Raw genomic sequence first — 72,089 nt, 5'->3', positions numbered from 1 at the left:
GCTCTATTACCAGTAAGAATTTACGTTGCCTCATCCACTCGTCCAGGTTCCTCTTGAGTAGTGTCATAGAGGTGTTCTGTTTCACAATGAATTGGTAGCCTGTTCCAAAGACACAGCAGTTGGTGAGAGATAAATCTGCCCCTCCAACATGTCCTATTTAAGTCGCATGCCATAATTAGTTCCCTGGAATGGGTAGCCCTAGTCCTGTTTGATTTATGGATATGCAGCAAGTTCATTAGGTCTGGATCTTGGATTGCTCTGTAGGCCAGGCATAAGTCTCCCCTAAGAAGTCTATATGATATGGAGTATATTGACAGGGACTTTAGTTGGTTTGTGTAAGGCACATGCTGGAGCCTCTTGATCTTCTTTGTTAGAAACCTCTGAGGTCTCTCCAATTGCTGCAGGTGCTTTGTATGGTACATGCCGAAGAGGGCATTATGCTCAATTATGGGCCGAATAATTGCAGAGTATAGAGGGGTTATAACCTCTTTTGCTCTCAAAGCAATGCCTTTACTAATCAAATGTGCTAAATAGAAAGCCTTCCTTACTACAGTAGACACATGGTGGTTGAAGTTACGGTCGCACACAACTTGTAATCCCAGAGGATAGGTACCAAACCGAAAAGAATGGCACCTACTAAAACTTATTCTCATGTTACGGCTAAAGCTGCTTATAAAGTATTGGGACCTGACCAGCATCATCAATCAGAGCAGGCTGTCAATGGTCTCCCAGGCTGTTCTGACAATCCAGACTTATTTAACAAATTTTTATCCTTTGACTTCAATGTGGATAGTGTTGATGCCTCTGACAATGTTATATTTTCACAAGATGGTAACAATAACAAGTGTAATGTAACAGTTAGTTTGAAGTCCATGATTTATACTCTTGGGAAGAAACTTAAAACTATCAATGGACTTAAGGTGGATAATATGTTTTTACAGAAATGTTTAGATTATAAGATTGTACCGAAAGGACTTAGATTTTTTAAGTTACCGCTTGGTATTGACTTGACCAATTCTAGTATAAAAGAATTTAATAATTTTTTTGATGAATGTGGATTTAACTACATTACTGTTCTAATGAAATATCATGATGAAAGACTGAGTAAGATTATTCATGAGGTGGAGGTGTTAAATACACAAATAATTAATGACTTACTGTTTAAGGATTGGGAAAGATTATATAACAAGCAATATTATGAGGCAAAAAAATGGGCTGACAATTTGTGTAAGAGGAAATTTAATAAAATCAAAAGGGACATTGAGTTATATAATAAACAACAAGCTTATGTGTGGCCAAAGAAACAGAATTATTCTGCTGGACAGAATTATGCTGCAGGACAGGGCTATCAGGGACGTAATAGTGAATACAAGGAAAAGTTAATGGAGGCTACTCCATCTGCACATGTAGAATATTATGACAAACAGAATTATTCGGATTTTCGGATGTACAAGGAGGGCAATCATCCCCCTTATCAGAAGAGAGGTCCGAATGTTTATGTCAAGGGGAAACAGCAAGGGGGTTTACCCCACCGACAATATTAGCTAAAAAATTGAATTCATCGAAAACATTTAACACACACACTGATTCAACAGATAATAGTAAACATGAGACAATTGACAATGACAAAGACCAGAAAATAGTAGTCGAAGGGAAAGTTGTCACATTTCGACATTTTAATATTTATAATTACACGGACTTACCAATTAATAAAACACATTTTAACTTGTTTGAGAAGGGATTGAAATTCATACCTAATCCCAAATTTTCATTAACAGATGTACTGATTGATTTTAAAAAATATATCAGGAAAATTAATTTAGAAATATTTTTTAAAGACAAGAACTTTAAGGGTGCGAACAATATTGAAGGTAATGTAAGCAATAGTCAAAAATTGTCAATTAAGAGTAAATTTACACCCTCGAATCACCCTACCATTGATACATTCGATAAGATTGTCACTAGAGAGATATATAGTGAGTATAAACAACTTAGAACATTGAAAGAGTTTACTAATTTGAGTGTGGAAGAAAAAGGACTACTCCAATCCCTGAGAAAAAATAATTCTATTAGGCTTATGAAACCTGACAAAGGGGGCGGTATTGCCTTATATGATAATATGATTTATATACAGAAAATTTATGATATTCTACATAATACGGGAAATTACGAAACCATCTCCAGGAACGAACTACATATTGCCTACCGCAGAATTGATTCTTATATCGAGGAATACTTATTGGATGCAAGAATTACTAATGAGATATACAAATTTATTAAAGTGGTATACCCCAAGTTGGCTACTATGGTGGGCATCCCGAAGATTCATAAAAATATTAATAATCCCCCCTTGAGACCTATAGTTTCGGGTAGTCATTCGAAAACCTTTAAGATGGGGAAGTTTATAGATACAATTCTGAAGAATATATACACCCTTATTCCACACATGGTCAAGGACTCGTGGTGTTTCCTTTCCAAGTATCCAGTCTCTAATATAGAAAATACACATCCTAAGTTTATTGTCACTATAGATGTGATTGACTTATTTTCTTGTATTCCTAAACAAGAAGGCTTGGAAGCTTTTTCCAATAGTTTAAAGAGACATACAGACTTGGAATGGGACACCATATGTCTATTAACAGAAATGATGTCGTTAGTTTTGGAAAATAACTATATTTATTTTGAGGGTGAGTTATTTAAGCAGACTAGGGGTGTGGCTATGGGGGCAGCATGCGCCCCAATTTATGCCAACCTAGTCATGCTTAATTGGGAGGATGAAGTATTATTCAAACATCCATACTTCACTAATGTTATATATTATTCCAGATTTTTGGATGATTTGTACTTATTATGGCAAGGTAGTGAGGAAGATTTGCTAATTTTTATAGAATACATTCAGAACAGTAGTGAGTACCTTAAATTTACGTATGCAATAGATTCCAGAGGTTTACCATATTTGGACACTTTGGTAATACATGAGGAGGGGAAAGTGATATCTAAAATTTATAGGAAGGCCACTTTCTCCAATAATTACTTGGATTACACCAGTTGTCACCCTTCAAAGGTCAAAGACAATGTATTTAAAGGCCAGTGTATTAGAGCCGCAAGAATGGTATCTGAATATATGGATTTGAAAAATGAATTAGCACTAATACAAAATTTTTTTCTAGAACGGGGTTACCCAATTAGCAAGTTGACAGAGACTGTGACATATATACTAGAACATTGGGGTACCAGATTTAAACCTTTATTGGGTTCAGGTGATATACAAATTCACCCTAACTTGAATAACATTGGTGTGGGACCGAGTTACCTTAGGGCATGTATTTTACCATATAATATGGGTACTGATAAAATTCAACAAATTATTTTAAAATTTTGGTACGTAATAAGTAGTGATCAAAACTTGTTCAGTATATTAGGTCACAAACCAAATTTTGTATATAGAATGGGTATGAATATGAAAAAATTACTAGAACATCACCCAGGGGTTAGTAAGTTACGTAGTTCGGATCAGGGTAGTAGAAAGTGTGGGGTTTGCAATTATTGCAATTACATTTACAGTGGTCGTAAGATTGTATTAAAGAATGGACATAGAAGTATTATTATTTGTAAGAATGGAAATTGTAATACTAAGAATGTCATATACTTAGCTATATGTGAACTATGTGATGCGTTCTATGTGGGGAGGACTGAACGTAGTCTAAAAAAACGTATATATGACCATTTATATTGCATTAGGAAGAAGGATGTTACCAATGCCTTATATAGACACGTTCAATCTATGGGTGTTGAACACACTTTTAAATTTACAATATTGGAAGAAATTCCTAATAATCCCCTGGGAGGGGATGCTAAAGAATTAATAGCCTTTAGAGAGACATGGTGGCAGCTGTTTACTGATGCAACTTATCCACCGGGTCTAAATGATAACATATCCATTAAAAGTTTATTAATATAGGGACATATAATGGAGTACATAACATTTTAGAATGTTTGATTAAGAAATTTAAATAAGTATTATACTGTACATATTTTGAACTATTGCTTATTTATCATCATATATTCTTATGTCATTCAGTACATTATTTTTATGGGTTTACATATTGTTTATTAAATAATCATCCTTATAAAATGTATAATCAATTTATTATTATTATTTATGAGTTATTATTTAATATTGAATATTTATATACAAGAAATGAATTTATAACTCTTATTGTGTATTCTTTTATGTATTCTTCTAGTGTAATGTATAGTGTATTGTTTACATATTATTCATTACTATTGCCTATGAATATAATTCATTATTTATTAATTAGGCATTAATAGATTGCTTGTCATAAGGTAGTACAAAGTATTTTAAAGTATATTCTATTGAAAATTTTTAAAAAATTTTTACATATTTTTTAAATTTAAGTTATGTATCTTTAGTTGGTAGGAGTGCAAAACAAGTGGAAATATCTATTACTGTATTATTAATAGTTAAAAATCAGTTGTATTTTATATTTTACATAGGTGTGTAATATACCTTTAAGATATGACATGGTTTTTTTAAAAAATTTGGCGCTCAAAAGTTAATTTAAACAGCTAGAACGCTTCATTAAGCAGTTCTGAAGAAGACCAACTGTTTTATGGTTGAAAGCGCTAAACAACTGCTGCTATCATATTTCTGTGTGCACGTAGTTTGAGGTGCTATTGTCAGCAAACATATCAAATTTTGTTTGTTTGCAAATGTTTCCGAGTATTTGTGCTGGCGTTTTTTGTGGATTAAACTATTGATTTTTAAACTGCGGTGTTTATCTTGGTTCGAGTCGCTCATTGTGGTTCCGAGGTGTTTCCAGGTGGTTTGCACTTCCAGTCCTGAGTTTCAGATGTCCTATTTAAGTCGCATGCCATAATTAGTTCCCTGGAATGGGTAGCCCTAGTCCTGTTTGATTTATGGATATGCAGCAAGTTCATTAGGTCTGGATCTTGGATTGCTCTGTAGGCCAGGCATAAGTCTCCCCTAAGAAGTCTATATGATATGGAGTATATTGACAGGGACTTTAGTTGGTTTGTGTAAGGCACATGCTGGAGCCTCTTGATCTTCTTTGTTAGAAACCTCTGAGGTCTCTCCAATTGCTGCAGGTGCTTTGTATGGTACATGCCGAAGAGGGCATTATGCTCAATTATGGGCCGAATAATTGCAGAGTATAGAGGGGTTATAACCTCTTTTGCTCTCAAAGCAATGCCTTTACTAATCAAATGTGCTAAATAGAAAGCCTTCCTTACTACAGTAGACACATGGTGGTTGAAGTTACGGTCGCACACAACTTGTAATCCCAGGTCCCTTACCACTTTGTGGGTACTTAGGGCATTGTTGTTTATTTGATAGTGTGAAGGGACATTGTTTGTGCTGAAGTGAAAGATGATGCATTTCTTTGTATTCAGTTTGAGACCGTGCCTAATACACCAGTCATTGGTCTGTGTGAGACCCTCCTGGACTATAATGACATCATTTGGGGATTCAATGATTGCACCTAGTTTGCAATTGTCTGTAAACTTGGTCAGCCACAAGCCCTTAGTTTTGACCTGAACTTCTGAGAAGTATATACCAAACAGTATTGACCCCTGTGGTACCCCGCTGGTAACAGGTCAGCTGGCTGATGTGGAGTCACCCACTTTGATAGTGTGTGCCCAGTTTGTGAGACAGTTGGCAACCCATCTTACAATGAAGGGGTTTACATTCAGTTTGCTAAGTTTATTGGTAATGCCTGAATGTGGGATTGTGTTGAAAGCCTTTGCCAAGTCTCGGTATGCTGTGTGCATAGATTTGCCCTCATCAATGGCCCTGATCACATTTTCAAAGAAATCCACCAGATTTAATAGGCAGGATTAACCCTTGATGAAGCCGAATTGGGTAGGATCCAGGTTTTGGAGGTCACCTCTGTCTTTATTTATGAGGCCCATAATGATACGTTCCATAGCCTTACAGATGAGGCTGGTCAGGCTTATGAGTCTGTAATTCCTCGGGTCTGTTGCTAGGCCACCTTTGTGGAGGGGAATAAGTGTTGCTGTTCTCCATTCTGCAGAAACAAAGCCTATGGTTAGGCTATGACTGAAAAGGGTGCTTAATGGGATGCTAGTTCATGTTTTAGCCTGTTTAGAAGACTGCCTGGGATGTCGTCTGGTCCCATAGAGGCTTTGTTTTTTGCCTTGGACAAGGCTTTAAGGACCTGCTCTTTAGATATGTAGGGTGGTGGTGGGAAGTTTGGGGAAAAGTTTGTGATAAGTTAGGAAGGGATAAGGGAGGGAAATTTTTGCCAAACCTATCCGCTAGCAGGTTTGCTATCTCTGTGGGTTCAGTGTGTTTGATACCATTGGTCACTAGTTCAACATATGCTTGGATCCTACCTTTTAGGCTATGTACATAGCTGTAAAAGCCCTTAAGGTTATCCTTGGCTTTTCTTGCTAAATCTCTCTCAAAGGAGTCCTTAGAGGATTTGACAAGTTGTTTTATTTGCCTGTTGAGGCTGAGGAGGGTCCTTTTCCATTCTTGGGGTCTTGCCTTTGTTTTCTTGGACAGCAACATTTTGCATTTATTGTAAAGTTTTTTTGATGCTGCATGTCTACTATGGCAGCTTGTTTTTACTTGGGGCTCTAGCCTTGATTCTTTCTGGTACAGCCAAGTTTATGCACTTATGCAAGTGATCGTACAGGGCTTTAGTGTAAGCTTCGGGATGGTTACCACTTCCAGCTTGGGGTGGGGATTGGAGTGCATTTATACCTTCACCTAGGAGGGTAAAGTTTGCCTTTGTGAAGTTTTTTAGTCTGACTTCGCCCTTTGTGAGTTCTGGTGTTAGTGGAAGCTTGAAGATGATTGTCTTGTGTTCAGTTTTAACTAATGATCTGTTTGACATGTTGATGAGGACCAAATCTAGAATGTTTGTTCCTCTTGTCAGTGTATGAACAATTTGTTCCAGGGCATTTGAAATAGCAAAGTCAAGGAACGTTTGCTTTAGCGAGCTAGGGCTAGCTTAGGTTTCCCATTTGGTGGTGGGATAATTGAAATCCCCCATAACCAGTGTGTTCGGTAAAATTTGGATTGTCTCCAGTTTGATCAAAAAGGCTTTGTGGGTGTCATGACCCACGGAGGGGGATCTATAACTGGCTATGACTTGAATGGGGTCTTACCACCATAATCTGGACTTGGAATAACTCCATGGAGTTGTCCAGACTAGCTAGATGGGGGGGGGGGGGTTATCTGTAATATAGATTGAAACACTGCCTCCTTTCATTTTCACATAATTATTTTGTGTTCTAAAGGTGTGGAAGGCATTGGAGCCTTGCAAGCTTGGAGTACTCTCTGAGGCCTTGAACCAGGTTTCTATGACTGCTCAGACATCTACATATTCTAGTAATAGAAGTGCTTCCAGGGATTGCAGTTTTTGGTTTAAGCTCCTAGCATTTAGCAGCATGGCCCTTATTTTGTTCTGATTGGCTAATTTCATGTCGGTAATGTTGTTTTCAAGACCTTGCCTAAAAAGGCACTAATGGGAGAGGCAAGATCCTTTGTCAGCAGCCAAACATGCATCTGGAGCATTTCTCCCCGGGTCGCCGCTGAAAATTGGCTTAGTTCCAAGTCAGACTTTCCCGGTTAACAAATGTTAAATAAGTAAAATAAAATAAAATAAAAATAAAAAGCCTAGAGGTGCCAGGTGCAAACAGTCTCTGGCAAAGCAGCGAGTTTGTTGACCATGGCTTTCCAGGCTGATAGGAACTGGATCCCTTTTGAATGACACCAAAAACTAAGCCAGTTATTGAAATCAATCATTTTTTGTTTATACTGTGTCATCATTCTAGGTGAGGTTAGTATGCTGCTCAAGGCTAAGGACATACCTGTGTGGGACACATACTTAGAAAGCTCAACCATGTCTCTTTTCATATAGTCCAGTGAGGTGCATTTCGGGTCATTCACACCAACATGAGCTATGACAGAGTCATAATGGTACTTGTGGCTGAGAGACCTGGGTGCATGTGTGATATGACGAATCCTGGCACCGGACAGGCAGCTGACCATGACTTTCTCTTTGTTCAGCCTGGTGACATACATTGCAATGAGGTATGTCTAGGATTCAGAAACCCATATGGTTCAAAAACAAAACAGTTAAGGTTATATTGCATTAGCTACAGCAGAAGCGAATTGGATTTTTACAAAATTTTAGGTGTAGTTAACTGTCAGGATGCTGTATTGTGTTAAGCATGATAGATCTATAAGGAACATTTCAGAAAATCAAGAACTGACTACACTGATCTTATCAATGAAAGGATATTTTTTGTCAGTCTGTGGCATAAAAAAAAAAATCGATGGCATGTCAGGTCATAAGTAAACATCATTATGGTACCTGATGACCTTGTTCAGAAGTTAACATTTGGTCAAACAGTGGTACTGCAAGCTGTGAAATGATTAAAAAAAGAAGATTTTAGCTATTTAGCTAAAATGACCTATCCTTATTTTAGCTATTTCTGTATGCTGAGTACACTAATGGAGGTCTTGCACATCAGAAGCAAACAAATTATGTTAACGTAGATTATTTTTCTGATACCTGACTTGCATAGTGTGCACTAACCAGTTTGTGGCACACACACACACACACACACACACACACACACACACACACACACACACACACACACACACACACACACACAGTGAAAGTAGTAGTCACATTGTGCTATTTAGTATTCTCAGTACAAAACAACTATTCTTTTAAACTTTAATATGTATATACAGATGCACACCAACACACACTTGTGCCTCTGGGATACACAGCGTCTGGAATATTCAGTAGATGAGCTTTGCCCTCTGTAAGATGCAGTTTGAATGAAGTGCAGTCTCACTGGTGCAGCAACTTAATAAAGTGATTAAAAATGTTTCAAGAAAAAAAAAGTTTCACTTCTGTTTTGTATGAGGGATGGAATTTCACACTTAACACAACTCCTACACATCACATCCCAATATCTAACACTTGACATTTCTTGGCATACAGTTACAAAGTCTCATAACAATTAGCAGTATCTGAAACTGATCTATGCAGTTATTTGAAACTGATCCGGGTATTTGTCTCTGTAACTAGTTCTAAAATAGGCACTTGTTGCTACATTTCATAATAGCAGCCAGGTTTTTATGTTCCTGACTTGACAAGTAGCATTACAACATAAGTGACAAAAATAAAATAAACACAATAATTATTTACTAATAGGTCCATAGGTTCATACATTATTAATTTATTAACTGCATAGTGAAAGTACATTGAGATATGGAAACCGTGTAGAAATGTTACTGATTGTTGCAATCTTCATTTTTATTAGGTGGAGAGACCAGTTTTATATACATGCATTTCATTTTTATGATGTTAAAGCTGGCAGAAAATAACCACATGCTTGCTTAACAACTAAAGATAAAAATATGTCTAGAAATCTATGACTGGATAACCATTATAGAAAAACTTACATCTGGTGATATGTGATTGGGTAGCAAGGAAGATAAAAATGTGATTGGCTGAACGTAATTATGTAATATCCATGCATTACTCTGATGTACTTAACACACCTATGTGTTTGTTAAAATGCTCCAAGAATGTAATGCATTTGGGGTGGGTAATTTCTGCGTTGCTAAACCTGTTTAGAATGTTTTATCGATTGTACTGTCTTTTCCTGAATTTAATTTAAATGATCTGTAAAGGGAATTTTGAAGGGTGTTTGCCATTTAAACTGAGAGCTAGTATTTAATAACACATCATACAGTGTTCATTTGCCATGTGACGCACACTCCAATAAAATTCTTCTCATAAAAACAAATACTATATATCCTTAATCCAGCTCCATCACTTACTTACTGCTGTAAACAGACACTTAAAGACCTGAAAATAATATTTAGGATTTACTGCTGCCTAGTATAAACATGTTTGAGTAATTAATGTCACCATGATCTGAAAAAGTACTTGTTTGGCTTGATTTTTTGAAATACCATTATAAAACATGCCAGTTTGTAAAAAAAAAACAAGACCAGACATATCCTCTCAGAACCAAAAGTGAGACAACATCAATACAAGAGCTGAAAATAAAAGCAGCAAAAAAATGCATGTAAATAATGTAAGGAAACCAGAGCAAAGTATCTATGAAGACAAACACTCAAATATATTAGAAATTAAAAAAAGGATACTGTAGTTTACATGCACATACATATACACACACGCGCGCGCGCGCACACACACACACACACACACACACACACACACTAAACCTTTATTAAACTACTGATATGCATTCCACACACACACATAGTTTTCTCTAGGTGCGGATTTAAAATAACCAAACTACACTTCATTAGTGTACAACATATTTTAAAGCAGTACTATATCCTTGCTTAAATGATTTTACAAATATAACAAAAATATGTATCACTCCTACATGATGTATAGGTCCTGTTGGCCTTAATTATAGCTGTGAGCTAAACCACTTAGAAAGATCAACTTCAGGTGCCACTCAGCCATTTAGCTTTGACATGACAAAAATATGTGATTGGAAATGAATGCTTGCCTTTATAAAGCAGTACTGGCTAGGTCACATGGTCATCCTGGCTTTTGCCAGCAATTCTAAAATGGACTCTGTCATTAAGTGACTTACTCAGAGTCACACATTAGGCAAATGTAGGCAGAAGAAATCAAACCCTGTACAATTGACTGCATGAAGCAGCACATTAAAAACTCTGGGTCTTAACCATCTGTGCTAATTCCTAGTGAACTGTTTATTCTGGAATGAATAATTTATTCTGGAATTATCTTTGGGGCTAGCACAACCCCCAGGGAGGGGTAGGAATTATTTTAAGTCCTATTTATTATCAGACTTCCTTTCTCATACACTTGTAGGACCACTTGTCCTTCTCAGGGTGAAAGTTAGTGGTTCTTCCTCAGGGTAAGTGTTTATTAATTTCTCTATTGAGGTGATAGGGAAACACCTCAGCTGAGGTGCATGCCTGATCAGGTTCATTCATTTCCAAAATGAGAGGAGTGAGAATGAGGCATGAGCCCAGTTGGTCTTTAGGGGTAAGGTACTGGGTACTAGGAGTAAGCCATCACCATACAGGGCACACAATCTTTGCAGGAAATGTGACATTTACAGTTGCTGCTATACTGGAGTGATGAATGTATGCATGCATGCACCACACACATACATGACCAGTTCACCCAGATGACTCTGCAGTGTGTTCACCAACCTGACCCATAGCTCTCAACACAACGGTTGGAATCAGCATTGCTATGAGTCAGACTACCTCCCTCCTTCCCCAAAGGGTGGGCAAATCAGAATAGGCTGCTCACTCTTACCCCACCTTCACCTGGTTCTTCCAGTTTTTATTTATTTATTGTTTGTTTTTGTTATATTTTGGAAAACAAATCATCTTCATAAGGGCAGAATCAAGACTCTCCATCCTAAAACATGCAATGCAGAATACCACAAAATACATTCCCAATAATTCATTAAATGGCCTACCATGAGACGTATGTCTCATGTTCCAAAGTCTCTTCTCCCTTGATGTGCCCGTCTGCGATTCAGAGACATGTTAGCTGAGGCAAAGTAAGACCTCATTATTAGCCAATCTGCATGTCTATGAATCATAAAGCTGAAGATCATTGCTGATCTGCTGTTGTGGTAGTAAACTTCTGCTCATGTAGGTGGTGCCATTCCTTCAGACACTCTCCCAAAACCCCCTCCACACTCACACAATTTTGCACAGCATAAACACAAAAGACCATAATCCTACTACCCAATACCTATCCCTAACCTATCTGCCCTCCTGTGCCTCCCCTGACCCCATAACAGTTGAAATGCCATTACAGCACATATCTATTATGCCCTGATGTCTAGTGTTTCCCACACCCTCCAATCCATGTACTGCAGTTGGTCTTGATATGGCACTTTAAAAGTAATCCCATGGATTCATTAAGTTTCCTCCGCCCCAACCCCATATTACTGAAGGTCCAGGTACGGCACTTCCATTTAAAGTAATCCTTGGTGGTCTAGTGTATTTCCCAGTCCCAGTACTGCCATTGTTGTTATGTACAGCACCTATAGTAAATGAAATTCCTGGTGATCTAGTGCATGCCCCATCCATTTACCTCCATTGATACTGGTATGGCACTTCCATTCAAAGTATTACCTAGTGGTCTTATGCATCACACCAACCACTATCCCCGTACTATGGAATGTAGTTGAACATGGTCTTTTTGCTGTGTTCAATACAGTGGCATGGTGAGGACAACTGATTGATTCCTTGAACTGGCTGTGTAGCTCTTGGAGGCAGTTCCAGAGAGAGAGCACATGACTAGCATATGCTAGTCCCACTCATAATGCCTCATTAGCATACTGCACAGCTGTGAGGCAATCTCTATGCAGTGATGCAGGTATTTGTGGTAAGGGATGATACAGCACTGTGTGTTAGGACAGTTACAGAATTGGGAAAAGGTATTGTGATGTGTACACAGAGATGTTACACATTGTGATAGCTTAATGAATCCTGGTTATGGGCTTTTCTTCATAAAAGGAATAATACTAAAGTAGTAATTAAAACCTTTATAACTGCAAACATTTAACATATGAACATGAACATGCTAAAAGAGTACATACTGCACAAAAGGGGGGGGGGTGAGGCCATTCTACATTGAAAGCTTCTGAAGGAACTGTGGCTGTTTCTGTTGATCGACTACATAGTAGCTGATGGTTACTAAAGGGTTACTAAATGCTGAGAACTGCATAAAGAAAAGTGATAAAGAAACAGACTGCTGCTGACTCAAACAAAAACATAAAAGCAAATTCTGAAGTAGTTCTGTAGCAAACGAGTAACAGAACACTGCAAAATGTAATTCTGTAAATAAATTAAAAAAAAAAAAAATATATATATATATATATATATATATATATATATATATATATATATACATGTGTGTGTGTGTGCGTGTGTGTGCGTGTGTGTGCGTGTGCGTGTGTGTGTCTGCATACAGGTTTACTTTCTGTTGTCAAAACTGCTGAATGTTGACATCTGTTTTGTTGACATGCTTTGGTCAACAGAACAGATGTTTGACAGCTGTACGAGATTGACAATTCTTGGGGTTGGGGAATATGCTCTTTCCCATTGAATGTGTGATCTTGCAGTTGGAACAAACAATTAGCATGGGGTGTAATTTCATATAACTATATGTATATCTATCTGTATCTGTATCTGTCTATGTACACACACACACAAATATATATAAATATATATATATATATATATATATATATATATATATATATATATATATATATATGTGTATGTGTGTGTGTGTGTGTGTGTGTGTGTGTGTGTATGTGTATATACATAGATAAGAAGTAGAGCAGGATATGCCAAAAATGAATCTTCAGCTGCAAAGTGATGGATAATAGTGACCAGATATTCCTTGTTAAAATTTGCTGTATACTGCTTGTGCTGTAAGTGTACAAGACAAAAGCAAAAGAAAAGATCATTGACAGGTTTCAAAAGGGCCTACATGGAGTGCATCCATGTACACAGCCATGATGACTTTAGTCATAGGTGACTCTATAGTCAGGCACACTGATGTCCCACTCACCAGGCTGAACAAGGATAAAATTACAGTCAGCTGCCTGTCGGGTGCCAGGATCCGCCACATAATGCATGCACTCGAGTCACTCCACAACAAGTAAAAATATGATTCTGTCATTGTCCATGCTGGAGTGAATGACTTGAGATGTACCTCCCTGGACTCCATGAAAAGAGACATGGAAGAGCTCTTGGATCATGTGGCCCAGGCAGGTATGACCCTAGCCCTGAGTAGCATCCTGCCTTCGCCCATAATTATACCACAGTATAAGGACAAAATTATTGGACTTCAACAATTGGCTAAGCTTCTGGTGTCATTCAAAGGGCATCCAGTATTTGCCTGCCTGGGAAGACATGATCGACAAACCACGATGCTTTGCCAGAGATGGTCTGCACCTGTCACCCCTGGGATTCAGGTTACTGGCTAATGCTCTTGCCACCCCTATAGTGCCTTTTTTTAGACAAGGTTCAAAGGATAAAACCACCACCGTAACAGATACAAGCATGCAAAATCTGAAGGTAATGCTACTCAATGCTAGAAGTCTAAACCTCAAAATGCACTCTCTCGAGGCACTCCTAAAAATGGAGAACATCAATATCTGTGCAGTAACTGAGACCTGGTTCAAGGCTCCAGAGAGCAACCCTGCAATACCAGGCTACAACTCTTACCACACTTTTCGGCCACAAAACCAAGACCAAAACACTAAAGGTGGAGGAGTGTCCATATTCACCAAGGATATTCACACCTCCAGGCTAGTTGCCCAACATAATGCATCTGAAATTCTCCAGGTGCAACTAACACTAGGTAAGACTGCAGTCCTAATTGTGGCTTGCTACAGATCCCCCACCATGCCCCAAGATTATCACTACACCTTTCTAAACATACTGGAAAATATTAAGATACAACCAAACACCCTAATACTGGGTGATTTCAACTACCCTGCCATTAACTGGGAAAACCAACTCCTTTTCCCAACGGTTCTTGGAATTTATAAATTCCAATGCCCTTGATCAACTAATCCATTGTCCCACCAGGGGCTCCAATATCCTAGACCTGGTCATTACCAACATGGGGGATAGATGCGCCACACCAGAGGTCACCCCCTTATTGGTCAGGTCTGACCATAAGCAAATCATCCTTGACATCCACATTCCACCCCTACCCCCCAGTAAGGAAACCTCCGTAAAAAACTTCTCCAAAGCCAACTTCATGCTACTGAAGTCAGAAGTGACAAACATTATGACACCCATGCAGACGGGATCTGAAAGTTCGACTGCAGAATCCTACAATAAGGCACTGTACGAGCACATCAACTCGTGCATGAATCGTGCCATCCCAAATAGAACCAAGATGCTCTTCTCCAAAAAAAGGAAGCCAATCTGGTGGTCCCCTGCTATAAACAAACTATACAACAGAAGGAAGAAACTGTTGCAGAAAAAGGAAAATCCCAGGATGCAAAAAACTCCCTCACCAGCCTCAGTAAGAAGCTGAGATCCCTCGTAAAATCCTCAAAAGCTAGTTACAAAAATAAAATTGCCAAAGATTCCAAAGACAACCACAAAGCATTCTATAGTTATGTCAAGAATCTAAATGGCAATGCTCAGATCTGCTCTGAGCTACAACAGAATGGCATTAAATATACTGATCCCAAGGATATTGCCAATATCTTGGCAGATCAATTTAGTGCTAACTTCACCCCCCTCTCACCCCCTAAAGGGCCCATCTTAATACCAAAAGATTGCCGAATTCCGGTAATCATGGCACTCTCCAAAGCTAAGAATACAGCATCCATGGGACCAGATGACATCCCAGGCTGTGTACTACATGAACTACAAAATGAACTGGCACCTCACCTAAGTGTCATGTTTAATCATAGCCTCACCTCAGGCTTCATGCCCACTGAGTGGCGCACAGCTACAGTTATCCCATTCCACAAGGGGGGATCCACCTTGGATCCTGGAAACTACTGTCCCATCAGTCTGACAAGCCTGATCTGCAAGGGCATGGAACGCATTATCACGAAACTTATAAACAAAGACATTGGCAACCTTCAAACACTGGACCTCACCCAGTTTGGGTTTGTGAAGGGCCAATCTTGTCTCCTGAATCTGATTGACTTCTTTGAATCAGTCTCCAGAGCTGTGGATGAGGGTAAGGTGGTCCACACAGCCTATCTGGACCTCGCCAAGGCCTTCAACACCACCCCCCACTCCGGAATCATAGATAAACTTACTAAGCTGGGCATAAATCCCTATGTCATTCGATGGGTTGCCAACTGGCTTACTGACAGAACCGAAACTGTAAAAGTAGCCAACTCCAAATCCAGCTCCAGACAAGTGACAAATGGAGTACCTCAGGGTTCAGTCCTGGGATCACTCTTGTTTGGCATCTACTTCTCTGAAGTACAGGCCAACACTAAGGGACTCTGGCTAACAAAGTTCACAGATGACTGCAAACAGGGAGCCATTATTGAATCCCCAAATGATGTGGATATTCTACAAAAGGGCCTTACAGAAACAGATGCCTGGTGCCAGAGCCATGGGCTCAAGCTTTATGCCAAGAAATGTATAGTTATCCCCTTTGGAAAAAAGCATGTACCCATGAATTACCACATAGGTGGCAGTACACTAAACATCGAAAGTGAGATGAGAGACTTAGGGACACAGGTGGACAGTGGTCTCACTTTCAATAACCACATTGCAACAACAGTCAGGAAATCCTTCAATGTGGCACATCTCATCACTAAGGGCTTTTCATCCAGAAAAAAGGCGGTCATTGTCCCACTGTACTCATCCCTCATTAGATCCATTATAGAATATAATGCCCCATTTGGTATGTACCTCACAAGTCATCTGCAATAGTTGGAAAGGCCACAAAAATACCTCACTAAAAGAATCACAGGCCTAAAGCAGATGCCATATGCTGACCGTCTAAAAAAACTCCAGCTATACTCTGTGGCATATCGTCTACTCAGAAGTGATCTCTGCTTAACATACAATGCCATGTCAAACCCTGAGCTGTTGGACATGCTCCACTTAAAGAAATCCCAATCTCTCAGAGCCACACGCTCCAGGGATCTAAACCTTGTCATCACAATGAACAAAGCATGCTGGAGGGATAGGTTCCTGACCCAGAGACTCCCCATACTCTGGAATAGACTGCCCATACATGTCAAGCAGAGCACCTCCTTGGCCCTCTTCAAAAGGAACCTTGATGATTGGATGGGAGATAGGAAATTCACCCCAGGGATCATGTCAGTCACCCTGCTAGACAGGGGTCAGAGAAGTAAATATCGTGGGAAGAAATATCCAGGTAATTGTTATGGCTAGGCTTGTATAGGCCCTAGGGCCTATAGCCTAGTACCAACCTATGAACCTATGATGTATTCTTGGCAATGCACAATGCATATTAATGATGTGTAGCATGCATAAGTGAGGTTTTGTGGCATGTCCCAGTAGTGTTGGCCATGAAACCTCATAGAATAACATGGATAGTAAATCCATGTACAGAAGGGCACCAACGGTCCTCCCCCATAACTCCCAACGTCTTAGAGCAAGAAATCTGTACAAAGACACTAAATAAAGTGGGACAAACACTGGCAAATAGTGACATCTTGCCCTTATAAATTTAGGAACTTGACAAAATAAATAGGTATACATTAGCATGCATCTTTGGAAGATTATGAAATCCTAAACAAAAACACCTGTCATTATTTAGTTCCATCCATCCCGAATGATTATTACAAAACCACAAATGTTATGAGAAACACTGCAGAAATATCAACCAAAGCCCTGGAAAAACTGCCAGAACTAGTTATATCTATATAGTTTGACTGTTCACCTAATTTTTTTTTATTTATGCCATGTTTTTACAATGTGCCACAGCATTTGGCTATGCTTACTTCATTTGTGCAATGGGACCACCCATGTATCAGACATGACCCAGGCATCCAAAAATAGAAATTGGATGCTTTCAGTTGCTATTTCTCAGCACTGCTGGGCATTGCGCAAACCCGTAAGTAGGGCTGCGCTATCTGCATACCATCAATTTAACAATGAATACTAAAATACGTGGCTACAGGTAACATATCCTGTGGTGACATGTGTAGAGTGTTGGACGGAGTGCAGATAGACCTGGGACCTAGTGCAGGGTATGCAGACTTTATTTATACTGTTGTGACATAGCAGCATATATAAATAAAGTGGTATTGTAATCAAATAACCATGGAATACAATTGGTTGTAAATTATTTTCAGAAACATTTGAAAAAGGTGCATGCCACTTAGCATTGCACAAACCAATGCATTTATTTTACCATGTTTCCGTGATAGTAAGCTGTGTGCAGCTCTTTTGAATGTATCAAAATGCACACAGTGTGCACTCTTAGTAAGCGCAATTGGTAGGAAAACATGCTATTTAAAGGTGAATCTGTGAGAATTGTACTTTAGACATTGAGATCAACCTTGTGCAGCTAGGTGTTGGAGAGGGTGTGCATTTTAGAGCACAGTGCTGGGGTGTCTAGGAGTCCAAGGTCTTTACTGGACTCCTGGTTAAGGATCATGGACCCTGGCTGATGCAGGAGAACTACATAGGGTCACAATATAAATCTGAAGCCTAGGATAGTTTGGCAAGGGCCCTTACCAGCATGACTGGTATACCCAGCACTGGGGAACAATGTTGTCAGCATTATGATGACCTCCGCTGGAGGTAAAGGAATACCCTTTGCTAGATCAGGGAGTGTCAGACAGGGAACACCCCAGAGATGTGCATGTATGCTTTACATTTAGTACTCGTAAATATTCAAGCTGAATATGGTGGCAAGTGGTATTCATAATACTTTTTCTTTTTTCCTTTTTCCACAGCTGCACAAGAGAGGGCCTCAAATTTGAGGTCCCATGCGAGGCAATTGGCCAGTATGCAAGAAGCATGTGGTAAGTAAGCATAATTATATAAATTACTGTTATTGCTGCCTTAACTGTGATAGATGGATTAGTTTCTATATCATACAGTTGTATGAACTTGGGAATGTATATCTGAACTGTAAAAGCAAGTATGCATTACTCTGTAGCATAGCTTTCAACTGTACTTATTTCTGCTGAATACCCAGATTTAAGAATCACAGTTTTGGTCTGTTCATTGTAAGATTCATGGTTGTCTGGCAAGTAATTTATATTGAAGTCAATAAATAATGACTATCAAAATGTATGTTAACACAAATCCTGTGCAACTATCCATGTGTGTAACATCAATATTTGAAAAATGTTCCTAGTTATGGGTCATTGTACACCCATTAATTTATGATATGTCACGATATCCTGCTCTAAAAGGTGGAGAGGTGTGATCTGTAACACAAAGCAACAGTTGCACCTTCTTACATAACAGTGAACATGAGTCTATAAAGTGTAAAAGGAAAGAGTAATTGCATTATGTTGCATTCCAATTGAAACGTACAGTATTACAGTAGTCATTGCTTGTGGGTTCTAATACCATACCTCCCAAATTTAAAGATCAGCTGATTACAATACTGTTTTAGCTTGTCATCAATAAAAATACAGTACTGTTAAGTAATCATCATTATAGCATTTGAAGTGCAGACCTCTAAACCGGTGGCTTGAATGGCCTACTGTCAAGTGTAATCACTGTACATGTATTCCAAGTAATAAAGAAAATTCTTAGCAGCTGGTATTGTTAACAGTAGAATGTAACATAATAGAATACCTTAATTGTAGAAAGCTTTGTATGTAATCTGTGAAGTTACTAATGTTCGTCTTTTTTCTCTCACCCCACCCCTTCTCTTTTTCTTCTTTTATTAATGGATTTCTTATTTTATTCTTATTATATTATTATATTATTTATATAATAAAACTATTTATTATTATATTATTTGGTATTACATCTTATGTTTTATTATGTATAATTTTATATTTCTTTGTTGTTAATCTTTTTTTCATTTTTATGATTTATCATTTTGTTCATAATTATATTATTTTGAACTTATTATACTGCTTTATTATTGTTTCATTATTTTTTATAATTTTCATTTAATTTGTTTTATGTTTTATTTAATTTTTGGCTTGAATTTTATTTATGTTATTTATGTTCATGTTATTATTACAGCACAGCAGGGTAGGCCGAGTCCCCATGATCCACCTACACTAACTCCACCAGCTGAAGCACCAAGGCCCAGCACTGCTAGGCTGCAGCCTGGTGGCACCCCCCAGCTGCACCTGCCCTACCTGGACCCTCAGGTAGTTCTTCCCAAGAGGCCAGGCCTGTGGTTCCCTCTGAGAACAGAGGCAGAGGGGGTGCATACATCACTTGAGTGGAGTTACCAGCTGTGGTGCATAGGATTGTGCACCAGACCATGAGCACATGCCTACACTGGATGGAGAGCCTGCTTTCCATCATGGTACAGCAGAACAGCCATAGGCAAAGACATCAGCCCCTGCAGCCAGTGGTGCGACAGTGCTGACAGTCCAGTGGGTGAGGACTTGAGTCACACTGTAACCATGCTGACGTCCATGGGACCTTGAGCCCCCCACCCTCACACCAACCAAGGAGTTCACCCCCCCTTGTATCCTTCACTAACTTTGCCTCTTGTTTTGTATGTCTTGTCTGTCTACAAATGCTTCCTCACCTTCCCAACTTGCCTGACCCAGACTTGTCTATGTCACTTCCCCAACATTCCACTCTCTCCTTAAAAAAAGGGCACCTGTCCCAAAAAAATTGCCCCATACATAGCTCTCCATTTTGCACATGTCTCCGTGACACTCTTAAATTGGTCCAATTGGCTTCACAAAGCAGTTCTGTTGTTGTCACCCCTCTCTCTGGATGTTGTTGTTTGTCTTTCGGCTTTTCCCGGTTAGGGGTTGCCACAGCGGAACTCCGGTCTGCTAATGATTGGCAGTAGATTTTCATAAATGCCGAGGTGCCAGCTCGACATCCAACCTTCAACGAAGGCATGCCCATTTACACATGTCTTTCGAATGCCCATCCAACCGCGGGGAGGACATGTAGACTCCACACAGAAGGCACTCCCTGCACACCAGCCGAGAATCGAACAGGAGAATCTCTTGCTGTGAGGTGACTGTCTAAATTCAACTAATAATCATCCGATGCACATGCCAAACACAGGATAGATGCCTTAACCTGGGTTTCACACATACACCTTTGTAACAAGCAGCAACCGGCATCCAGCACCATACCTCTCAACCTCTTAGAGCAGGGAATCTGGACAAAGGCACAATTAATGGGGGTGGAACAAAGGCCTATAAATAGGGACGCTCTTTAACTATTGCTCTCACATACTTAAGAAGCAGATAGAATAACAGGTTGTGCATTAGCATGACTGTTCTGAAGGATATGAAGTCTGAAACTTAAATGTGTGCCACCAGTTGCTGACTTCATTCTTCAGTGATTTGCCAGTGATTCGACAGACAGCCACAACTGTATGAGAAACAGACCAAATATATGAGTTCAACATCTGGACATTCTGCAAAAATATGTACAGTTGTCGGGGACGTGCAGTACACAATCAAATTAAAAATAATGTATAATCATAATAAAATATTACATGTTACCTGTACATTTTGTGAAATGTTTCAGTTATAGAATACTGGACTAATTGATTATGTACCCCATTATGATGTTTGCTTGCAAATATACAACACTATTTTACAGGTTTGTGTTTCTTGGTCACTCATCAGTTATATGTCCAGTAGTCTGAGGCATGCAATGTGTACACTGTTCAATATCATTGCATGTACAATGTCAAAGGATATTAACTGCGACTATTATGATAGGCGGCTGCCAACTAAGGAAAGACAGGTTGGATGTCACAAAAAAACATTGACTATACTTTTGGGAGTGGGGAGAAAAGATTTGTGCCTGCTATGGCACTAACAATTCTGTGTTGGTCTGGTTACCCTACATGTCTGCCATCCTGCCTGTTGTATGATTTAGTTATGGTTGAGAACTGTCATCTCTAATGTATCCCTAGTACAGATGTATAGTGATGTCAGTGGATGGTCTTAGCCTCCTATGTGTTGAGTCAGTGTGCTATGGCTTGACTTATAGCCAGTGCAAGAACTTACTGAGCATGGTTATGTCTGCCTACAACCAAATCTGCTGCTGGTTCCTCCCCTGGGTCATCATTGGCCTGTGGTTTTGGTGACCTCGACATTGTCAGTAGGATGTGCTCCCAGTCTCCTTGATGATCCTGCTGCAGCTGTATCCACTGTATTAACTTGGGTAGCATAGCACATACTATGAGCATTGAGGGACATGTCAGTGGATTGTAATGGTGCCCTCAGCCAGAGTTATGTAGGTACTGGCACTGTGAGTGCAATATCTGAAAAACATGGCATTACTGGTTGGACTGTGTGTTTCATTACGGTGTTCCTCTGCATGTGTGTGTGTGCATCTCCGATGGGTTTCCTCTGCCATGACACTGGTGCATAGAGTGCATCCACACCTAAGTGAGCCGTGGAGATATACCCCATAGCACACAACTGGTGCAGTTGGGGAATCTGGTACATATGGAATTCGTGCCAACTGCAAGAGTTACCAGCACACATGTTCCACATGATTCCCTTGACATTACACATAACTTGGAAGTTGTTAAAGTGGTACACATTATGGTTAATGAAGACCCTACTCTGTTCCTCAGGTATTGTTCTCTTGTGTACATGACTGCTTTGTATGGCACACATTACTGGAGAGCTGTGTGATATATGTTACAGTTGTAGCATACTTGTTATCATCTCCTCAGAACTTATGATAAAATATATGTGCTCTCTGCCATGTTGTAGCATAGCATGCAGGAATGTTTAGAAGATCCTGGATGTTGATGACTATGAAACACCAAGCATGTCCCCTGACAGTCTGTTAACGGTACCTGTGGCTAACATACTAACTTCAACACATACCTAATATTCCACTGGGATGGGTTCCCTGCATTTGGCTCTGTATCTGACTCAAGGCTGCTAGAGTTCCCACAGTTCCTCTATTGTGTTGTTGTACTGCAAAGTCTTCACCGTCTCTGTCTATGGCTATTGGCAAAAGCAGCATTGACTTCAGCCTGTAGCACACATACATGTATGTAAAATGTAGCTGCTACTAACAATCTGTCAGTGCTTACATTGTATCTGTACTTCACTATTTCCTTACTACATACATAAGAAAGGGCATGGCATCTACACTGATGCCCTATATTTTGTTGAGTAGTTCCATGGGATTGGTTGATTAGCATGCAATTTAGCAGTGTATGCTACAATTAGCATCTCTGAGGCACAGAGTAAGTCAGATACAATCAATTACTAATGTACACTGTTATAAAAAGGCAAGTGTGTAGCTTGCCAAGCCAATGTGTATGAGAGTTATTTCAGAATTCAAACTCAGTTACACATTTATTTTGGAACAGTATATTTCAACAGAGGAGTATTGTACTCCAAGAGATATGTATCCATTTTGTTAACTAAATAATTCATGTGTTGAACTGTACTTCAGAATGATGTAAGTAAATCAGTAAGCATTTGTTAGAACTGTACTCATGACACGGCCTTGTTTTAAAGCCATTTGAGAGGTACAGAGGATGTAGAGTAGGCCTAGGGTCTAATGCTGTGTGATAACTACGCAAACAAGTTTCATGGATAGGTCCTTTGAGAGCATGTTTAACATTACACTGTTGTTTGGTTAGCACATTTGTCCCTTAGCCTGTTATATTGTTTTTTGTGGGGGGCGGGGGGGGGGTGATTTCCCGCTTTGGCACAAACTAGAATGGACTGTTGTGTTAGGTATTTGAGCATAAGTGAGTATCTGTAATGGCACAAACAAGGATGTTTGCCATGCTACTCTCCTTGTTATGTAGCCCCCCCCATGTTATTTGTTGACCACTGTTGAATCCTTAAATTGTAATCAAGTGGTGAATACTGAGAGCCTTTCTGTACTGCTTTATCTGTGCACAGTTTATTTGTAGTTATGTAATCCTTATATGTGCTATCATTATTTTGTCTTTCAGTAACCAATATGTCTGCTCGGTGTAGGCCCCTCCCTTTTCAGAGGCAGAGAATTACCTCATAATTGAAGCATTATGCCAATATCATGTGATCCTGATGTCCAGAGGGTGGGCTAATATGTCAGAATGTGAAGTCTTGTGGGATGAATTGGTCCAAAATGTCAATTGGGAGACAGAATTGCAGCTACAAGCAGGTGTGACACAGAGTCACGGACATGATTCATGCTGCAAGGAGGCATGCAGCTGAAGTGGCACATGATCATTGGGTCATCGGTAGTGGGGCTGCAGCAGAACACCATCTCACCACCACTGAGGAATTCCTGGCAAACATTGCCACACAGGATAGTTCCCAGCAATCTATTAGCCAATACGTTCTGGACTTGGGTACCACTCCTGCATCTCAGGAGGAACTTCCAGGTATGCTTTGTCAGATCATCAGTAGAATACTGTTGCATTCATTCTGTAATAGTGAATACAGTTTTAATGTGTCAGGTTGATTGTTTTTGGTGGGGGTATTTAAGATAGCTGTAGTTTTAAGGTCATTTAGAGGTTGCCAGCCACATTCTTGTTAACATTGCAGTTATTGTAGATATAGATTATTAAAAATATTACTCCCTGTTATACTGTTAAATGTGGTTCTGTTATCATTACCTCTCCCTTTACTTTTTTCAGGAATCCACAGCTCTAGGGCTCCTGCAGTTGGTAAGCAGAATACATTTATGTCATTAATGTAGAAATATTTCAACATATCTGCTGAAGTCTCATCTCAGGCCTACTGTATGGATTACTGTACTGTCTGCATAATTGTCAACTATAGAGATATTTGCAGAATGTCCAGATGTATGAATCATACCTCTGGCCCATATTTAACATGCGGTGGTGGTGCTGCGGTGGCGTTGTCGCCTCACAGTAAGACGTTGTCCTGTTCGATTCTCAGTTAGACCATCTTCTGTGTGGAGACATGCGTGAATGGGCGTACCTTCGTTGAAGGTTGTGCGTCAGGGCCGGCAACTCGGCACGTAAAAATCTACTGCCAATCATTAGTGGACCGGAGTTCCACTGTGGCAACCCCTAACCGGGAAAAGCCAAAACACACCAACAAAGTGATTGAGTTGGAAATTACTGACAGGTCATTAAAGACTGGAGACATAACATAATGACAGAGATCTCATATTCAGACTGCATAGTCATCATAAACACCATGCTGAAGCAATACCTGTTATTCTATCACCTTTCAAGGTTTGTAAGGCAATATGTCACAATGGTACCTATTCTTGGGTCTTTGTCCACAGATTATTCATGGCTTTATCCACATTCCTTGCTCTAAGAGGTTGAGAGGTATGAATGTCTGTAACAGTGGCGTGTGTGTAAATTGCTTAACATATATTGCAGCATAGTATTGCAGGTATTAATGTATTACTGTTTTCCTTCCTTTTATCACAGGTGAACATTGAAGTGATTCTGTGTCTCCTACGCCACCTGATGTCAGTGTCTTATCAGACTCTGATGATGATGGTGGCCAAAGTGAGGCATAGCTGGTGGTTGCAGAGGCTGATTCTGACACAGAGGTTGAAATCCATTGACCCCCCCTCATTATCACCAGACACAGCCTGTATGCTTACACATACCCAGTCCACTGAGGCCATATATATTGGACAATTGGAGGATGAGAACACTAACCAGGGAAGTCTGGCTACTTCTGTGGCTTCAGTGACTGTTGACACTATCCATAACCAAACTGTTGGTGAGGTGCAACACAGGTGGTTTGATAGGAGTGCTTGGAGGAGGCATGCTGTCTCTCACCAACCTGCCACAGGTGTCTCATCATGTGTCACTTGACATATGTTTTAGGCCATCATGGAGGCACAGACACATTCAGAAAGGAATTCCAGGAGAATAGTCTGACATCCATGACTACCTCCACTGTGTTGTTGATTCCCTGGATCATTTGAATGACACACTGGAATGGGATGTGTCTGTGAGGGAGCACAGTGTATCTGTCATCGAACACACACTGTCTGTGATGAAACATCTGCTGGGAGGGGAGCGTTGCCTCATGGGTGTAGGTCAGCAACTATATCTGCTGAGAGCCAATGTGGCCATGCCTGATCACACTGTCATAGTGGCAGTGCATACACTGCTCCAGCAGGAGTGGGCTGTCCACATCCAGATGTAGCAGGCCATGGGGCCATGGTCCTTGGCATTTCCATGAAGGGAGCACATCCAGCAGACATTGGTCACCTTCAGGTAGTAGCACAGCATCTGACCTTGGGCATGAAGGTGCCAGTGCAACTCCTGGCAGAGCCAGTTCTCGTGTTCGGGGGTGAAGACGATGAAGTGTCAGCTCTACCATGCACTGCTCACAGCTGTCCAACATACAGACACGGGCTAGCCCTGAGCTTGGCTGTGTTCATGCAGACACTCACAAATCAATGTCACATTGAGGGCACCTACAGACACATGCAACGTTTACATGGTCCATCTTGCCTGCTTCCCTTGCTTACTCACACACACACTCACCAGCCTAGGCCTCCTGCAGCCCCACACAACACCCTGTGCAAGTGATGATAACTGTGCCACATCCCTCTCATCTATTTTTGGATTCAGGGATACTAAAGCTATGTGTCTGATGACTATCTATATTAATATGAAGTTATTATCTCATTTTGTGCTGTTAAACTGATAATTGTACCTGTCATTTAGGCTGTACATAGCCATTTATACAGATGATAGCATAATAATTTATCTACTTTATAGTGGATGCTTTTGTAAAGGCTGTGAAGTCAGACAATTAAATGTGTCTTATTAATATATCTAACTTTCTCATTAAGGATTGTTTAGTACAAACATATGGGTGCACATCCAAAGTTAACCCATCCTATTCAGAGCTCAGGATTGTATGTCAGCAATGAAGACAAATCTCATCAGAATGGTAATACCGTATCATGTTCCTTTTCGCATGTACATTGCCATAGGTCCCAAGGTTCATAGGATGTGACTAGGGTATGGACCTGATGGTGTTTAGAAGCACAGACGTTACATCAGAATATAATATTCAACAGCAGATATAATGCATGGCCAAAGTTTGTCTAGCAAAGACCACTCATGTCCAGGAGAGAAGCAGCAGTGATACATGCCATATAATGTTTTTACATCAAGTCATCCAGCCTGTCCTTCAACAGAGTAATGGAGGTGCTCTGCTTGACATGGATTTAAAGCCTACTGCAAAGGAGTGACAACCTTTGAGAGATGTATCTGTCTCTACAGCATGTCCTACGTATATAATAGTGTAGAATGAGGTCCCTGGAACAGGTAACTGGTATCCCATATTACTTATGCATGTGCAGCATTGTCATCTCATTTTGGCCACTGATAGCCCTGTAAGGCATACATAATCTGCCTCAAAGCTATCTCTATGATACTCACACAGTGATAGCTACATCAGTCTGCCCACAGAAGGCAAGTGTTAGAGACCCTCTGATGTTTTATTACTCAGACATGTCTGAGGTCTGTCAAGTTGGTGCAGGTGTCTGGTACAATACATATCAAAGGGAGGATTATATTCATTAATAGATCAAATGATGGATGAGTATAGGGGATTGCTAACATATATTGCTATTGATGTAATGCCATTGCTAATCAAATGTAAGAAGTAGAATGTCTACCTCCCCACAGCAGACCCAGGTTGCAGCTAACATGTACCAAGGTCTATCAATACAGAAGTGGGGAATAGTGCACTCATTGTTATTTTAAAATAAGCAGGAACATTTATTATTACCACAGGGTATGATGAAGCATTTCTGTGCAATTCATGTAACACCCATGGCTTTGTCAGCAGTCATTAATGCCACAGACTCTCTGTTTTGTTCAGGACATCTGAGATGTATAGTCAAACAAGACGGGCCACAGCGCTGACACTTCTGTTACCACACAGATGAAATGTCTGCTTCTTGATGTGAAGTCTCACACTGTGATTGAATTTTGTTGGTCTGTGATCCCATTTGCAAACCAACTAATAACAAAGGATTTGATATTCACATTAGTTAGTTTCCCACTGAGAACAAATGTTGGATTGTGATGAAGGCTTTGGCCAAGTTACAATACGATGTGTGCACAGCTCTGACTTTTTGTATGTCTCCAGTCACAGTCTTGAATCCCACCAGGTTTTGCAGCCACAAGATACCCTTGGGAACACCTAATTGGAACACATCTAGTGTTTAGAGGTCACCTATCTCTCTCTGTCTGAGATACACGCAAACTGTATCCATTGCCTTACTGCAGAGGTTGCATAAAGTTATGGTTCTATAATTACACTTGCACTTTATCAATTTACCCTTGTGTGTTGTAAAATGGTCACTGTATTCCATTCATTGTAGACAACAGCAGTATTCAGACTGTGGTTGAATATGGTGCCTAGGGGAGTAGCCCACCATTAAAGTACATGAAGAACACAGGCCAGAATGCCATCTGGTCTCATGGAGACTGTGCTCCTAGTCTTGGAGAGGTCAGTGATAACTTTCTCAATGTAGATACCACAGCTTGGAGGTGATACTGCATACATGGCTTGTACTAGGTTTGGTGTTGGCAGGGGGAACACTTTTCAGCCAAACATATCTGCTAGCAGGTATGGCTGTGTGTATACATTTGTGAACATGTGTAGACAGGGCATCGGGGAGTAAGTTACTATAGCTGTCAATGTCCTTTATGGAAACTGTGTCTTGAAAGTAGTTTAGACCATCCCTTAGGAGTGCGTAGTTACCTTGGATAATGATTGTGAACCTAACTCCTCCTTTGGGGAGTTCAGTAGCTATATCTACTTTGAAACATACCACCTTATGGTTGGATTAACAGTGCAGGCACTACACGTGTCATTACATTGTTCACTCATATTGTTGAGGTACATGTCTAGAATATGAGATAACCTTGTGGGGTGTTGCACTCTTTCCTCCTTGGCATTTCAGTTCACAAACTCCAGGCAATATTGTGAAGGTGATTTTGTTGTCTTATAGTTATCCAGATCAATGGATGAATGCTTTCACACACCATGTCTGGGTTATTTTGCTCTACTTTAATTGTTCCATGTAGTAATATATAAGGTGTGTAGTGTTGTGTGTTTATGGATGGTGACTTATTATTAATGGTGATAACATGAAGGGTTTTCCTATCCACAGTATGTTGGACATAGAATAACTCCATATAGTTATCTTCTCTAAACAGTCTTGAGGCGTAATAATCTTCAATGTAAATAGATATAACACCGCCTGTGGTGCGCACAACTTCCATTTGCTGTCTGGATGTTTGGAAGGCATTGTAGCCTTGTAAGGGCAAAGTGCATACAGCTGCCTTGAACCCAGTTTCTGTGACTGAACAGACATCAACATATTCACTGCAAAGAGTGCTTACAGAGAGTAATGCTTCAGGTGTGAACTACTAGGGTTTAGCAGCATGGCCCTTATTTTGTTGGAGTTATATTTTCACATTGGTTATTTTGCTTTTGTGATGTTCCCTAATAACAGGAATATGGTGCAGTCAAGTGGCTTATGTCTGGCAAAGCAGTGTGCTGTATCCACCATGTCATCCCACACTAACAGGTACTGTATCACCTTAGATAGACACCAGAAATTTAGGCAAGTTCAGAGGATCTGTTGTTCTTTATATAGTAGTATCATCCTAGGTGAGGGTATAATGCTGCTCAAACATAGGGACATTCCTGGCTGGGACCCATTTTTAGATAGCCCAATCACATCTGTGTTTATAAATTTCAAATAGTCATGTCTCAAGTTCTGCATTCCAAGATGAAGTATGCTAGAATAAGAGTGGGATTTATTGTTGAGAGGCCTGATTGCATGTGTGCTGTGATGACTACATCTGTCACACCACAGCTGACACTAAACATATCCTTTTTTAAGCTGGTGAGTGGGGCATCTGTACATCTTACTATACTGTCAACTATTATAAAATCCTTTGGGATACATGTCCATTGCCTTAAGCACTTCTATGGTCAGACAATGGTGATGATACATCTGATGTGTATTGTCTGCTTGTAGCCTGATTGTGTTTAGGATGTGCCTGCTGTTTTGGTTGGTTTGTGGGGAGTACCTCTGCACATGATGGTTTGTGTTGGGTGCATATTATGAGCAGGAGTCAAGGCGTGTGAGTAGGCACCCTTTTTAGTGTTACTCTTCTGGAAGCTAGAGAGCACTAATTTCAGATTCCTACTATATGTGGATCTCTTGAAATTTGTATTTCAGTAATGTAGGGGATACAGGCTGCAAAGTGCACATGAGGCATTATCTGCACTGAGTTAGAAACTCATGTTAACTAAGCTAGCAAGAGAAACAGAGGGGAAATGATAGTTGATAATGGGAGGTTTGCATCTGATATCTGCATAGAGGATGCAAAAAGGAGGGGTATATGTGCTCTGACTGCCATTTTTAGGTGACTAATCTATGGGGTGTACATTATGAGGCCCTTCATAAGGTGGATCAATACCTCTGTTATTGATAGGTAAGTGGGTAAATTGCTGCTTGTTATTCAACAGAGGTCTGACAGCTAGATCTACTCTGCTACATAGCAGCAGCCAACTGTAGTTGAAAGCAAGTGTATTGACATTTCTGCATGTATGAAGACAAAGTGTTGCAGCCACAGCACACAATCCAGAACAGGTAATACAAAGAACACTGTTAAAGCCCAAACTGAGTCCAGACACAGTAACCATCAGTTAGATACTCCTACTGTACACTCATGCCACAAGTGTACAGATGGGTTTCTCCAAACAGAGATGTCATCTTCTTCTACCCATTCTTTTGGATAGTACCATTAGGGCTCACCACAGCAGATGATCTGCTTCCATTTCTACTTTGCATCTTGCTCTGTCACACCAGCCACCTGCATGTCCTCTGTCACCACATCCATACACCTTATCTTAGGCCTTCCTATTTTCCTCTTGCCTGGCATCTCCATCCTTAGTATCCTTCCCCCAATATACACAGCATCACTTCTCAGAACATGCCCTAACCAACACAATCCCAATACTCTGTCTTCATCTCCAAACCATATAACCTGAACTGACCCTGTAGTATATGGTTAATACTCCTGTCCATCCTCGGCACCCACAATGCAAATCGTAACATCTGGGAGTCTGCCAACACCTGTTATGACTCATGCCATCTTGTCAGTGGCACCATCTGCAACCCATATGACATAGCTGGTTTTCTACACCTGTCTTCCACACTCACCATTACTCTGAACTGTTAATTGAAAGTATTTCATATCATATGTCTTTGCTAACTATACTCCCTGCATCCTAACCATTCCTCTATCCTCTCTCTCATAAACACACATATATTTTGTCTTAGTCCTGCTGACCTTCATTTCTCTCCTCTGTAAAGCATATCTCCACCTCCCCAGGGTCTCTTACACCTGTTCCCTACTCTCAGTACAGATTACAATATCATCCGCAAAAAACATAGTCCAAGGGGACTTCTATGTAATCTAATGTGTCAATCTATCCATCACCATTGCAAACAGATGTCATGACATTTGTGCATATAATAACAGGAATGTCCCTGTTGTCTGTCTTATATAGGATGAGGTGACATTTACCTGTCTGTCAGGCCAGTGTGTCACCATGACCTGTTGTGACATATACATATCTAATAACCTGATATCGCTGATGACATCAGCAGTGACTGTTGAAGACATGAGCACAATATCCCTTAGGCTGCTGTAAAATGCTCTGTGTAACATACACCAGCAGCTCACATACAAACACTTGACTGTAGTGAGAATAGCACCCCTACCTATCTAGGTTTATGGCCTACAGATCAGTGTACATAACACATGCCCCACAGCACAAGTATGATTGTACTAGGACTGCAGGTGATCTTATGGTAGATGACATCAGCAGGCCAAGTGGGGTACAAGAGTTTGGAGGCCTGCCTCGAGTGGATGTTTGTGCAAGCGCCAAAGCAATGGAAAACCATATAATTTGTGAAGTTGAATTTGGATACACACTTCCACTTTGGCTTATATACACACACACACACACACACACACACACACACACACACACACACACACACACACACACACACACACACACACACACACACTTGACTATAGTGAGATTAGAACCCCTACCTATCTAAGCTTATGGCCTACAGATCAGGGTACCTAACACACACACCACAGCATGAGTCTGATTTATGTAGGACTGCAGGCAAACTTTTACTAGATGACATAACCAAGCCATCTGAGGCTAGTAGCCTAGCAGACAAATATTGTTTAGTACCTAGCTATGTAACAACAATACTTTTATTGAGCCTATTTGTCTGTTTGCATTTGGCTGATCAAGCCTGTGAGCACCATCTATTGGCCCTGTCCATGAGGGAGAACACAACATTATATATTACAACTTGTACACTGGTTGATATATGTGTGGAAAATCTCAGGATGACCCAGAGTTGTTGTGCTTGTTGGTGTTGTTGCTGGTGGGGAAACAAAGGGATTGCTTGTCAATATATCTATATATACTTATACTGTGCCCTCAATTTGCAATGTTTCCACATGTAGTTTTACTAGAGATATGGTGCCTGAGAATGATAGGGCACTATAACTCTCAACTGTCCAGATTTTTACATAATGACCAGATATTTGACTCATATTTTAGTCTGTTTCATACAATATTGTGGCTTTCTGGAAAATCAATGGCAAATCATTGAGAAACAAAGTCAGAAAATAATGGCAGACATCTGAATTTCACACGTCATGTCCTTCAGAAAATTCATGCTAATGCAACCCCTGTTAATCTATCACCTTTCTAAGTTTGTAAGTGCCATATTTAAAAAGTGTCCCTATTTTTGGGCCTTTGTCCCCCTATTATTTGTGGCTTTGTCCTGATTTCCTGCTGTAAGAGCTTGACAGGTATGTAGGGCACTACAGACATATATATATATATATATATATATATATATATATATATATATATATAGAGAGAGAGAGAGAGTACTATAGCACAAGAAGCATTGGATTTGCGCTATGGTTAATTAAGTGTACATGCATGTGCTTTTGCCTTTTTCTTACCATTTGTGCATAGATAAGCAGTGCGCAAATGCAAGGTGCATTACTCACATCTGAGTGTTACTATTATGTAATATATACCTGTTACTACAGCCCACTCATATCACTACTCCAGGCCAGGATTTCCTGATTACTGACGGCAATAATTGAATGAATCTGGTGTCTGTGGTTGGTGGTCAGAAATAAATCCTATGTCCTTCTTTACTCTTTCTGCACTGCATTGCTCCACGCAAACTGGCTAAGCCTTGTCAAAAAGATTTTAAACATGCGGCGCAATGTGCAAATGTGGAAGTAAGACAAGATAACAGCATGGGACACAGAGTAACAGTCTGTAAAACACAAGCTATTGCTAGTACACATCCAAAACCTCTATTTAATAATAGTATTTGAACCCTCAACAGCATTACAGCTTCATCAGACAAGATGGCTGCCTTAGTCCTTTTGGCCACAGAAGCAGCTTGCCAGAACTGGGGCCATTCATCACACATCCATCTGCATAACAATGTACACTGCTATGCATGAGTTACCTAATACATACAATGTATTACAAAACCTATAGTATTCTCGAGGAAATGTGAGGGATAATAACTGTGACAAACACCCATATACCATGGATTTGTGAGTAGCATAAATGAGTTAGTGTTATGGCAGTTACAAAGGGGCACCCCTGTTTTGGGGGATGGGTGAACAAACCACATATACTGTTAGGATACAGACAAGTCTGAAGTCAGACACTGCAGTGTGTAGTCTCACTTTCTAACTTCTGTCTTGAATGATGTGCCAGTAATCTGCTGCAGTAGGACTGTATGAAGGTTTCATGCATGAGGCCTACTAATTACAAATGAACACATACTAGTAATATAGTGTCAATAGTCACATTTTAATTTAATTTCAGCACAAATCCACCACTATTTACTTGTATACTGTACTAAATTCATAAATACAAAAGATATATCATAATACTCTATAGGACTACAGTGTAGGTTAAGGACCTACCTTGCAAATGCAGTGGTTGACACAACTGTAGTTCAGGGCTAACTGTCTGATGCAAGCAGTACACAGCCAATATATGGATAGGTACAGGTCATGTGAGTTGTCTGGCATAATTTTTAATCTATGTATGTAAGTAGGAGAAAGGCATTAGTCCCTAGGTCCCTAAGTGGTCAGTGAATGTGCTGTATATTGTCTCTTAGACAAAACAAGGTTATACTGAGCATGCTTACAACTTCCCACAGGGACAACAGCTGGGGGTTCCTACTCCCAGTCTTCCTGTGACTGTGACTGTGGTGACCTAGGTGTTGGTCGGGGGATGTGTGTCCCTTCCTCTTGCTGATCCTGTTGCAGCTGTTTCCACAGGATCAGATTGTGTAGCATAGCACAAACTGTGAATATCTGTGTACATGTGCATGGAGTATACTGCAAGGCTCAATCAGAAATATCTAGGCACTGGAACGTGACTTCAGAAGCCCAAACACATGCTCTATGATGTTCCTAGTTTGTGCATGTGCCTCATTATGGCATTCTTCCATGGGTGTATGTGCATTTCTAATGGGTGTCATCATCCACGGTTCCAGGGCATAGCCAGCTTCCCCCAGTAAATGGCCCTGTGGGATGTTCCACCCTAGCAAACATCTGGTACAGCTTTGATGTGTGCCAGATATGGGAGTCATGATAACTCCCAGGGTTGTCAGCGCACACATTCAAGATAATACCCTGAGCATTGCACACGACTTGTTAGTTGATGGAGTGGTAGCCCTTGCGGTTAGTTTAAATTCTGTCTTGCTCACCATGTGGTGTCTTGATGTGTACATGAGTGCAATCTATGGCACCCAGTACTTCAGCATAGGTGTGCTACATGATAGAACCATTGCATATTGCTGGCCTTCTCCTCGGGGAAAGGGGAAATGATCGGTGCTCACTGGCATGTAGGAGCATAGCATTCAGGAACTGGTGGAGTATCCTGGATGCTTATGCCTGTGACAACCCCAACATGTCTCCAGTTGGTCTTTGAAAAGTACCTGTAGATAATATCCTAAAGGCTACACATACCTTAGTTTCCACTCGGATGGGTTCCCCTCAGTTGGCTCTAGCTCTGAGGTGAGGCCGGCAGAGCTCACAAAGTTCTTGTAATATGTCCCTGTCCACCCAGTAGCACTCTACAATCTCCAGCTCATGTAGCCCCTGGAAGGTTATCCTGCATCTGAACAATCTTCTTCTTCTCAGCCTAGGCCTATTGTCAGCAGCAACAGCAGCATTGACTTCAGTCTCTAGCACATGGAGATGTAGAATAGCTGCAGCATCCCATACCATTATCTCAGTTAAAATTTCCAAGTCTCTACTCCAATGGTCTTGAAGTATAGAGGGAAAATCAGAATGTAGGCTGCATGCATACTTTATACATTTCTTGAGTAGGTCCCCCATGTGGGATTGGCTAATTAAGATGGAATTCAGCTGCTTAGGATATAATTAACATGATTTAAAGGTCCTGCTTCAGTACGCAGTAGTGTGCTGTGTGCTCTGGCATGCAACAGAGCACAGCTGTGCATAATTAAGTTAAACAATGTCAAATTTTTATATTTTCATCCTTGTTGTCATGAAATGTACAGAAAATGCTAAATACTGCAATTTACACTTCATTTTTATAAGCTGCAATGTCAGAACAGTATGAGAAAAGTTGCTACACCCTGTATTTGAACCCAGGACCATTTGCAATCCAGTCTAAAGCCTAACACCTGTCATCACAGGAGTAGTTACAGAAAGTCCCACATGTGCAGGCTATTAGCAAAGCACAGCCCCACTTACCAGGTTTGCTCGATGTCCAGTAGTGCTCAGCAATATTAATTGAATGGATCCAGTTTCTATTTTTGGATGCCTAGCTCATATCTGATACGTGGGTGGTCTGGTCATGCACACAAGATATGCATTAGAAGTGGGATTGTCAGAGAGATAAAGAAAGCAGACAGGAGTACAAGGAGATGAGGTGTATGGTGAAGAGAGAGGTGGTGAAGGCTAAAGATAAGGCGTATGATGAGTTGTATGAAAGGTTGGACAATAAGGAGGGGGAAAAGGACCTGTATTGATTGGCTAGACAGAGGGACCAAGCTGGGAAAGATGTGCAGCAGGTTAGGGTGATAAAGGATAACAAGGGGAACATACTCACAAATGAGGAGAGTGTGTTGATCAGATGGAAAGAGTACTTTGAGGGGCTGACAAATGAAAAGGATGACAGAGAGTGACAAGGTTGGATTATTTGGGGATAGTGAATCAGGAAGTGCAATGGATTAGAAAGGAATATGTAAGGACATCTATGAAGAGAATGAAGAACTGGAAAAGCTGTTGCTCTAGATGACATATGTGTGGAAGCATGGAAGTGTTTAGGAGAGCTGGCAGTGGGGTGTTTAACCAGATTGTTTAACAGAATCTTGAAAAGTGAGAGGATGCTTGAGGAGTGGAGAAAAAAGTGTATTGGTACTGATTTTTAAGAATAAGGGTGATATGCAGAGCTGTAGTAACCACAGAAGGATAAAACTGATCAGCCACTACATAAAGTTATGGGAAAGACTAGTGGAAGCTAGGTTAAGAAGGGAAGTGAGGATTAGTGAGCAGCAGTATGGTTTCATGCCAGGAAAGAGCACTACAGGTGTGATGTTTGCCCTGAGGGTGTTGATAGAGAAGTATAGAGAAGGTCAGAAGGAGTTGCATTGTGTCTCTGTGGACTTAGAGAATGCATATGACAGGCTGCCTAGAAAGGAGTTGTAGTATTGTATAAGGAAGTCTGGAGTGGCACAGAAGTATGTAAAAGTGGAATAGAATATGTATGAGGGCAGTGTGACAATGGTGAGGTCTGCAGTAGGAGTGATGGATTCATTCAAGGTGGAGCTGGGATTACATCAAGGATCAGCTCTGAGCCCTTTCTTATTTGCAGTGGTGATGGACAGGTTGACAGATGAGTCAGACAGGAGTCCCAGCAGACTATGATGTTTGCAGATAACATTGTGATTTGTAGTGAGAGTAGGGAACAGGTAGAGGAGACCCTGGAAAGGTAGAGATATATTCTAGAGAGGAGAGGAATAAAGGTCAAAAGGACTAAGACAGAATATATATGTGTGTGAATGAGAGAGAGGACAGAGGAATAGTGAGGATGCAGGGAGTAGAGCTGATGAAGGTGGATGAGTTTAAATACTTGGGATCAGCAGTTAAGATTAATGATGAGTGTGGAAGAGTTGTGAAGAAGAGAGTACAGGCAGGATAGAGTGGGTGGAGAAGAGTGTCAGGAGTGAATTGTGACAGACTGGTACCAGTAAGAGTGAAAGGGAAGGTCTACAAGAGGGTAGTGAGACCAGCTATGTTATATGGGTTGGAGACTGTGGCACTTATGAAGACAGGAGTCAGAGCTGGACATGGCAGAGTTAAAGATGTTAAGATTTGCACTGAGTATGACAAGGGTGGACAGGATTAGAAATGAGTATATTAGAGGGTCAGCTCAGGTTGGATGGTTTGTAGACAAAGCCAGAGAGGAGAGATTGTGTTGATTTGGATATATGCTGAGGAGGGATGCTGGGTGTATTGGGAGAAGGATGCTAAGGATGGAGCTGCCAGGTAAGGGGAAAAGAGGAAAGCCTAAGATAAGGTTTATGGATGTGGTGAGAGAGAACATGCAGGTGGTTGGTGTGACAGAGCAAGATGCAGAGGACAGGAAGAAATGGAAACAGGTGATCTGCTGTGGCAACCCCTAACGGGAGCAGCTGAAAGAAAAAGATCACATAATTTACAGTTCCGCTTTCCTTTATATTTCAGATGAAAGGTCTTAGGTACCATTTCTCAAATGCTGGTTCACACAGGCCTAAAACATTGGACACATGCATTAACTATCTGTTATTTATGCAGCAATGATAATTAATAAATGTGAGTATTGAATAAGTAAATCAATAAGAAAATACTGTATTAGAATGACTTGATAATTTTATGGGGAAGGTTTTGAGACACTCTTATCTACTTGTATCTAAAAGAGACTCTGAGCTTTTCTAGGGTATTAAGAAAAGGTCAGACAGAATGTAAATGCAATTCAATAAGTTATAGATGGCAGATTCAAACATTGGTTATTATACAGCAAACTTTTCTTCCTTTTTTTTCCCAGATCTTGGGGCAAGGGATCTTTGAATAAAATTAAAAGAACAAGTGTAAACAATCCAGATTGTAAAATTTATTTTCATTAAAACATATTTGAATGGGGCAAACTTCATGCTGGTCTTTGGATTTTTACATACTGTTTACAACATTCCTAGTGAAGAGTGATTAGACTTCATGGATTATAATCTGTTAAATTACATTTTTAATTTTGCTAGCAGAGTTTCTAAATGTGGAATACTTTATTTTTGGGGGGTTTAAAAAGGATTGTGCTTTGCAAAATAATGTGTTGTTTCATAGAAACTATGCAGTGATGTTTCTTTTTTAATTTAAATGTTAAAACACTGCTGTTGAATTGAAACTATTTGCTGATGTCATGCTAAATCATGTTGGAAGGTACTTTCCAATAAAATATTATTAGTCTGGTATACATGGCACAAAACGCACCAGTAAACTAGATTGTATGGTACTTATCTAAAATATCTTTACTTTGAAATAATTTTTCAAGATCATATCCTGCGGCTATGAGAGCTGAAAGACTGATATTAACTGAGTACATTATAACATGCTGCATGAACATTGTTTAACATCAACTCCTTGATTCTTTGATTACCTTCTTAATGCAATTTTTAATCCATTTCAGGGTTGTGAAGGAAATGGATCCTGACATTACTCAATGCCAAAAAACAAGGAAACGTATCCTGGGCAAACATTGACACACATCTAGGATGTGAGAGGTGCTAAGAGTACTTGGTGAAAACTTGTGCAGTTACAGTGAGGATGTGCAAACTAATCTCTGTGAGAATATTCTGCTAAAAGTTATTTTAACATGATTAGTTGTATTGCTACATGAGCATGCACTGCAATTCTTTATGAACAATATCAGAACTGTAATCCTGCATTGCAAAAACATGCCCTATTTTATTTTTTGCAGCACTTGTCCAAGGACCCTTTTCAGGAACAACCCAGGATATAAAGGTTAAAAAACAAGTAGCCATTGCACACTAGTCAAAACATTTAGATTAAAGTAAAAAAACATAATTATACTCAAAGAGCTACAAACGTACCCAGCTACATACAAATCATAACAGTTGATTTGAAATACATGGAATGTGATTATTCAGGTGATAATACTATGATAATACTGTGTAAAGTTAAAAGACAGAATGCCAAAAACAATCAATTAATATTGGAAAACAAGCACAGAGTACTAGTCAATTATATGCAGTGTTTATAGTCAGTAATACGGACTATTAAATGTAACTTCATAGCATTATTACATATTAAAATATTTTATTAAAATTTAAAATATTTCTCTGGGTAACAAATCATTACATACAATAAAATGGATTTACATTGCTGGCATATATTCCACCTGGGTTCTGATAATACCTGAAGTAAGCTCTGGGACTGCTTACCTAACAGTGTTAACTATTCCTAGTGACAGGAAGAACAGCCACCATCTTGGTCTTGCCATTCTGTTGTGGGCAGTTCTCGTGTTTGTTTTGCTGAGTGGCAGGTTTCCATTTTTCAGGAATTTCTTATGAGGATTGTTGTGCATTCTGCTTTGTTGCTAACTCTGGTGTATCCCTGCACAACAAGAAACAGAAGAGAAGAGAAGAGGTAGGATGAATGAGAGTCAGTCAGTGAGGGATGACAATATGAGATAAGGAAAGATGAAATAGGGATAAAGGGGTGTGAGAAAGATGCAAGGTTCATATAATGTGAACTGTGTGAGTGCACCTGTACTTAATTGGGTGAAGAGATATTCTTTGAGCTGTTATCTGAAGCCTGAGTACTTTTGGATATCTCTCATTGAAAGCAGAATGCAGTTTTATAGTTTAGGTGCTAAGATGGAGAATGCATAGTCAGTGCAATGAAGTTTAGTTTTTGGAGTTCATAGGGTGGGTTGAGATTAAGAGATACCCCTGTGATCATATGTGGGGGTTTTGGTGAAGAGTTTATGAGTGAGAGGGGCAGATGTCTTAGGAAAAAGGGCTCTGTGAATTAGTGATCTCAGTAGGAGGTTAACTCTCAAATATTTTGGGAGCCATTTGGTTTTGGCGAGAGATAGGCAGTTGTGTTCTTTAATGGGAGAATTAGTAATGAACCAGTAGATTTTATTGAAGATGATTTATATGGTAGTGACATTTTTCGTTGAGGCTGCAGCTACTGTGGGTAGTTCATATTCAAGATAAGAGTATTCCTTTACCTAGGGAAGCTTTGGCCGGCTTGGACAGAATAGGCGACAGTTTGCCCAAAGCAATAGTGGAATGATCATTTTGCATGTGTTTTGAATTTGTAGTTGAAAGTTAAGAAAATGATCTTGCCAAATGCCAAGGTATTTGAAGGATGTGGTAGTTTCTATGTTAGTATTGTTAACATCTTTAATATTATGGAAGCTGGAAGCTTTGGTTCTATTTTGGTTGGTTTCAAATAGCATTGCTTTTGTTTTTGAGGGATTGAAAATAAGTTTCTGGCCTATTAGCCATTGGTTGAGGGTTTGGAGATCATCTTGAAGATGAGTTTGAATAATAAAGTGGTATTTGTTTCACCTGTAGATGAACATGTCATCTGCATAAAGAATTACATGTAACTGAGGATGATCAGATGGGAGTTTGTTGATACACATGGAAAATAATAGTGGGCTAAAGTAGAACTCTGGGGGGCTCCTTTCATAAGAGGCATTGTTTCAGAGGTGATGGTGCCCATTTTCACCTTGAAGAATCTACTGGCAAGGATCTACATTCAAGCCCTTTTCCCACATGGATTCTGACAGCACTATATAAAGTGAACTTCAGGCCTGCTTACCTGGATAGTGCCTGGTCTGTTATTGTTAACTGTTCCTAATGAGAGGAGGAGCACTTGCCATCTTGTACCTGGTATTCTGACATGTGGGCTGCTCCTGTGTTTGTTCTGCTGATTGTCAGTTTGCCATTTTGGTAATAGTTTTTGCATTAAACAGACTACTGTTGCATGGCTTGGAATTTCATTCTGCTGACCTACTGACCGCTCAGCATCTCTGTGCAAGAACAAGGGCAGGCGAGAGAAGGAAAATAACTTGAATCAAGCCATTTTCACCCAGATGTCATGAGATGCATTTCTACCTCCACACTCTTAGCAACCATCTCTGGGTTAAAGTTTAATTATTTTATCTTTTGAGATTAACTGGCTAGTACACACTTTTGCTCTTAGTCTGTGCTTGCTTTCAAAATGTTTTTGTCTTGTAGACATTTTTGCCAGCATTTCTCTGCTCTCAAGCTGTTATTACTACGCTGGTCTATTGTTATGGCTGTTACCCTCTGGCCTACTAATTTTGACTGCTGATAAGCTATCACCCTAGTACTTAAACTGCTTTGTTCTTAGCCTGTTATCATAGCATTTACATGGCACTTTGTCCTGAGGGATATGCAAAGCAACACAACCGAACTTGTCACTTATGTCTCCAAGGATGGTAAGCCAGTAGTGTCGAGCATTATTCTCTCCTCTCTAACAGTGATGACTAAATTTAAAGCATAATTGGCTGCAATGTCTGAAATGGTAATTAATGTCATAGGGAGAGTCAGTGTTTAACGTCCTGGGTTCATATGGTCAACAGACCCTACTACTTTTCCAGGGATGGCCTCCACCTCTCATCATATATCTTTAGCATTCTTGCTGTAACTTTTGCATCCCACATATTGTCCTTTTTAGGTAACATTCAATTCATGAGCATACCCACCTAGCAAATTAATTTTCAAACAATATTGGGTTGTTCTGTTCAGTGCTAGGAGCTTAAACAACAAAATATTTCAGCTTCAGACCTACCTTACCCTTAAAGATTACCATATGTGTGTAGTTAGAGATACTTTGTTTCAAAGCAACACTAGCACTCCCTCCTTACCATGATATTGCACCTATCATGCATTCAGGACCACTGGGACTTGTAGGAGGCATGTCGATATTAATTACATACCCTATTGTCTCACCTCAAATCTTGCAAAATACTAGCCTAGAACGTTTCTAGGTCCTAGAGTATCTCAGCAAAACTGCCTACCCTGTCATTTACAACTGCAGGTCCTCCTCATGTCCCCTCTGGGGGGACATACTGATTATCTAAGTCAGCTTGATAAAGCTATAAATTAAGTTCCCTACTCTTATTCTATCAAATGACAAAACTATACAACTGACAGAAAATGTGCTCAGAGATTTCTTGATTTTGTAAGTACCAACCCTGTAGTGTAAATTGTCCCTGTTCCCACCATGGTGTCAATCTCCTTAATCTTTTTGAACACCTTACATAATGTTTATTAATGTTAACTTGTTAATCTCCTTAATCTTGATCTTGTCTTGACCACATGCTCCCCCTCCTGTACCATACCACATTTCTAAATCCCTGGTTAAATCAGATCAACTATCTGTTACTATTGCTCTTAATAAAAATTTCCCCACCCATTTTTATTTAAGATTGTTCTAAATCTAGTTGCTGCTTACTGATATCGTGGCTAATCACAGCAGGCAAATTCCACCAAATAAACTGATTTGTTATGACACATTTACCTTAGTGTACTCCTCTGAGTTTTTTCCAGATGTATTGAAGAGGTTGTTCCCATCCACCTCAAGAATAGTGGTAAATTCAGAAGTACGCCAGTATGGTAGAACTCCTACATAAATCAGCTCAACAGAAAAATGAGAAAAAGCTTATGGCACTTTGTAAAAAAATTCCCTCTTCCTCACTCTAAAAGCATTAAGCAAGACCCTTAGGTGAACACTTAGGGATTGCAAAGCCAGTTTAGAACTTAGAGTAGCCAACAGTACTTAGAAAAACCAGAAAAAAAAACATCTTCAAGTACATCAGAAAACCTCATTCTGCTCTGAACATCTTTCCAATGGTTTATCCCTGTTTGACAAAAAAAAATGCTAATATCCTTGCTGACAATTTTAGCTCCAACATTACTCCTTCCACACATCCCTTTACCCTGCACAATTTCTCCACTCATTCTCCCACCTATCACCGTAGATCAAGTTACATCATCACTCTCCAAAACTAAAAACACATGTTCCATGGGTCCCCATTATAATCCAGTTCATCTGGGTGCCACTAGCCAACACCACATAGTCTAACATTTTCTAAACCCTTTTAACTTTAGTCTAGCTGCAGGTTATGTAACAGAACCTTGGAGAACAGCTACAGTTGCATCTTTTCACAATGGTGGCACAAAAAGAGCAGACTAACTACAGGTATTTTTAATCTCAGTAGCCTTATCTGTAAAACCACAGAATTCATTGCTGATGAACTAAACAACAATGAGACAGACAATTTCTAAACAGTTGACTATAATCCCATTGGATTTGTTAAAGGCTGGTTGTGTCTGTAGCTCATTTCTTTGACAAGGTCACAGAAACGTTAGATGAGGGCAAGGATGTACACACTGCCTTTTTTTGCTCTTGTTAATGCCTCTGACACCATTCCCCTTGTGAACATTATATGCAGATGTATTAGCCTCGATGTTAACCTTTGCATTGTCTGATGGATAGCACATTGTCTTACTGACAGAACTCACAAATGTCAAAGTAGGTGGTATATTCTGTAGCTGCTGAGATGTCTCACAGGGCTCAGTCTTAGTTCTCTTCCTATTTGACATTGGCCACTCAGAAGTGACATTAGGCATCCAAGGTCTCTAACTAACCACTCTTGTGGATAATTACAAATTAGACACTGCTGTCAATTCCCTCCATCATTCCCATATTCTCCAGTAAGGCCTAAATCAGACCAACAATTGTTGTATTAATTATGGGCTCAACCTAAGTGCTAAGAAGTACAACATAGTTATCACTCGTAAGGCCTCTGTCCCCTTCTCTTCTCATGTCACTGATGCTCTCCTTAAAACTGATGTTATTATTAGAGACCTACGTATGTATGTAGACATTAAGCTATCTTTTGATAATCATATCTTTGTTGCATTTAGATGTCCTTACCTTGAATATCTAATTTGTTGCTGCATCTCCTGATCCTTGTTCATCTGAACTCCTCCTTTAGTTGATCTGTCATTGAATTCAGTATCCTCTTATGAATGTACCTAACAAAGCAACTTGCACAGTTTGAAAGTCACCAAAGATTCCTAACTAAAAATCTCTTGTCTAAGCCAGTTAAACTACATACACGCTCTCGATGGGGGAGCTTTGCTTAGCATTTCACACAGTGAAAACCCGTACACATTTTGATCATCTACAGCATTGTAGAACAGTCTTCCAAAATCTAAACCTCTACTGTAAGGTCAACAAAATTTGCTAGCATGATAGTTTTCTTATCCACATCTCCTACCTTTGGAATATACTCTTCTTGCACATCAAGCAGAGTACTTTCCTGACAACTTTCAAAGTCAGCCTTGATAACTGCATCAGTAACTCCAAATTCATGCATAGTATTAATGAAAATGATCTGTCCAGAAGGAAATAGTCTGTATTACTTCAAGAGTGAGGTAGCTAAGCTTCTCAACAGGATCTCCAGCTGTAAGCTAATTCATGAACCTTTGATTATTTTTAATCAGCTGTTCATGTAGTGTGAAGCAAGGATGAAAGTATGACAACTGATAGAACTCAACATATGCTGGCAGTTATAAGTACAAATATGACACTTGGTCTGTTTTTTCAGATAATATGGTTAAAAGCAAATTACAAAATAAAAAAGCTGAAGTCAAAAGTGTTACAACAATAGCTACAGCATAAGTAATGCCATTTAATAAATATAGGAATGACAACAGTTCAAGCAAATAAATACAATTGCTTGATGGTTAATGTGTGAGGGAAGACAGTAAGCCTTTCAAAAGAGGTGTGTCTTGAAGCATCTCCTAAATCTTGCCTGGATAATGCATTCCTGAAACTGCAAGGGTAAAAGGATCGCAGTGGCAGAGGGCATGAAAATTAAATGAATGAAGACCAAATGATTTAGCCTTCATCCTGGCTGATGGGGCACAAGACACTACTTCAAACAGGAGGGACCTTAATCATGAACTTTAAAGTCCAGTTCTGGAATTTTCTAAGAGATCCTTTTGAGTCATGTTCCAAGTATAAAGACTGGTAGCTACTTTCCCAGTTGTGGAATACCCTGTACAGTGTTAGAAAGTTTAAAGTACAGATGTTCAAGGTATTATAGTAATCTAAATAAACTAACTACTGACCAAAGCACTTAACATTTCAATAAACAGCTCCTTGTGTGTGTGTTCCACACTCTTTCACTTTTGTTTTTATCAATCTAAATAAAAGATAACCATGCCCTACACAACCACCATAAAGTCCATTGATGGAATAACTTACTTAATTTAGGTGATATTCTTTAGATGATGATCACAAGACTTGAAAATAGCTGACACATGATCTTATGGTGGCATGCATGTGGCAAGGACTGCCATGGTGATGATTTGGGACAGGTTGAGTCTGTACCCGTTTTGGTTCATACATAGAAGGATGGTTTCCATACAACTTTAGCCATAGTAGATTCAGAGTAGGACACATGCTTTTGAGGGAAAGAGTTGTAAATCAGTGTATTGTATGCGTAATAGTGATAGTATACCCTTCACACTCTGAAAACATTACTTAGTTACATCATGGAGACCTTGAACAAAAGTGGATCTAATGTTGAGCCCTGCAGATCTCTGCAGCTCAGTGAGAAGATGGAAGATATGTCAGCAGAGGAGAACATCCTTTGAGTCTGCTGACAGATGTAGGAAATAGGCCAGTTAAGGACTTTGAGAGTTATCCCACAACTGATTCTCAAGTGGTTCAACACTATTTCCAATGCAGCAGAAAGATAAAGAGCACTTGGATGTAGTGCAGTTATTGATCCTTATCAGAAAGCAAATCCTTAATAATCAAATAAGTTCTTTCTCAGTGTCATGGTGTGCTTTGAAGCTAGACTAATATAGCTCCTTGAACCCACAGTATTTCAGAAATGATTCTAACTCTGTACTCACCACTGTCTCAATATCAGCCAAATGAAGAAATGATTAAAGATGCAGCAGTAGCTATCAGGAATGCAGAGGTACAGAATGGAATTTTTAAGGACATCTGTGGTCAAGGTTTTCATTAAAACAAATAGAAACTGACCGGTGTACAAGATGGATCACATAGTCTTGAAAAATAAATGGAATAAAGCTGGCCTAGCAAGTCTTATATGTATTCATTGGTCTACGGTCTAAATCACAAGTAGGCGATGTAGATCTGGAACCAATCATATGAACACTTAAAAAATCAACTAATTCAGATTCATCCCGGGTCCAGTTCAGGAAATATGTGACTCAACTGATAAGAAGCTCTGAGGGCTATCCTTGAAGCTCATCCTGCCTGAAGTCCACATAAAAAAATCAAGCAGTTAATTGATAGATAACAGTTTGCAGTATGGTCCCGTGGCTATCCACTAGTTACAATTTTACATTCAGAGATAGGAAAACATCAGCAACTTGAAATCTGTTGGATAGCCATTTTGTAGTCTATAGGACAATATATGGGTTTACACTAAGCTTGCCTGATTTTTCAATAATATCAACATTGGTGATAGTGTCAAAAGCCTTGTCCATGTCAAGATCAGCAGTGTGCAGATAATAATCATTGTTCACAGGCCCTGAAACCTTTTCAAAGAAATTTATGTTCAGGAGACAGGTCCTGCCCTTTACAAAACACACCTGTCTGATTGGGATTTAGATCAGTTAAGCTGCCTATGTCTGCATAAATGAGTTCTACTATGATATATTCTATGGCTTTCATATAAAGCTGGTTAGAATGATGGGTCTATAATCACTTAAGTCCACACCTCTCAACCATACTGATTTACTCAGAATTTACCAATTTTGAGGGCAAAATAATGGGGTGCCATCAATTTCTGAGTGGCCCCTTCAATTCCCAATTTCTTTTTTTATTTTATTTATAATTTTAAATTACGTTGACGTCATCATGTTATTGCCAGTGTATCCTGCAATGTCATCAGTGTGCAGTGGCTTAAGAGATGACATCAGCTTTGTGAGGCAGTGCCTGACTGCCTCTCTGACTCTCAAAGACCCATGACTTGTGGCACTGCGGCAGCCAGCTGGATGTCACTGAACTAATTTGATTTAGTTCAATACATTGAATATTCTACCATTATCTGCTTAGAGAAATCCATTGATTAATTGGAAATAACTGCACAACAAGTTTTCCACTACTAATACAGGCAATGTATGTATGTATATGGATATGTGTACACATAACTTGTGATAAACATATGTATGCAGTCAGACTTGCTCAAACACAAGGTTTGCAATGGAGTTTAATCACTTTGCCTTTTTTCCTGTTCTGAGGCCTTTTAGTGGTAAATATTATAGCAACTTGTGCACAAGTTAAAATGTTTATTAGCTTAGAAAAGTTTTACAATGTCCACATTTTTTTCAATGCATCCCCAGGATGTTTTCCGCATGTAAAGCAGCATGCTGCTGCTTTTTGTGAACTGTACTCTTCATACTATAACCTTGTTTGTCCCCTTTCCCTGAAATGCAAATGGATACGTTGCTCATTTAGTTCATTAAGTCCTTATTAATATTAATGTCATCAGTAAATTTTAAAAAATTAAAAAATCTAGCCACTTCCACCTGCTATTTTAAAAGTTATAACTATAACAAGCATGTGCCGGACAGTCAGTGGGAGCATGTCCTACACAATAGACGCTTTTGTGGGAGTGTAGTTCAAATATGTGGGGGGCCAGTTTGATACTGTGCATTGTTAGGTCTGATCCTCAAAATTACATCTAAAATTTTATTTAAGTAAAGTATATGCCTTTCAGTTGCCCCAGATTTTCACTTAAGTTTTAACTGTATCCATCTTAAGCCCCTCCTAGAATTGGTAACTTGTGAAGAAAAGGTGGTGAATTACACTTAATAAATAATGACTGAAATCAGAGTAATAACTTCTTTTACTTTAGAAATTGTACATTAATTCACATTTTCTTATTCTGTCAATGTCTCTCAAGTTAATAGTGCTGATATTTTAAAACTGTCTGTTTCTGTTGAGACCTATGGTAAAGCAGGCATGCCATAACTAGTTGATTAGTGCTTATTGTTATTCTTTGGACACTTCAAATCTTTTTTCTATTTATGATGCTGCTGTTAAAATACCAAGTTAAATGAATGGTTTAGAAAAGTACGAAATCTTTGCATAAAGGCAGCAGAAAACAGGGGTGGCACTAGGGCAGAGGTTTGGTAACTTGCCTCTGAGTTGGAGATAGCAAAATCCATCTGGAGAAAGCAGAAGACATATTCCTAGAACTTAAGTATCGTAACTTGCGCTACGCAAAGTAATGGGGAGTATATGCTCCACATGTTCTTCACTGCTTAACATTTGTATGTTTTATAAAAGTAAGTAGATGACAAGAGATTAAACATGGGGAAGAAGATTAAGTGAAATAAGTAATGTATAAACTGGGCCAGCACACTTGCAAGAAGTAAAGTTGTCTTGAATGATTCATAGCTGTAATAACTAGCCAGTTAGATAGTTATTAATGGAATTGTATTATGTGGTATCGTGGATTAAGTGTATTTACAATACACAAAGACTCAAGTGTTTTGGGAGGGGGCTCTGGCAGCATCTAAAATTTCCAGCTACACTACTGCTTTTTCTAGAAAGAGAAAAATACAAATTTTTGAAATTGTATTTGCAAGCTGTGTTTAAATTCCTTATTGGGATTAAAGCCCATGTAGTTTCTGTGTAGGGTTTGTAAAGCATTTGCTTTTGTTTTGCATATTACATTGCTGTAACTGCACTAACTGCAAACAGTGCTATGTGTTTCTGGCAGAATTACAAGTAATGTATATTATATTTATTGGGCCCCATAACCACCATCAAACAGTTACTAGACCCTAAAACATGCTATCTTATCTAGAACTGTTAGTGCTTTAATCTGTACCAAAAAGTTTTAAAATACTTAATATGTGAATAGTACTTAGGAGATCATAAAAATAATTTCCTCTGTAGCACATGTATTTTAAGTTCCATGAAGTAATGAATGTGGCTCAAGAAAATGAGTTGGGTTATGCATGCATCTCAGCTGTCTAGATTTTCGCAAAATGCTCAGATTTTTGCCTCAAAATTTCAGTCTGTTCCTCATAACATTTTTGATTTTCTAGCAAATCACTGGGATGATCTGAGGAATTAAATTTGTGAATAAAGTCATACATTTGCGTTTCAGACTTCATATCATTTAGAAAATGCATTTTAAAACATACCCAGTTATTTTAGCAACTTTCTAAGTTTGAAAGAACAATATGTAAAATCTGTCCCTCCCTATTTCTAGGCCTTTGTACCACCATTATGTCAGGCTTTGTCCAGATTTATTGGGCTAAGAGGTTGAGAGGTATGTTGGTATCTCACAATTTCAGTGGGATGGGTGGGGTTACATAATTATATATGCAAATTTTATGTTAATCAACATCCAGATTTATGCCCACTTGTTCCTACTTTTCATGAGCCTTTGTTCAGATGTTTGATGTTTCCAGGATGAGAGATATGCTTAGTCAGAACTGTAGAGGGTCCACTTTGTTCAGGGAAATCAGAGTGACTGCTTTCCGCACATCAATAACAAACAGTGTAGATAGTCTGAAGTTGAACAGCTGAGTAAAGCTGGTTAGGATGATGGGTCTATAACTACCTAGGTCTGTAGAGGGTCCATTTTGTTCAGGGGAGTCACAGTGACTGCTTTCCGCACATCAGGCACAAACCCTGATGATAGGCTGAGGTTGAACAGTTTAAGTAGAGGCTCAGATAGTGCATACTTGACACTAATGAGAATGCAGCCTGGCATGTTGTATGGTTCATTGGAAATATTATTTTTAGCCTTTGACAGGGATTCTAATCCTTGTTCAAAGGTGACTTCAGGGGAAACTAAATTCTTACAGATAGTGAAGGCAATAATGTGGGGTAGGAAAGGTAAAGTTAACCCTAAATTTGTCTTTTGATATATATTAGCTATATCCTTGGAGTCAGAATGGGTGATATTATTATGGATGAGATCAAGGAATTGCTGGACATTATTCCTTATGTTTCTGACATAACTACAGATTTACTCTGGAATCTGTAGTGATCTGAAGTTTGTCCTCTGCTCTATATTTTCTAATAGCATTTTTAAGTTCCTTGCCAGTCTTGGGGGAGGGGGATTTCTTGCAGCTTTTCATTATTTTCCTTCTTTTCTTGTATAGTTTATGAATATGTGAGTTTCACCAAAGAGGTTTATTCCTGGATTTAGGGCAGATGGCTGCTGACTTTTTATGCCATGGTTCAGCTTTAGGTAAAAGTCAGGGGTAAATGTGGCAGATCTCTCAGCTGGGTCATTTAGAAGGGGTTGTTAGGCATTTTGTATAGGTCTCCTGCAAGCTGAAGTAGGTTTGCCTTGTAAAAGCCCCTAAAGATGGTCTCATTTAGTGGTGGATCAGTGCCACTAGGTGTGACAGAGAAGATGACTGATTTCTGGTAAGATTTAACTAGGGATGAGGAGATGCAGGGTGGGGTACAGACAAGGCCTAGGTTGATAAGGACAAGGTCAAGGATATTACAGCCTCTGTTGGGTAGTTTTACAATTTGCTTCAGTACATTTGGATTAATGAAGTCTATGAAATGTTAAACATAACTGGTATTAGAGAGAGGTGAAGGTGTGCCAATCAGTGGCTAATTAAAGTCCCTAGTAAGAAGGTATCTGATTTTATGTTTATTGCCTCAATGGTTTTGAGGTAATTTGTGTGATCTTTGAAACTGTCCTCAAGAAAATGAGTACAGCTGCATCAGTGCTTCATGCTTTGCAGCACCCTGTGAAAGCTGCATAGCTCAAGCATATACCATGGTCCTCACAGTCCACCAGAGACATGCCATACATAGGTTGGTATTGGTATTAGGCTAACTGCCTTTGTGAGCCATTTTTTTGTTAAGACTAGCCCATCACCCCTTATGAGAATCAAACCATGTACCTTGTGTCTTTAAGGTAAGCACCTTAACCATTATGCCAACCTCCCACCCCATAACAGCCTTTGCAGGTCTTGAACCCAGGACCCTGTACACTACAGTCATAGTAGTTAACCACTAAGCCATGACAAGCAGTGGCCCAGAGGTCTGAATTTAGTATTGTTACATTCCTCATCCAGTAGGTCAGGATAATCTGCTCTAGAACCTGACAGAGACTGATCAGGCACTGGAGACCCAGCATAATAAGTAGTGCCTCTTAACTTCTTGTCACACAACCAGTTTGATGATGGCGAAAAAGGGCAAAGTAACTCAAGAATGAAGTGGAGCAAGTAGTGATCTGACAAAGAGACAGGTTTTATCCCAGTGTCTGAGATCATAGCAACAGCATGACATGTCACATGTAAAGAATGGTTGCACACTTTGGTTATCAAAAGTTAACTATCTGAACTAATCCTAAGCCTTTCATAAACATGCAAAGTCTTTAACAAGCACAACAGAGTTCACAGTAACACATATGCTGAATTAGAGGTGGATTGTGGTAATGGAATGCTAGGTGGCAGCCCTCTGAAAGTAAACTTACTCTGTTTTTAATTTGTGTTTTACCTCTTAAAAATAGTTTGATTTTCCTGTTTTTGTATTTGAAACTCAAGTTCCAATTTTTATAAAAAAAGTCAGCTGATGTGGCTGGGTTATTTAAAATATATGCATATATTGCAATAGAGAATAATATGATTATACCTTCATATAAGTCCTTCTGCTATTTGGGTGAAGTACAAATAAGATTTCAGTGGGGTCTGCTTGGGATACTAGGTGAAGCAGTGAGGAGCCTTTCCTGTTGGCTCAGGCTGCTTCAGGTGACTTGCACTTGAATCAGTCTGAATCATAATTGAAAGAACATGCAGTGTCTTGTGGATGGGATTTTAAGCATGGGGAAATAATTTTTGCTAAATATTTTTTTAATTTAAATCTACTACCTCCACTGCCAGCTAGTCTGTAGCATGGCATATCTGTTAACTATATCAAGCATTTTATACAAGTTCAAGTTTTATGCCTTACAACTGTCTTTTTTCCAAAAGGTGTAAAACCCTTTCATAAAAAACTCTGCCGCCTCCATTGTACATAGGATGTCAGGTATGTTTCAGAATGTGCTATGATAATTGACACTTGCGTGGATTATATTGTGTCATCCTACCTCTGTTGTAGTGCACAAAGTAGAGGCACTTGCTGTATGTTAGTTATTCATGTCTAGATTTACACTCTTTCATGGTGCATGTCTCCTGATTAAAGTTAAAACATTCCCTTTACCCACACATTGCCTGCTTTCAGTCAAGCCAAACCTATCCTTCTTTTACTCCAACTACATAACCCTCTATTGTGTAGGTACCACCACTTAATGAGGTCTCTCTCTCTCTCTCTCTCATGTAAATCATTTGTATAGCAGAAACAGCTGATGTAACATGCCTAGCTTTCTTTTTGTAAAGTAAGTAAGTCTCTCAAACTTACCATTAGGAAATATAAGGCCAACTATGAATGCAAGATTGCAATTAATTCAAAAGACAACTATAAGGCCTTCTTCTTCTATATTAGGAAGTTTAGAAGTAACGTATAGTTCTTTACTGTACCTATACATAATTGTATCTCCTTCTCTGACCCAAAGACATTGCTAATGTTCTTACTGAGCAATACTCTTCCAGGTTTCACTCTACCTCCCATCTCCTCTGCCCCCCCCTTTCCTCCTCACACTCCCCTTCTGGGATAAATTTGGACCAAGCCCTTTTTGGCATGTTCCAAAATTAAAAACAATACTTCCATGGGACCTGAGAATATCTCTGGATGTCCGCCCTCCATCAACTCTTCAATCAAATCTCCACTGTTTTGCCCCACAAGATATGCAGAATGGCAGTTGTTGTGCTGTTGCAGAAAGTTGATCCCTGTACTGACCTTTCAATTACAGACCTACTAGTCTTACTAGTACTGTTTGCAAGGCTGTAGAAGACATTATAGCTGAACTAATAAACAGTGATGTAGGTGGCCTTATCTCCCTGGATACACACACCCATTTGGCTTTGTAAAAGAGAAATTATGCCTGCTCAGACTGGTTGGATTCTTTGAAAGGGTTGCTGAGGCCATGGAAAAGGGGCATACCGTCCACACTGCTTATCTGGACTTTGCCAAGGCATTTGACATTATCTCCCATGTTGGAATTATTCACAAAGTTCCAAATCAACATTAGCCCATACATTGTTCACTGGCTTGGAAACTTTGCTATCTGACAGAATTCACACTGTTAAGGTTGGTGGTATTTGCTCTAGACAGAAAAATTGGTACTTATGTATTATCGCAACCAGATTTGGGCCCTGCTGCAATGGTTTTTGGAAACTAGCAATGTTAGTCTGGAAAAGGCTAGTGTCAAGTGGCAACTATTATTCTGTCAGCTGGTTTAGGACTTGCCAAGAGGAATAATGGTAAAATTTGCATCCTCGGGGAACATGCTCTCCTGGGCAGAGAGAATGAGCAATGCAGTATGGAGGGCTACTCCCTCTCAGTCATGTGAAGAAGGACGTGTGTATGGCAGTGTTTATACATCTTCACTCTACCCCGCATGTCTTTCACAAAACCAAGTATGCACCAAACTGAATAAGGAAAACTTGTCTTACAGGTACGAAGTGTTATTTTTTTTTAAGTGAAACTCCATGCAAAATACAATAAATTTCATGAGTACAACCAGAAGAACAAATGTAGAGACAATATGACAATATGACAGCTTCCAAACACATAGGCAAAAACATGAATGTCACTGTCGATTAATACAAGGGAACAAAACATCTATCACACATATGTTACTATGAACAGTTCAACACATGGATAAATATTCGTGAAAACAACAGTTTGGAACACATATGCCTTGCAATCGGAAAAATCTATCGAGGTGCAGTCATTTAAATGGTTAAATACTGTCTGGGACCCTTGCAACACAGGATCAACCATAAAGCAACACCTACATGAGTAAGTATCATCCCTACTTGACAGTGGCTGAAGAACAGTCAGCAGCCAAAGCCTGGGTTATTTAGGCTGAAACTAAGTTATGCCAGAAAAGTACGTCCCTGAGAAAAACTACATCTGACCGTTAATAGTCTTCATGGGTCATACACAATATGACAGACAATTAATACTTTACACACACCTTTTAAGGGTAACATTCACATTTTTGTACTAACATAACAATTTAGTCCAGGTTGAAAATCTGGTTGCAATAATACGTAAGTACCGAAAAATTTAACACAGCTTTATCCTGGTTTCTTTCCTCTTTGGTATATACTTCTTTGACATAAAATCTGATATCAAGGAACTATGGCTAACCAAGTGTGCTGATGATTATAAACAGGTGGTGGTTATCAAATATCATTCTGGTACTCAAATTCTCTGTTAATGGCTGCAGCAAACAAATATTTGGTGTATTAATCATGAGCTTACCCTCAAGTCCAAGATATGCATTATGGAAATGCTAATAAAGATGATTCGTGCCATTCAAAATTTTGGATATAGTCAATGTAGGTCAGGTCTACTATGAATGGTTATTGCTTGCATTAACTCCTGTAAGGCAAAAGTAAATTCCATTTTGGAGAAAGTATCTTTGGATAGTCCATCGTGGAACTTTGAAGTTTATGGATGATACTTCTTTTTACGTAAATAACAATAACGAGCAGCTAAAAGACATCAGTGTAAAGCAGCCGTATAAAATGCAAATCAAACTTTGTATTATAAAACAGATTAAAGAAAATTTGGCATATAACATTTTTATTTAAATCGGAGGATTTAACCAGACTTTACTAAACAATTCCATTTATGGAATCTCTGAAAACTGCATTCAGTATTTCAAGCTTGTATAAGAGAAGGCATTGAATTCTGAACTTCTGACATAATCAACTAAACACCTGCCTGATGTTTTCAGACATATTCTACAAAGGACTGGTTAATCTTATAGCAGACAATCTAGGTGAGAATACTGGAGTATAGGACACCAGTAGCATGTTTATGTAAAAATTTGGGACTCAGATCAAGCAGTGTTGAAAATAGTAATTCCTAGAAAGGTGGCATTTAAGGGACCTCTGAAAAAGGCGTCAGTGTTTTATACACATTTCAACACCTGCCTGACATCTTTAGATCTGTTCTTTCAGTAGCTAGTAATCCTTTCTCATTCATCAAAATTTTTCAAACACTAATAGATAATTTATATAAATACATGGATCCCAGGCCATATGACCTTGAAAACATTAATACCAGGATCTTAAAAACAAACCATGTCTTCATCTACAGCACAGGATTATATGACTAAATCCAACTGTTAAAATCCTGGCTATAGAATTATTTTATGAACTACAGGTGAGCAAGTTTACCAACCATTCCCCTCAGACTGAGATCACTGCAGCAGTCAAAGTGATAAAGACCAGTACATGCATTCCGGGAGTGAAATATAATGGTAGTTTTAGATACTTAATATGGACCATACTTTATAGACTGAAATAAGAAGCCTAACAGCAGCTGCCACTTGCTCCTTTCATAATAGCATATTGTAGAAGATTACTTCCTCCACCCCCTGTTTCTTACCTTCATAACAAATGGCAAACAATTCTCATCATAAAAATTAGGAACTATGGGAATGGAGTATGTGATAGCTAGATAGCTAGATAGATATATAGGCACGCACTGTCAAAGCCTTAGTCTTAATGAAGTGCAGCTTTAGTAAGACATTTATTTGTCCCTGCCAAGAGGGAATCAGAGCAGCCTTATAGAATAATAAAATCAAATAGCTCCTGTGAAAAGGACAGACAAAGCTTCATGCCATCTCCATAGCATATCTTCAATGGTAGAATTATTTTTTAATATAACAAGGGAGTCATGATAGACTCCTGAGTCACATCACTCATCAGTGGTTATCTATGCCAGGAATTTGCCCGGGACACAACTTGCTAAGAGTGTCTTGAGAGATAAGAGGAAAAACACCCAAGAACTAAGGAAGAAAGACCATAGTTGTTATAGAGATGCTCAGTCAAAATCCTACAATCCATTCTATTAAGGAGGACCACGAAAGAATATAACTTCTATTTCCTTACCATTATGAGGCCATTATCTATCCATACGAAGGTGATCTCAGTGATGTACCTGATCTAAAACCAGAATGAAAAGGAAGGACATATGTAACAGCTCTTGAGGCTTGGGCATTATGAACTGTGAGCTCTTGAAGGAGTGTGCATGTACTCCTTGATATCAGAATGCACAATAAGCCAAACAAAAACACTGAGAATGCTGCTTAGCCTCAGCAAATGAGTATTAAGACTGATTTTTTGTGACTTGTACAATGTAGCAGGATGCTCACCACAACTAGCACTGACATCAAAACTATATACTTCACATGTGCTATTCCTGTGATATTCATTACGGTAAATTTATCACAAAGAAAATTCTTATCATTGTACTAATCATGCTATGAGCTTTTTCCAACAAACTATAACTGCTGATCATATACTAAATAACAAAACTGATATTTTAATTAAATTAAAATTATCACACATTAGTCATTTTGACTCCAGATCTGTCTGGTTTCAAAGTGGTCTTTCTTTGTAGAACATTTAATAGAACTATTTATAATGAACAGCTAGTCTTTCTTTTGGGATGGTTTGTACTGCATTACAGCTTTTCCTGGAAATATGTCTTCATGAGTATTTCTTTCTCTCCGATTAGTTGTTGTTTTCTCTATGCAATTCTTGTGAATCACATTTCTTACAGTCATGTTGTTTTGCAAAGCAACAGGTTGTGGCACTTCTGTTTCTGTTACTTTTGACATAGTTGTCTTGCACAAATGTTTGCAGTTTCTTCTAGGCAGCTTTCTGTTTTTCCCAAAAATAATGGAGGTTCTTGGTTCAGCTGCTTTATAAGCACCTTCAACTTTATAACCTGTAAATGTACTAGTCTTATTGAATTTCTGTTATGACAATATTTCTGTCTCTGCTGATTTCTTTGCAACATCTACTTTAATCTGTATTGCTTTTCAGATATTGGTATATGCAGGTAAAGTAGGCAATGTATTTTTCAATTTTCTGTTCATTCACACCTGAGCAGGTGAGACTAAATCCTTGCAAATGAGTATGTCTGTGTTCTAAAACTTCAAAATGGCAGTCTTCAGATTTTGCTACAGCTATTCTTCACTGTTTGGATTGTCTCCATTTGTCTAATAGACTGGGGATAGTTTGGATTAGACATTCTGACATTTGCGTTGTGGACCATTGTCATCTGTCCCTGGAGAAGTGGTTTCAGCCCAGAAATTAGTAGTTTATTGGCCATTTTGGGTTAATTTCTGTCTCTTTCATTTCCCTGCTATAAAACCCGCATTAGCAAGGTTTTTGTGCTAGTATACAGCTCATCAAGTTCCTGCCTGGTGCCCTGCAGAGTTCTACAGCAGCAGAGAGACAAAAGAGAGACGTTGGAGTGATTATAATTTTTCTGCATTTTCTTGCTGCCTTTAGCTAATTCTGCCTAAAACACTGATTTTCTAGAGTTTCTGTGATTTAAAATGCTTGTTTCGGCTACATATTGTACTTATTTTAGTGCCTGTACTTTAACAAAGCTGTTTTTGTGTTTAAATTACCTGTTTAACTGTTGTAGGCTACACACTAAAGCGTGATAGCCATTTTGGTGGATTTAAAGTGTTTTTTTTTTTATTGTATCTGCTTTATTTTCTGAAAAAAACAAAAAAAAAAAAATCAAAAAAATTTACTTGTTTTCCCGCCTTTCTAAGCTAGTATAATCCAGTTTTCAGGTTAGTGCTGAATTCAGGGCTGTGTTACAAGTTTCTGTGTTTGCCCATACCTTACTTGGATAGAAGGAAGTTTCTCTGTTCACTGTCAGAGAGAGAGAGCTTTGAACAGCCTATATGTCCCTGGAGGAGTGGTTTCAACCCAGAAATTAGTAGTTTATTGGCCATTTTGGGCTAATTTCTATCTCTTTCATTTCCCTGCTATAAAACCCACATTTGCGTGGTTTTGTGTGCCAGGCAGTGCCAGTTAGCTAGGGTATAACTATTCCTGGATCCACAAAGTCTACTTTTCAATTTTTCCTTTGGAACTAGACTAGACAAACTTTCAACTTAAGCACTCAAACCATTCACTTCTCATACACAAAAACATACTCGGAGGCTCTAAATAAAAATCTGCAAAAGCAATAGAGACCTCCAAAGCAGACAAACAAGCAACCTCCACCCCCCAACACAAACCATGAAACACATACTTCACAAAACCAGTGTGCCACACAATCACAACCCTTAAGGCAAAATAACATACCCAACACACTAGTAATAGGTGACTCTATAGTCAGGCACACTGACGTCCCACTCACTAGGCTGAACAAGGAGAAGGTTACTGTTAGCTGCCTGTCGGGTGCCAGGATCCGCCACATAACACAAGCACTCAGGTCACTCCAGAACAAGTACAAATATGACTCTGTCATTGTCCATGTTGGTGTGAATGACCTGAGCCGTACCTCCCTGGACTACATGAAAAGAGACATGGGGGAGCTCTCTGATCATGTAGCCCAGGCTGGTATGACCCTGATCCTGAGTAGCATCCTGCCCTCACCAAGAATGATACCACTGTATAGAGAAAGAATTATCAATTTCAACAATTGGCTAAGCTACTGGTGTCATTCAAAGGGGATCCAGTGTCTGTCAGTCTGGGATGACTCAACAAGCCATGCTGCTTCACTAGAGACAGCTTGCACCTGTCACCCTCAGGCTTTCAAATACTGGCCAAGGCTCTTGCCACCCCCATAGTGTCTTTTTTAGGCAAGGCGCAAAAGACAAACCCACCACTGTAAATAGAACAAGTAACAAAAAACTGAGGGTAATGCTACTCAATGCCAGAAGTCTAAACCTCAAAATGCATGCACTCGAGGCACTCCTCAGCATGGAGAAAACTGATATATGTGCAGTAGCAGAAACCTGGTTTAAGACTCAAGAGACCAGGCTACAAATCATACCATACATTTTGGCCACAAAAGCCGGACCGAAATACAGAAGGCAGGGGAGTATCCATATTCATCAAGGATACCCACACCTCCAGGTTAGTGGCACAGCACGATGCTTCAGAGATCATCCACGTGCAACTAACAATGGACAAGACTGCTATTCAAATTATAGCTTGCTAAAGATCACCCACCATGTCCCAGGACCCCCACTCCGCATTCCTGGAAACACCGGGAAAGATAAAGGTCCTGCCAAACACCCTGATATTGGGTGATTTCAATTACTCAAACATTAACTGGGAGAACTACTAAAGTACAAACTCCCTTCCCAACATTTTCTAGAATTTATAAACTCAAATGCCCTGGATCAACTGGTCAACACCCCCACCAGAGGTGACAACATATTGGACCTGATCATCACCAACATGGGCGACTGGTATTCCACGTCAGTGGTCAGCCCCTCACTGGTTAGATCTGACCATAAACTAATCACTCTGGATATCCACATTATGCCACCACCACCAGTCAAAGAAACCACCGTGATAAACTTTTCAAAAGCAAACTTCATGTTACTTAAGACCGAGGTGGGAAGTTTCAAAGCCCCCATGCTAAAGGATAACGCTGTTCAAGCTGCAAAATTCTTTACTAATGCACTCCATGGGCACCTGCATGGATCATGCTATCCCAAACAAAACCAAGACTCACTCCTCCAAGAAAAGGAAACCAGTCTGGTGGACCCCTGCCATAAACAAGCTATACAATAGAAGGAAGAAACTAATACAGAATAGAGTAAAATCCCAAGAAGGGAAGACATCCCTGATCAGTATCAGCAAGAAACTATGTTCCCTCATAAAATCATCCAAGGCTAGCTTCGAAAGAAAAATTGCCATGGACTCCAAAGATAACCACAAGGCATTCTTTAGCTATGTCAAGAATCTAAATGATAATTCTCAGATCTGCTCGGAGTTAGTGCAGAATGGCACAAAATACACTGAAACGACCGATATAGCCAACATCATGGCAGACAGGTTCAGTGCAAACTTCACCCCCATCTCACCCTTAAAAGGGCCCATAACTATACCAGAAGAATGTAGTGCCCCTGAAATCACAGACATTCAGGTTAAAACAGACCTCTCCAAAGCCAAAAACACAGCATCAATGGGACTGGACGGTGACCCAGACTGTGTCCTACATGAGTTCAAAGATGAACTAACCCCTCACCTAAACACACTGTTTAAACTCAGCCTCTCCACAGGCTACATGCCCACAGAGTGGTGCACAGCAACGGTTATTCCACTCCACAAAGGTGGAGCCACAATGGAGCCTGGGAACTATTGCCCTATAAGCCTGACTAGCTTGGTCTGCAAAGCTATGGAGTGCATCATCATGGATCTCATTAACAGAGACATTGGAAACCTCCAAACACTGAACCCTACCCATTTTGGCTTTGTTAAGGGCAGATCATGCTTCCTAAACCTGGTGGACTTCTTTGAGACAGTTACCAAGGCTATAGATGAGGGAAAGGTGGTCCAAACAGCCTAACTAGACCTCGCAAAGGCCTTGACACCATTTCCCACTCAGGTATTATAGACAAGCTCACCAGCCTGAACATAAACCTTTACATCATGAGACAGGTTGCCAACTGGCTCACGGACAGAACCCACATGGTAAGAGTTGCGAGAGCTAGGTCTGACTCTAAACTGGTTACAAGTGGCATTCCCCAGGGCTCAGTCCTAGGACCCCTCCTGTTCAGCATATACTTCTCAGAGGTACAGGCAAGCACAGGAGGACTATGGCTGACCAAGTTCGCAGATGACTGCAAACTAGGGGCTATAATTGACTCTCTGGCTGACACAGACATCCTCCAAAAGGATCTCACTGAGACAGATACCTGGTGTCAAAACCATGGCCTCAAGCTAAATGCCAAAAAGTGCACAGTCATCCCCTTTGGAAAAAACAAAGTACCCACAAACTACCACATAGGTGATAGCCCCCTAAATACAGAAGACGTAATAAGGGATCTGAGTACCGAAGTAGATAGTAAAATCTCCTTTGATAATCACATTGCCAAAGTGGTTAGAAAATCCTTATATGTGGCCCACCTAATCACAAAAGAGTTTGCATCCAGATCAAAAGAGGTCATTGGGCCCCTCTATGCATCATTCATCAGACCCATCATAGAGTACAATGCCCCATTTGGGATGTACCTTACAATACACCTGCAACAACTGGAACGGCCACAGAAGTACCTCACCAAGAGGATCACTGGCCTCAAGCAGATGCCCTATGCAGCTCGACTGAAGAAACTCCAGCTGTACTCGGTTGCATACCGCCTACTTAGAGGTGATCTCTGCCTGACATACAAGGCCATATCCAACCCAGAATTGATGAACATGCTCCACCTAAAGCAAACCATATCCCCTTGAGCCACATGCTCCAGGGATCTAAACCTCACCACAACAATAAATAGGACATGCTGGAGGGATAGATTCCTGTCTGAGAGACTTCCTATGCTCTGGAACAAGATTCTAATCTACATTAGGCAGAGCTCCTTGCTAACCCTCTTCAAGAGAAACCTTGACGAGTGAATGGGAAACAGAAAGTTTACCCCAGGGATCACTTCAATGGCTCTGCTGGACAGAGGCACAGGGAACTAATCTAAGGGAGTGACGAAAGCCAACACATTCTGGCTAGGCTTATAAATGCCTTTGGGCAGATAGCCTAGTACCTACCTATGAACCTATGACAACATCAGATTTGATCAGGTATCAAGACTATGGAGATTAACGTACTAATATTTCCACATGTTTTTATCAGTTTATTTTAAGGAACGTGGCATAATAGTCCACACAGTGAAGATATGTAACTTTTTTAAAATGGAACAAATCAATGCCCACTGAACTCCATGGAGATCTGATATTGGTTATGTTAACCTCTATTCCTTTGGAATAATGTTATTGCATAACTGTACTACTTGTTCTATTGGAGCTGACCTTCCTGGCTAAAACATTTTATTCTTGCTCGTTCTCAGCACTTTACTATTCTCAGATGTGAGTCATGTCTCCTTTCAAACATTTGTTTTCTCAACTGATTTGGAACTGGTGCTTTGTCAGCTTTGAACACTAACTCTTAGACACATCTTAGTTTTTCTTTAAAGAAAAAGAAAGACTACATTTCTTTCCTTACTGTTATATTTTGCTCAGGCCCATCTTTCACTATAACAACTTTCAGAAACTTCATTTCAAGTCTGTATCAGTACATTTCTGATTTTTTATAAGCAGCAGCAAAGTTGCCTAACTCATGTTTAGTTTTTTGTGGTGAGCATGCTCTAATTAACATACCTGTTATGTGTATCTCCTTCACTGGCCTATAGTTTACCTTAAAATCACATTTTTGCAGATTAAATAACATCCCCTGCAATACTTGAAGTTCCTCTTACAATTACTTTCTGAATATACATTGTAAGAGTTTTTAGAATATTTCCACACAAATTTCTTTATCATGGACACAGTCATGAAATGTTTGACAATCATATGCTATTGCTAAAAGCTTCTTTTCTATATAAACATTTCTGTTTGTACATTTCTAAAACCTCTTAATCCAAAGGTGATTAGGCTATTCTTTTATGGGATCATAGTTCTTACTGCCATTTATTTGCAGCACAACTGTCTTACTCACATCACAGTAATTTTAAGGATGATGCATTTGTAACTGTCTTTTTGAACATTGAAAAACTCTTCCTGTTCATAACTCTTATGTCAGGCTGCATCTTGTTTGAAAGATATTTGTACAGAATACTTATCCCACACATATTAGGTACAAACTTGGCAAGATACTGCATTAGTCCGGCACTTGGTGCAGAAGGTAAGGTTGCGAGCGCTAGCTCCTCTGGTACAGGGTTTGATTCCCTTAGCCCTCATTTGGCTACTGTGTGACCTTGAGCAAGTCACTTAACCAGCCATTACTCTTGGGTCACCCCTAAAAAAGGGACTGTATCCAGTGGACCTACCTGGTTAACAAATAGGATTATTATTATTGTTCATAAAATATATATTTAGTGCTTGCATGTCTATGGCTTTGACTTCTACATGATGGCTCTGACTTTTTCACTATCAGGTTTCAGTCCCACTGATGTTTGACTATGACCCCAGTGTATTTTAGACTTGGTATTCTTATTTTGTATTTGCTCTTATTAGCTTGACAGTATGATGTCTTAATTATTTTGCAAACGTATCAACCTATTGTCATACTGTTTTTGTGTCTGTACACGTATAAGGCCATCAATTATATTTACAATACCTTCAAAGCCTTCAATTACCTATGCAATATCTTTTTGCAATATTGCTGCTGATGTAATACAAAAGTGGCATACCAACTGGAATGTTAAGGCATCTGTACCTCCCTAAAGGTATAGTAGATCCACACAACACAGTCTGAAGCTTTGTTTGTAGTTTTCTTCACATTGCTTTATTTGCCATAAATCCTAGTTAAAATCTGCTACTGAAGATAATTTAGCAATTGGCATTTTCTAAATAAGACACATCTTTATTAAATTATCATGTATGATATAGATAATCTTACATTTATATAAATGAAAATAAACCATAGTGACACAATCTCATTTGCAAACATTATACATTACAAACTATGCCGACACAACTGTAGCTGCAAACATTATCTATATCACTTTTAATATATCCAGTCATTGTCAGTCAACCATTACATAGCTCATTCAAATCCTGCCTTCTTTTAAACTTTGTTCCTACTCTGCATGAATTGATCCCAAAATTCACATTTTTTCGTATGTAATTTGCTCCTACCCTTTTCTAAAGATCCCATTTCCAGTTGTTTTACTTGTGTTGCTATCTTCGCTACTTATAGTAAAGTTGGTTTAAACTTTGATTTCTATTTTCTATAATTGCTTTTTTGTCAGCCATCATAATTAGACTTAGCAAGTCTTTACTATGTCTAGGTAATTCTGATTCTGTATCATAGCTCAAAAAATGATTTCCCTAGTTACTACAATTTGCTCACCCAGCATCTCCAACAGAGCAGTCTGCAGGGAATTTTTAAAGTCTGTCAACTCATTGCACTCCCAGAAAATATGTTCCCGGTTACCTCTTTCTTCCCCATCATGCCAGTAATATTTGCTGTCTACCTGAGGAAAAATTCTTTGGAGTCTACTTGGGGTATAAAAATACCAATGTAAACACTTCCAAGCAAATGTCCTAAATCTTCTAGATTTGTTTTTTTGCATATTTGGGAGACATGCATATATCCCCCCATTGTGTCTTTGTGAATTGCTTATCCAGTCTCGCTTCCCAATCCTTCATAACCTCCTATGATATATTCTTGTAGTTATCATGCAATATTTTATATGCTGTACTAATTATTCCTTTTTAATGGCAACTTCTATTCTAGATTCTAATGAAAACTCCATCAGTGCTGATCTTTCATTTAGGACCCCCCTATTTATTTCTCTTTGCCTATACTCTGATATCATTCCTTGATAGGGAAGGCAATCTCTAAACTGCAGTCCAAATAAGTTCTTGGCTTCTTCCCATTCAATTACATTCCCTTCTCTAGCTATTTGCTCCCAATACCTGGATTCCTTTGCCAGTTTTCTCCAATATATTTCAGCCCCCTCTTGCTTATTGTCTGTATCCCTAACTGCAGTCATCCCTATTGGCAGGATCTCCTTTCTCCATTCCCGTATTGGCTTAGTTCTTAGAATACTTTCTGCTACTTTATGAATATAATATTCTATATGATTACTGTTGTTCTCCTTAAAGGTCTGCATCCAAAATCCCATTCTCTCCTTGTTTCTTGAGCTTTCCCATTTCATCATCATCTATTTCTACTTTGAATTATAGTTTTCTTCTTATGCTATGTATAGGAGCTTTAACTGTGTTGCTCTGAAATACTCCTTCAACTCGGGTAATCCCAGTCCTCCCTGTTCTAGTGGCAGAATAAGCTTATCTCACTTGACTCTTGCTGCTTCTCCTCCAAGATAAAATAATTCAGCTGTTTATTAACTGCTATCCACAATTTCTCCTCTGGTGGATAAAAATATGACTGACCCGTGTATATGACTAAAGTGACTAAAACATTTTAACTGTGTGTATGTTACTATCAATATCCTTATAGCAGAGATTCCATTTTCTCAGTTTTTGCATTATCTTTTGTTTAGTCTCTTCCCACATATCCTTAGCTGCCACACCAGTATCGTTTTTAATCCATGTTCCTAAATACTTCATTTTATCATGTCCCCATAACTATGGATATTGCTGAACCAATCTGTATATGGGTACATAATTTATTGCTATTGCGTTTGTTTTAGCTTAATTAATTTTGTATCCCAAAAAGGTTTGAAACTGTCACAGTATGTTCCACAGCACTGTCTTCTTCTTTTTCTTTTGGCTGCTCCCGTCAGGGGTGACCACAGCAGATCAACTGTTTCCATTTCTTCCTGTCCCCTGCATCTTGCTTTGTCACACCAACCACCTGCATGTCCTCTCTCACCACATCCATAAACCTTATATTAGGCCTTCCTCTTTTCCTGTTACCTGGCAGCTTCATCCTTAGCATCTTTTTTCCAATATACTCTGCATCGCTCCTCAGCACATGTCCAAACCAACGTAATCTTGCTTCTCTGGCTTTGTCTCCAAACCTTCCAACCTGGGCTGACCCTCTAATATACTTATTCCTAATCCTGTCCATCCTCGTCACACCCAGTGCAAATCTTAACATCTTCAACTCTGCCACGTCAAGCTCTGACTCCTGCCTTTTTGTCAATGCCACTGTCACCAACCCATATAAAATAGGTGGTCTCACTACCTTCTTGCAGACCTTCTCTTTCACTCTTACTGGTACTCGTCTGTCACAAATCACTCCTGATACTCTTCTCCAACCACTCCATCCTGCCTGTACTCTCTTCTTCACCTCTCTTCCAAACTCACCATTACTCTGAACTGTTGATCCCAAGTATATAAACTCATCCACCTTCGCCACCTCTGCTCCCTGAATCCTCACCATTCATCTATCCACTCTCTCATTCACACACATATATTCTGTCTTAGTCCTGCTGATCTTCATTCCTCTTCTCTCTAGACCATATCACCACCTCTCCAGGGTCTCCTCCACCTGTTCTCTACTCTCACTACAGATCACAATGTCATCTGCAAACATCATAGTCCACGGGGACTCCTGTCTGATCTCGTCTGTCAACCTGTCCATCACCATTACACCGTAATGTCTCTTTCTGGTTGTGTCAGGTATAAAATAATGTCATCTACAAATAGAATCAGCTTTTCGTGATTTCTATACTAATTAAATCCTTGAATTTCAGAGTTATTCTCTTTATAAGTGATTCTAAATGTAATGCAAATAACAAAGGGGAGAGAGAGGACACCCTCACCCTTGCCTGGTTCCTCTGCTCAAGCAGAGATTATCAGAGAGGACCCCACCCACTTTAATTTTCACCTCCCTTCCCTCATATATCATCCTAATCAACCTTATAATTTTATCAGGAAATGCAAACACTTCTATTGCTGTGCTCATAAAGTCCCATCTTATTCTGTGAAATCCTTTCTCTACATCAAAACCCACCAACAACAGTGGCATTTTCTTACATTCTACTTACCTCTGGATCATCACTGTTCTGTTAATATTATCAGATGTTTGCTTCCCCCCTCACAAAACCACATTGATCCATTTCTATCACTTTTGGTATCATTTTTGCCATTCTTTTAGCCATTATAAGCATACACACTTTATAATCATGATTTAGTATTGACATGGGCCTGTATGAATCTGAATCTGATGGATCTTTACCCTCTTTATGTATTACAGCTGCTACCTCTTTCTTCAAGGATGTTGGTACTTCTCTTCTTAAAATAGTGTTAAACAAAACCTTCCAGACCTTTATCAGTTTTCCCTCCTAGCTTCCAAACTTCAGCAGGAATACCATTCATTTCTTGGGATTTTCCTGTAGTTTGGTTATACATCACCATTTTTATCTCATCTCCTTCTATCCTAACTGTTAGTAACTGAGCCTTCTCTACCTCTAACCTTGGCATATTTAATTCTTCCATAAACATTTTTATTTGTACCTTTTCTTGATTTACATATTTCACTGCTTTATACAGACTTTCATAGAATTTCCAAAATATTTTTAATACTTCAACAGGATCCCTTGTTATCTTCCTTGTTATAGGCTTCTTAAGCTTTGTGACAGCCCTTTCCACTTTCTGTTGCCTGAGTTGTGGTAAAAGTTTTTGTGCTCTACAGTTATTATTAAAAAAAAGAGTTGCTTAACAGCAATCTTTCTAAAACTCATGCATATTATTGAGTTAATCCCTTATTTTCTGTTTAGCATTCCGCAGTTGCTCCTCTTCTTGTTCTGTGAGATTCCCCCTAATTTGCAATACTTTAACATTTGTCAGTCCCTCTAAATAATTCTTGTTACTTCTTAACCATATCTCCCTTTCTTTTATTTCCACCCTAATTTTAAATTCCTCTTTATTTTTTCCCCACTACATAGCTATATTTTCAGAAGAAATTTCTGTCTTCTCTAATAGCTGCTGAATAATTTCCACTACCATTCCTTAAATTCCTCTCTTTTCAACAGATAGTGTCTCATTTTTATTTTGTCAATTACTATTGGAGCTTCGCTTGCAATTAATATAAGTACTGCTCTCTTCCTTTGCCCCTTGTATTCTGCAAATAACAATCATGAAAACCTTTCCTTATCAAATTCAAATGTTCAGTTCTTTCCAAGTGTGTCTCCAGTAGCATAGCTATTTGCATTCTACATTTTTAATATAGTACACTACTCTTTCTTTTCTTGTATTTATATGGGACACCATTAATGTTTAAAGACATTATAGAAATAATTATATTCCTGAGGGATTATTATTTCCACCTTTTATGCATAACAGTTTTTTTGTTAAATGTCTAGTTCCAGCTTTTGTGTTACATGCATGCACTGTTTGGGAGGTTAATCTTTTCTACAATTGTTTCTTGTCAGCTGCATTTGAGTCTATGTCATATTTTGCAGAACTTTTTGTTTTGTTGAAAACACTCAAACAAAAATACACACACACACACACACACACACACACACACACACACACACACACACACACACACACACACTTGAGATAAGCTAAAATAAAAATTATCCATGCTAAGATGCATGGTAGAGCCATGATTCTATTAAGTGCTGTCTGGTTTTGCCTTATCATTATAGCTGTCTCAGCTAGAAAAACACTTGAATGATTTCAGTAAAGATTTTCTCCAAGCCATTTCTCTTTATCAGATTGTCTGCTAGAGACATGAAAACCGGATACAAAACTGTTTACTGGAAAAAGGCCTTATAATGTTAAATTTTTTTTTCATTTACTTGCTTTCTTTTAAAACTTGTTGCTAGCTAATGGCCTTAGCCCAATCATTCCCCTATGCAAGAATTAGCAAAAGTACAGTAAGTTTTTTGTCATGCTTTTTTAACCAGATTTTTTTTTTACATTGCAGTGCCTACATTTCTTAAATCTGAAGAACGGAGAAAGGAAAAAAAAAAAACAGGACTACCTATTTACATTAGCATCCCCATTACACTTAACAAAAACTTTACTTTATAACATGCAAAGAAAGTCATGCACCATTTAAAAAGTGCTATTAAGAAAAAAATGCTTTACTTGAGTTAACTTTCTCCCTCCTCTTCCCCTCTTTTGAGTATTTTCCTGGAGATTAATGACATGAGGCAGGGCATATGATTTAGCATCCCCTACAAGTTTAACAAAGACCAAAACATCTAACATTTCCAGATTTTCTTGTTCTGCCTGTTTCACAAATATAATTATTACTTTGTAATCCCACATTAATCAGTTTCCAGGTTACTGACTTTATTCTCCAAACGTTAATGACATAAAGTAGAGCATATGCTTTAGAGTCCCCTACAAGTTTAACAAAGTCCAAGAAAGTCCAATATTTCCAGATTTTCTTATTCTACTCCCTTTCATCTCCATCTCCCAGATCCTGTTTCTGCTTCATTTCTAGTACACTCTTGATTCTTCTGGTCAGCTCTTGTGCTTTTTTCCTTCTCTCAAGCATTTTCTGTTGAAACACTGGGAAAGGTTTCATTGGCACAGTCTCTCTGTGGTCTTTATTACCAGAAGAACAAGAAGCAGAATCTATTTCTGTTTCACAGCTCACTTTTTGTTAGCCAGACTTTTGTACTTCTTCCTTAGTACGTACTTCTTCAAAAAATGATTTTACTCCTTCAGGGAAAAATGTTTTGAAGATAGCTGGGTACAGCAGTTTGAATCTTACACCTGCTTCTTGACATTCCCTAAATAATGGGATACATTTACTCCTCTTCTGCCTGGTGTGCAATAAGTAATCATTCTCCACAAACGCTCTGCTGTCTCCTACTTTTAATACTTTGTCCTTCTGCCACAGGTTTGTCAGAATCAACTCCTTCTGCTGGTAAGATTGCATCATTACTATTAAAGGTCTATGTTGCTTTCTTATAGCCAGGTTTGGAGCATACACACAATGTGCTCTTTCAATTAACAATTCCTGTTGTGGAATACCAATCAAGTTGCTTATTTGTGCTTTCATGAAATTAATACAGTCTGTTCCTTCCAACTTCTCAGGTACAGCAGAAAATCTCAGGTTTTCCCTATCTGCTTTGTCCTCTAATTCTATTATTTTTTGAAACATCTCTTCTTGTGCAGTTTCATATTCAGCCAGCCTTTTCTTCATTTCAACCTCTGAGTTTTGCAGTTTTATCACCTTATCTGAGCATCTTTTTAAAATGTCTTCCATCTTTTCCAGCCTTTTTTTGTTTGATGTACTGCATAAGTGTTTCATTTATTTTAGTCAGGTCTGTATGCAGTTGCTTTATACTTTCCTCAAGATTGCTATAAGTCATGTCTGCAGCTTGCACTACATTTTGCTGAACAGTTACATTACTTTTCCCAGTCAGTGTTTTTTCACTACCTTTTGTAGCTGACTTTCCTTCAGGTGCTCTGTTTTTCTTTTTTCCTGGCATTCAGACAGTACACTTAATAGACAGTTACTGACATTTGCTCAGAAATCCTGGTCCACTGGCTTTCTCTGCTAAGTTTCTGTTTTCACACTGGGAGAGCTAAAATTAAGCTGTTACTCAATACAGCCATCTTAGGTATCCCCTTAGCAATTGGCATTTTTTCCTTTATTTTCCTCCCTGCTTTGATGGCACCAAGCTCTCCTAATTCTGCCAGGAGGCAAGAGCCAAGTTCTGGAGAGCAGAGCCATCATCCATCCAAGGCCAGTGGGTTGTTATGATTTTAAGGCACTAGCTCCTCTGTGAATGCCTGTAACCCCCTCCCTCAGATTTGATGTGCAATGGGTGTCAGCAAGGGCATGTCACTTGCTGTCAGTGATATAACCCTCAAGACTGCCTTGTCCACTTGAAGTCAGTATTCTAGATTTCCAGTCTTGTCTGGGGACTTTACAATAGTAAGAAGTGCCTGAACATTTGCCCTTAAAGACCATGTGCAAAGTGACAAAGCTAAATAAGCCAATCTGTTCTCAAAATACTTTTCCTCAGTAGTTGCTTAACTCAGCTGCCTTTCTGTAATTTAAGTTTGCATTCTCACTTTTCTTTTCAAGGAAGATGACTTCCAAAAACTGTACTCCATAGCCATAACATGAACTACTCACACTGATTATTCTGCAGGAAGGTTTGCTTCCTTGATTACATGCTGACATGATGTCGGGATCAGCCAAGTCCAGTACCTAGTCGGCAAGAATAAGATAGGTACACAGAGAGTGGATGTTCAGATTGGGATTGTTTTATTTGTATTTTTTGTATAATTTTCAATATTATTAATTACATGCTGTTGGTGAATCTGTTTTTAACCCCCCTCCCATGCATTCTGATTACTTTTTATATGAAAACAAAATGTGAAGGCTGCTTCTGCTGTCATACAAGCACATCATGTGTAGCACAAAGACAACCAACATTTAATTGCTTTTAATTTTGCCTAATGTCACTGAATCTTATCTTTCTTCTGTCCATGATTTTTACTTTATGTCTCTGATTTACCTCATATTTTTATATTGTCCATCCCCTTGTAAAACCTTTGATTTTCTAGTAAATCACTGAGAATTACAGTTGGACACTAATGCTAGATATTAGAGTTTCATAGTATATAGTTAATTTTTCCCAGAAAATTCATGCTAATACAAAACCCATTTCATTAATAAATGGTCATACTGTACTCAGCCTGTGTGCAAGCATTACCATGATATTTACTTACCTGCAAAAAAAAAAAAAAAAAAAAACAGAAGAAAGAGCCCCATCGTACTAATACACTTTGCATAATCAAAGTGACAAGCATGATGATGCAAAGAAAAGAAGTACTACCCTCATAAGTCCCTGGAGAGGCAAAGTTTGCAAGCAGGAAATAACTGTAAAATGAAACAACAGAATATCCAGTAGATTGGATTTGCAGAGCAGGAAGCGATCACATTGTGTCATCCCAGAAGAAAGAGAAAGACTGAAGTTATCTGCAAAAAATTGTTGCACATAATCTTTAACTCGACACCAAAAGAGAGAGGCAAGCTGACAAAGCTGTGCCACTTCACACTCCTCCCACCTCTTCCAACAGGTCTCCAAGCTGGCACTTCAGCTCAGGTTGCCTAGGTCATAGTCACAGCTTTATCTCTGCATCCCAAATCAGCTGATAGATCTTGGTATTGCTGGGACCATTTCCTCAGCTGTAAGCAAGGGGTGATACTCCCTTTTAATCTATTTATTCAGATTCTGAGGAACAATGCAAGTGAGATTCTTGTATTTTTTCCAATAATACACTTCTTGAAGGCTGTAAGAGCTGAGGCGTTAACGTTTTGGTAATAAATCTTTGCTACTGTTGCCCGTGGTTGTTATTTATCTACTTCTGGCTCTTTTTTTGTGGCTGTAATAGCCATGCTATTCTTCAATTCTGTTAATTCCATTTGCTTCCTAATGATAACTAAGCTTTTCATTCACTCCCTTTCCTGTTCGAGTTTAGTCTGGAGAACTACTGGTACTTTTTCTGGAAGCCTGTGTCTCTGGCATCACATTCTATTTTAATCATATAATCCATGATATTAAGGGGCTCAGTGTGCTACAATATGAAAAAAGACTTCATACTTTTATTTTTGTGCAGATTCTGACCTAATATTTCTAGATTGTGATCAGACTATACTAATATTGGCACATAGCTCAAT

This window comes from Protopterus annectens, chromosome 6.part0, assembly GCF_019279795.1.
Source record: "Protopterus annectens isolate FY-2018-M chromosome 6.part0, PAN1.0, whole genome shotgun sequence".
Classification (NCBI taxonomy): Eukaryota; Metazoa; Chordata; order Ceratodontiformes; family Protopteridae; genus Protopterus; species Protopterus annectens.
Note: the sequence above shows the minus strand (reverse complement) of the source record.